General features: G+C 43.4%; 4 protein-coding genes across 4 annotated transcripts in view; 1 reads left to right on the plus strand and 3 right to left on the minus strand.

Moving 5' to 3' along the window:
• Positions 1-5357: 5357 nt before the first annotated feature.
• Positions 5358-33102, minus strand: LOC139422092 (cyclin-J-like). Its single transcript, XM_071173241.1, has 6 exons — positions 32835-33102; positions 32124-32225; positions 25662-25872; positions 8749-9048; positions 6996-7155; positions 5358-6347 (listed from the first exon to the last, which is right to left on the minus strand). Exons 2-6 carry the CDS (start codon positions 32190-32192, stop codon positions 5861-5863), a joined length of 1227 nt encoding a protein of 408 aa, XP_071029342.1. The 5' UTR covers positions 32193-32225; positions 32835-33102; the 3' UTR covers positions 5358-5860.
• A 6728-nt stretch (positions 33103-39830) lies between these two features.
• Positions 39831-44029, plus strand: LOC139422487 (uncharacterized). The gene has a single exon (XM_071173651.1). It carries the CDS (start codon positions 39831-39833, stop codon positions 42762-42764), a length of 2934 nt encoding a protein of 977 aa, XP_071029752.1. The 3' UTR covers positions 42765-44029.
• A 173-nt stretch (positions 44030-44202) lies between these two features.
• Positions 44203-53176, minus strand: LOC139420848 (solute carrier family 23 member 1-like). The gene is given in 15 exon segments (XM_071171195.1): positions 44203-44402; positions 44404-44557; positions 45675-45770; positions 45985-46128; positions 46517-46646; positions 47008-47113; positions 47296-47443; positions 47683-47839; positions 48304-48424; positions 49722-49903; positions 51632-51699; positions 51796-51884; positions 51973-52130; positions 52299-52454; positions 53008-53176. Coding segments are annotated over 15 exon segments (1815 nt in total). The 5' UTR covers positions 53041-53176; the 3' UTR covers positions 44203-44329.
• Positions 53177-56711: 3535 nt separating this feature from the next.
• LOC139422093 (prefoldin subunit 1) overlaps positions 56712-72089 on the minus strand; it is a 17286-nt gene continuing 1908 nt past the window's right edge. Inside the window, exons 3-4 of the mRNA XM_071173242.1 lie at positions 68717-68801; positions 56712-57121 (exon numbers count right to left, since the gene is read on the minus strand). Of these exons, the coding sequence (XP_071029343.1) occupies positions 57038-57121; positions 68717-68801 (169 nt within the window). The 3' untranslated portion in view covers positions 56712-57037. The remainder of the gene's footprint in view (positions 57122-68716; positions 68802-72089) is intronic.

Raw genomic sequence — 72089 nt, forward strand, 5'->3', positions numbered from 1 at the left:
GATGGTTTTGTTATCGGAGACCCAGTAGACGACAGGGCCATGGCCTCTTCATGCCCTCTGTAAGCAGTAGGGGAAGCAGATAGGCATCGTGGTTAGGATGTGATCAGTGGAAAATATTTAATTACTCCATCAAACCTGAGCTATTCCGGGTACTGGACCCACATGTACTTGGCCATCGGTAACAGCATGTCTGGCCAGCCTGGATTTAGACGTCAAGGCAGCATCATGACTCATGACACAGACATCAAGCTCATATTCCATATAAGCCCGAGTCATACCGTTGTGGCCAAAAGTTTTGAGAATGACACAAATATTAATATTCACAAAGTTTGCTGCTTCAGTGTCTTTAGATATTTTTGTCAGACAGTTACTATGGAATACTGAAGTATAATTACAAGCATTTCATTAGTGCCAAAGGCTTTTATTGACAATTACATGAAGTTGATGCAAAGAGTCAATATTTGCAGTGTTGACCCTTCTTTTTCAAGACCTCTGCAATCCGCCCTGGCATGCTGTCAATTAACTTCTGGGCCACATCCTGACAGATGGCAGCCCATTCTTGCATAATCAATGCTTGGAGTTTGTCAGAATTTGTGGGTTTTTGTTTGTCTACCCTCCTCTTGAGGATTGACCACAAGTTCTCAATGGGATTAAAATCTGGGGAGTTTCCTGGCCATGGACCCAAAATATCGATGTTTTGTTCCCCGAGCCACTTAGTTATCACTTTTGCCTTATGGCAAGGTGCTCCATCATGCTGGAAAAGGGATTGCTCGTCACCAAACCGTTCCTGGATGGTTGGGAGAAGTTGCTCTCGGAGGACGTGTTGGTACCATTCTTTATTCATGGCTGTGTTCTTCAGCAAAATTGTGAGTGAGCCCACTCTCTTGGCTGAGAAGCGATCCCACACATGAATGGTCTCAGGATGCTTTACTGTTGGCATGACACAGGACTGATGGTAGCGCTCACCTTGTCTTCTCCGGACAAGCTTTTATCCGGATGCCCCAAACAATCGGAAAGGGGATTCATCAGAGAAAATGACTTTACCCCAGTCCTCAGCAGTCCAATCCCTGTACCTTTTGCAGAATATCAGTCTGTTTCTGATGTTTTCCTGGAGAGAAGTGGCTTCTTTGCTGCCCTTCTTGACACCAGGCTATCCTCCAAAAGTCTTCGCTTCACTGTGCGTGCAGATGAACTCACACCTGCCTGCTGCCATTCCTGAGCAAGCTCTGTACAGGTGGTGCCCTGATCCCGCAGCTGAATCAACTTTATGAGACAGTCCTGGCGCTTGCTGGACTTTCTTGGGCACCCTGAAGTCTTCTTCACAACAATTGAACCGCTCTCCTTGAAGTTCTTGAAGTTAAATGGTTGATTTAGGTGCAATCTTTCACTGTGAAGCCCTTTTTTGTGCAAAGCAATGATGACGGCACGTGTTTCCTTGCAGGTAACCATGATTGACAGAGGAAGAACAATGATCCCAAGCACCACCCTCCTTTTGAAGCTTCCAGTCTGTTATTCGAACTCAATCAGCATGACAGAGTGATCTCCAGCCTTGTCCTCGTCAACACTCACACCTGTGTTGTCGAGAGAATCACTGACATGATGTCAGCTGGTCCTTTTGTGGCAGGGCCGAAATGCAGAGGAAATGTTTTTTGGGGGATTCAGTTCATTTGCATGGCAAAGAGGGACTTTGCAATTAATTGCAATTCATCTGATCACTCTTCATAACATTCTGGAGTACATGCAAATTGCCATCCCATCATACAAACTGAGGGAGCAGACTTTGTGAAAATTAATATTTGTGTCATTCTCAAAACTTTTGGCCACGACTGTACACTCTCTTAGTTACTTAACTTCTGTTCTTTAATGTTTTAAATATTCCTACTGACATTCAGTGGGTTGTATCCAAGGTAACCATTAATCAGAAAAGAGCCTAAGGATGGAATCGGCAGTAATGGGAAACAACGCCAATGTCTGCCCCACGGCCATTATTATTTTTGTTCTGTTGACAAGCAGAGTTGGGGAGCATGTTACGTATCAAAACAATAGTGCATTTGGAAAGTCTTCAACTCCCTTTTTTCCACATTTTGTTACGTTACAGCCTTAATCTAAAATGGATTAAATTGTTTATTTTTTTCCTCATCAATTTACAAACAATACCCCATAATGACAAAGCAAAAACAGGTTTTTAGAATATTTTTTAAATTGACAAAAAATAAACTGAAATATCACATTTACATAAGTATTCAGACCCTTTACTCAGTACTTTGTTGAAGCACCTTTGGCAGCGATTGCAGCCTTGAGTCTTGGGTATGACGCTACAAGCTTGGCACACCTGCATTTGTGGAGTTCCTCCCATTATTCTCAGCAGATCCACTCAAGGTCTGTCAAGTTGGATTGAGAGTGTCGCCACACAGCTATTTTCAGGTCTCTCCAGAGATGTTCAATCGGGTTCAAGTCCAGGCTCTGGCTGGGCCACAAGGACATTCAGAGACTTGTCCCGAAGCCACTCCTGCATTGTCTTGGCTGTGTGCTTAGGGTCGTTATCCTGTTGGAAGGTGAACCTTCGCCCCAGTCGAAGGTCCCGAGTGCTCTGGAGCAGGTTTTCATCAAGGATCTCTCTGTACTTTGCTCCATTCATCTTTCCCTTGATCCTGACTAGTCTCCCAGTCACTGCTTCTGAAAAACATCTACACAGCATGATGCTGCCACCACTATGATTCACCATAGGAATGGTACTAGGTTTCCTCCAGATGTGACGCTTAGCATTCAGGCCAAAGAGTTCAATCTTGGTTTCATCAGACCAGAGAATCTGGTTTCTCATGGTCTGAAAGTCTTTGGCAAACTCCAAGCAGGCTGTCATGTCCATTTTACTGAGGAGTGCCTATAAAGGCCTGGTTGGTGGAGTGCTGCAGAGATGGTCGTCCTTCTGGAAGGTTCTCCCATCTCTACAGAGGAACTCTGGAGCTCTGACCAAGGCCCTTCTCCGCCGATTGCTCAGTTTGGCTGGGAGGCCAGCAAAGTACCGCCCTTGCTGTCTCCGCCTGGCCGGCTCCCCTCTCTCCACTGGGATTCTCTATCTCTAACCCTATTACATGGGCTGAGTTACTGGCTTACTGGTGCTCTTCCATGCCGTCCCTAGGAGGGGTGTGTCACTTGAGTGAGTTGAGTCACTGACGCGATCTTCCTATCCGGATCTTCATGGGCTATACTCGGCCTTGTCTCAGGATGGTAAGTTGGTGGTTGTAGATATCTAATGGTATGGGGGCTGTGCTTTGGCAAAGTGGGTGGGGTTGTATCCTGCCTGTTTGGCCCTGTCCGAGTTATCGTCGGACGGGGCCACAGTGTCTCCCGACACGACCTATCTCAGCCTCCAGTATTTATGCGGCAGTAGTTTGTGTGTCGGGGGCTAGGGTCAGTCTGTTATATCTGGAGTATTTCTCCTGTCTTATCCGGTGTTCTGTGTGAATTTAAGTATGCTCTCTCTAATTCTCTCTCTTTCTCTCTTTCTTTCTTTCTGAGGACCTGAGCCCTAGGGCCATGCCTCAGGACTACCTGGCCTGATGACTCCTTGCTGTCCCCAGTCCACCTGGCCGTGCTGCTGCTCCAGTTTCAACTCTTCTGCCTGCAGCTATGGAACCCTGACATGTTCACCGGACGTGCTACCTGTCCCAGACCTGCTGTTTTCAACTCTCTAGAGACAGCAGGAGCAGTAGAGATACTCAATGATCGTATATGAAAAGACAACTGACATTTACTTCTGAGGTGCTGACCTGCACCCTCGACAACCACTGTGATTATTATGATTTGACCCTGCTGGTCTTCTATGAACATTTGAACATCTTGGCCATGTTCTGTTATAATCTCCACCCAGCACAGCCAGAAGAGGACTGGCCACCCCTCGTAGCCTGGTTCCTCTCTAGGTTTCTTCCTAGGTTCTGGCCTTTCTAGGGAGTTTTTCCTAGCCACCGTGCTTCTACACCTACATTGCTTGCTGTTTGGGGTTTTAGGCTGGGTTTCTGTACAGCACTTTGTGACATCAGCTGATGTAAGAAGGGCTCTATAAATACATTTGATTGATTGAGCTCTAGGTAGAGTCTTGGTGGTTCCACACTTCTTCCATTTAAGAATGATGGAGGCCAATGTGTTCTTGGGGACCTTCAACGCTGCAGAAATGTTTTGTTACCCTTCCCCAGATCTGTGCCTTGACACAATCCTGTCTGAGCTCTACGGACAATTCCTTGGACCTCATGGCTTGGTTTTTGCTCTGACATGCACTGTCAACTGTGGGACCTTATATACACAGATGTGTGCCTTACCAAATCATGTCCAATCAAGTTGTTGAAATATCAAGGATGATCAATGGAAACAGGATGCACCCGAGGTCAATTTCCAGTCTCATAGGAAAGGGTCCGAATACTTGTGCAAATAAAGTATTTCAGTTTTTTATTGGATTTTGTTTTTGCTTTGTCATTATGGGGTATTGTGTATAGATCGATTTATTTTTCAATTAATTTTAGAATAAGACTAACGTAACAAAATGTGGACAAAGTCAAGGGGTGTGAATACTTTCCGAATGCACCTTATACAGCTGTTCTATTGCACGTGCAATGGTGTCCGGGGGGGGGAGGGTGGGTTGTTGTTTGCAGTAACTTCTTTGTTGTATTTTCACAAAACAGACATGGCAGTTTCACCCTTAAGGGTCCCAGCTTTAAAGGTCAACTATACTTTTGCTAATATTATAGGATAAATGTTTGGTGGCACTCTTTACATCTGATCAAGCATGGTCCATTTTACAGGTACAGTAAATTACAGTAAAACTACACAAATAGCAACCACCCTGGAGAGTGAGGTAGGACATCAGTAGTAGTATGACCAGATGAGAATGTCAGCGGAACTGAACTATAAGCTATCCTGTGCAGAAGCCTTCCCAACGTGATCCTGGTGTCATTAACTGCTCAAGGTCCTTGTGACAAGGACAGCAACAGTAGCTGTTCCAGTGAGGGTTGTGTGACTGTCCTGGGTTTCAGTCAGACATACAGATGAAATGGTACCAGTCAGGATAATTTACATTATCTGAGGAGAAAGCATGGCTTTGCCCCCCTGGGGACTAGCTAGTAAAGCATCACTTCTTCCCCTGTGGTTTGATGTGCTGAGAGGATGGATGTGGCTGTTCCCCTGGGAACCATGGCTCCATCTGCTTCCAGGGGCACCAGAAAGGCAAAACAAGATTGAGACTACTCTACACCAGCCAAGGCCAAAGATGGACCAGAAATCATAGCAAGGCATCTCCTACATTACAATACACACTGTTTTTACCCAGTAGAAAAAACAAAGAAAACACAACATCAAAAAAGAAATTCATTTACACAGCTGTTTAAATACATATTCTTTCAAGTAATACTTCAAACCCTGAAATGATATAGTTCATGTAAATAATACCAAGGACAGACCACTTTCCACTGATCATAAAGTCATAATTTTGTTTAAAGCAGCAGCATTGAAAGATAATAGTATATAAAAAAAACAGCAGTCCCACATTGAGAGAACTGATTTGGAAGCAGGGGCTCCACACAACCACAGTTGATAGCAGAATCACAGTGGCTAAACCAGCTTTACAGTCTCAGTATAGAGCAAGCAGTCACGTGAAGGGAACAGTATGTACTGTATGTAATCAGCTCATCACAAAGTGTCTCATTTCAAATAGGTAGGGCTTTTGTTAGGTCAATATTATGACCTCCGCAACATCTGCATTGACATTGCTTCTTTGTTTTGGTTTCCTTTGTCCCCAGTGGATGAGGTCAGAATGGATGGAGGAAGACACTGACTGCCCCAGGTTCTGTTTGTCCTCCCTCTCCTGGCGTCACCTGTCGAAGCAGCCTGCTGTGTAGGTGTGATGGGAGCCCAGGTAGCCTCCCCCGTACGACAGGGGGAGGCAGTGACGGGGCTCTGCAGCTAGAGCCACTTGCATGGAGATAGGTCCCTGCAGGGGCAGGGAGGAGCGCAGCCCTGAGGCTAAGCTGGGGTAGGAGGGGAAGACTCCCTGAGAAACCGACCCTGAGAGGAGCCCTCTCTGGTGGGCCTGGAGGTAGTTGCGAGACCCGACAGGGCCCAGAGTCGGGGACTCACCTAGCATGTGCAGCTGGGAAAGGGGAGTAGAGTGCTGGGTGAGCTGCTGCTGGTATCCACCTGTCTGGAAGAGCAGCTGCTGAGAGGTAGACAAGGGCTGTTTCATGGTGGAGACAGAGACTGTGGAGGTTGAGGGAAGGGCCTGGGGTTGGAGAGGACTCTGGACAGACGAAGAGTTGGACTTGGATTTGTTGGCTTGTTTCACATCGTTGTCATGGGCACTAGAGGGAGAAAAACAGTGAAAATGATTACTTAATGACGTTTAGCTGACGGACATAAACAACACACAGAGGTAATAACTAAGGGTCAATGGTAATGACAGTATGAAAAAGCTGTAGAACTTCAACCTCAAATAGCATTAAAATGGAGGAAAGGGGCATACATGGGAAGCATACAACTACACAGTTTAGAAATGGCAGAGGATAAACTAAGTGTAAGCAGATGTCAGTAAACATGGGGTGTATTCATTAGTCAGATTCCGTAGCAAAATATTTTGTCTGTTCAGGGCTCCAGACTAACATTTTCCCAACTTCTGCAGTTGGTGGCACCCAACAACAAAAAGTTTGAGCAGCGTCACACAACAGAATACATTTTAGTCATCATCATGTAAAGTCATTATAAAGTAATTCACAATAGATGATATATAGTATGTCAAAACAGGACTCCAGAACTTTCAGATTGTTTTGTTTAATAGAGATGAATTGGCCTTCCCCTTTATGTTCACAAATATTATACATAGCCCTAATTCAATTGGTGCTTCTTCACTACCTGATGAAGTGTAAACTCAAAACAGATGAGTCGGAATCCGACTAATGACCAGATTAATGTGTGTGTACAGCACATTATGTAAAGCAGTAGTGGAGTCTTACAGAAGCATGAGCTCGATGCACGGGGTGAGGGGTTCCCAGGAGTATCCGGTGAGCAGGTGGAGAACGGTGGTCCAGCTTGGGGTGATCTGGAGACAGATGCGGGATGCCGCAATGCAGGCTGCCGCCACCTGGGACGGTCGGAAGCCGAGGAAGGCATGGTCTGAGACGCACAAACACAGAGATCATCAGTCTCACTCATTTACTCAACAACGAATGGCCCCACCATAGAGAGCAATTGTCTTGCCCATTAGACCACCCACTGCAGTCACTTTATGGACATCCATTCTTGGGCACTCCTAATCAGGGCTGTTGCGGTGACCGTATTGTGATGATCAATTTGAAGAAAGAAGTTCAACAACAGGTTGAAACTGAGTGGAAAAACACGGTCGATGTGGACGTTGTTTCAAAGCCTAACACAACGAAATGGACAGCGCTTTCTAAGGTGATGATTCATTCAAACACCCAGATGTATATTAAAGCTTATGCATAGGCCTACATATGAGCCCAAGCCCGAACAAAAAAACAGAATTAAAATGATGATTGTGCCATTATACAATACATAGCCTATCGCATACTACGCATATTACACATGGCAGAAAAACATGAAACTGATGTGTCTTTGGTACATAATTGGTCTAGCTAGCCTATACGAGCACACAAAGGGCCTGTCAAACGTTTAATGAAATATGTTTCGTTGTGAAAATATGTTACTATCGATGTTCCCGAACATATTTCACTTGGTTTCCCAAATTAAGCTCTGGGAAGCTGCAGGAACAGGGTTGGAGAGCCCATGGCATACAGAGTTTGGGCGAAATATCATCTGTCACGCAGTGAGATAGTGCTGCTCAAAACAGTGGATGATGCATGGAGTGAAATAAGTGTTCTTATAAGCCCAGACATTTCTATAATCCTGTGTGAAAGCAGAGTTTTGATGGTTCCCACAAAAAATTGGAGGATCCCAGTTGCTACTATACGTATTTCTCAGCTTTATTTTTTGCATATTAGTAAAGACAAGATTAAATTGAGAATAGTCTGAGAGGTGAAAATATGATCTCTTAATGAGAGAACAGTGTGTGAAGCCTGAGGCAAGGAACACAGCTTTTTTTTTTTGGGCGACTTTCTCAAATCATCAACAGCCTACAGTCGCATCATGCAGCCCATATACATTTTGATTTCGAAGGCATTCTAAGGGATCTATCATTCACAACTGAAGTTGCCAAATAACTCTAAAATCGAGGGTATCGGACCTGTCTTGAATGATCACTTTTACGCTCAACACAGCCACTTCACATGCACCCTCACTCCGGAATGGTAAAAATATCCTTTCTATTTGATTCAGCTAAGTTCCATTGTATTCTTCTTACTATAAATTCATATAAAGTCATGGAACGGGACTTGTAAGCATATTTTGTCAGCTAAATGAACACAGCATTGAGCATTGCCAGATAACATAGGCCTACACTAGGCCAACTCTTATTCTATTCTTCTGAAATACATTTGCTTCATATCATAATGTTCTTTCAGATCTGCCTAAAACAAATAATGGATTTAATGTGAGGGTGTATATTGAATTGATATATACTTTTTAAAATGTGGATATTCCAAGGGCGCGCAGCAGTGGCTTGTATACGTGGAGGTCTGGAAATGCTAAACATGTCTGTTAATTAACTGTCAACAACCGTGAGACCGGCAGTCTTTTGCATGACAATAACCAGCGGACAAAATGTCATGACTGCCACAATCTCATCCTCACCTTGCAATGAGACTTCCAGGAAGTAGTGTGTGTACTTGTCCATGAAGGCTTTGGTCTTACTGAGGGAGGAGAGGGGCCAGCCGTTGTGCAGTTCTCCCTCCTGTACAGCGGCATGGAGGTAGTAGTCTATGAAGTGTGCAGGCGTGGGCATACACAGGTTCCAGCCAAACGTCTCTAAGAGGAGCAGCTCCATCTTTACCAGGTCCTTCCGGCTCAGTGACAGGTTCAGGCTACACATGAAGCCCAGAGAGTTTAGCTGCTCCAGCTTTGGTACACGGTCCTCCTTCTCTTCAAACTTACCTGGAGGGGAGATAGTGTTACGGTGAGTGAAAATTGAACACATTTTGTAGATGGAGTGATTTTGTTTGTGAAGAGTGCTTATAGATGTATAATTCATAACTTATAATAAACTGGGTTTTTCGAGGACTGAATGTTGATTGGCTGAAAGCCGTAGTATAATCAGACCGTATACCATGGGTATTTTTACTGCTCTAACTACATTGGTAAGCAGTTTCCAATAGCAATAAGGCACCTCCGGGATTTGCGGTATATTGTCAACATTCACCGGCTAAGGGCAGTATCCAGGCACTCTGCGTTGAGTCGTACATAAGAACAGCCCTTAGCCGTGGTATATTGGACATGTACTACATCCCCTCGAGCCTTATTGCTTAAATAATACACATTCTATTCAAACAAAAATAAGCATGCCCCATTAAAAGCATGCCCCAATGTAGAACTAAGAACAGATATAGCCCTTGGTTCACTTCAGACTTGCCTGCCCTTGACCAGCACAAAATCATCCTGTGGCGTTCTGCATTAGCATCGAATAGCTCCCGCGATATGCAACTTTTCAGGGAAATCAGAAACCAATATACTCAGACAGTTAGGAAAGCTAAGGCTAGATTTTTCAAACAGAAATTTGCATCCTGTAGGAATAATTCCAAAAAGTTGAGACACTAAAGTCCATGGTGAATAAGAGCACCTCCTCCCAGCTGCCCACTGCACTGAGGCTAGGAAACTCGGTCTCCACCGATAAATCTACAATAATTGATAATTTCAATAAGCATTTTTCTACCGCTGGCCATGCTTTCCACCTGGCTACCCCTAACCCGGCCAACAACTCTGCACCCCCCTGCAGGAACTCGCCCAAGCCCCCCCCCCCTCGCTTCTCCTTCACCGAAATCCAGACAGCTGGTGTTCTGAAAGAGCTGCAAAATCTGGATTCCTACAAATCAGCTGAGCTAGACAATCTGGACCCTCTCTTTCTAAAATTATCCACCGAAATTGTATTGTATCGTATCGTCTGAGATCCCCAAAGATTGGAAAGCTGCCGCTGTCATCCCCCTCTTCAAACGGGTAGACACTCTAAACCCAAACTGTTATAGACCTACAGTGGGGCAAAAAAGTATTTAGTCAGCCACCAATTGTGCAAGTTCTCCCACTTAAAAAGATGAGAGAGGCCTGTAATTTTCATCATAGGTACACTTCAACTATGACAGACAAAATGAGAAAATAAAATCCAGAAAATCACATTGTAGGATTTTTAATGAATTTATTTGCAAATTAAGGTGGAAAATAAGTATACCCTCGTAAAACATACCCTCGTAAAACTGACTATCCTACCGATCCTTGACTTTGGCGATGTCATTTATAAAATAGCCTCCAACACTCTACTCAGAAAACTGGATGTAGTCTATCACAGTGCCATCCGTTTTGTCACCAATGCCCCATATACTACCCACCACTGTGTCCTGTATGCTCTCGTTGGCTGACCCTCCCTACATATTCGTTGCCAGACCCACTGGCTCCAGGTCATCTATAAGTCTTTGCTAGGTAAAGCCCCACCTTATCTCAGCTCACTGGTCACCATAGCAACACCATAGCACGTGCTCCAGCAGGTATATTTCACTGGTCATCCCCAAAGCCAGCTCCTTCTTTGGCCGCCTTTCCTTCCAGTTCTCTGCTGCCAATGATTGGAACAAATTGCAAAAATCACTGAAGCTGGAGTCTTATATCTCCCTCTCTAACTTTAAGCATCAGCTGTCAGAGCAGCTTACTGATCACTGTACCTGTACACAGCCAATCTGTAAATAGCACACCCAACTACCTCATCCACATTTTATTTATCCTCTTGCACCCCAGTATCTCTACTTGCACATCATCATCTGCACATCTATCACTCCAGTGTTAATGTTAAAATGTAATTATTTCACCTCTATGGCCTTACCTCCCTACATTTGCACACGCTGTACATAGATTTTTCTATTGTGTTATTGACTGTACGTTTGTTTATGTGCAACTCTGTCTTGTTGTTTTTGATCGCACTGCTTTGCTTTATCTTGTCCAGGTCGCAGTTGTAAATTACAACTTAACTTGCCCGCCTGGTTAAATAAAAGGTGAAATAAAATAAATTAAAAATGATTTGATACATTTTGTAAATGTGCAAACAAGACATTCCTATATGGTCTAGTGACAAACTAACCTTGAATATATGCAATTAACGATTAATGAGGATTCTACTCCCCCCCCCTCACTTGGTGTGAAACTGGTCACAGCTAAATCCTCAAGCATCTCCCTCTGGAGTCAGATGCTCCAACAATGCAGGACCCCTGGCTCCTGACCTCTGGAGATCAGGCCTGGGCACTTGCGATGGCTGATGCGCAATTTCGCACTCTCCGTATTTCAAAGCCATATCAGGTATCTTCATTGTAAAACAGTGTGCATGGAGCTCAATAAAAAAAAAATATAATAATTGAGAAATACAAATTATACCCACGGAAAGCAGAGACTTCTCTTTAATATGGAAAACGAGTTGCTTCCAAAGTAGTTCTTCCCCCGCAATTGCATTTGGAAATATTATACACGAGGGGGAAGAGAGTAAGAGGCTCGCTCATTACATCAGCCTGGCCTAGCAAAAAAAAAAAGTCAGGTAAAGCGTCAGGAAAGACACCTTTATTACAGGAATCATGATACTAAAAAATATGTCATTAACAACGGAGGACTCTACTTCAGCAGCATACTACCCTGCATCCTACTGCTGGCTTGCTTCTGAAGCTAAGCAGGGTTGGTCCTGGTTGGTCCCTGGATGGAGACCAGATGCTGCTGGAAGTGGTGTTGGAGGGCCAATAGGAGGCACCCTTTCCTTTGATCTAAAAAACAAATATCCCAATGCTCCAAGGCAGTGATTGGGGACATTGCCCTGTGTAGGGTGCCGTCTTTTGGATGGGATGTTAAACGGATGTCCTGGCTAAATTCCCAATCTGGCACTCATACCATCATGGTCATCTAATCATCCCCAGTTTACAATTGTCTCATTCATCCCCCTCCTCTTCCCTGCCACTATTCCCCAGGTCGTTGCTGTAAATGAGAATGTGTAAGTCAACTTACTTGATAAAATAAAATGTTATATATATATATATATATTCTTCTCTCCCACTTTTCCCTTTCACTGGGTGGTCACAGCTAAATCCTCATGTATCTCCCCCTGGAGCCAGATGCTCCAACAATGCAGAACCCCTGGCCCCTGACCTCTGGAGATCAGTCCTGGGCACTCAGGCAGAGGCCCCCTCCTCAGATCAGTGGAGGGTGTGGGTGTGTGTGTTTTCAAAAAGGGGTAAAATAATTGCCCCACTTTTCCTTATTTAGCCATTAAACATTCCATTGTAATGCAAATATTTCAACCCAGAAACATTGACTGAAAAAGGCCCAGCAGTACGTACTTTCTTTCTTTCTTTGAGGGAAAGAGGGATCTTTCTTACGCTCTAACATTTGGAACATCTCAAACTGAGACTTGTGTAACATTTCAATAAATCCTCAATTGCAGAGTTGTCACTAAAATCTACAATGAACACATAATTATGAAAATGATCTGTGGGCATATTAATTCCTTCAGAACATCAACGAACCTCAAGGGGATTTCTGTCTCGCTAAACTAAATATCAGTAACCTTACAGAGTATTTCTACCTACCCCCTATGTTTCACTTGATTTATTTTTGAATACCTTGAGACCTACAAAATATGCTGCTTAAAATATTCAATGTGTAAGGCTGCCATTCACCATTACGCTGCAACTCTGTAATGACAGGGGGGGGGGGGGGGGGGGGGGTTTACAAGTAGGGTCTTCTGGATGGGGAACGACCAATGGATGAGTTTTCCTGTGGTTCCTGCTTTTTTGTTACACATCAATGAGCTTATATCAGTGCCTTCAGAAAGTATTCATACCCCTTGACTTATTACACATTTCTGTTGTGTTGCAGCCTCAATTCATAATGGATTAAATCTTCTTTTTCCCCCTTCCTCACTACACACAATAGTGAGGAAAATTAAAACGTGTTTTTAGACATGTATTGCTAATTATATACAGAAACATTTCATTTACATAAGTATTCCCACCACTGAGTCTACACATGTTAGAATCTCCGTTGGCAGTGATTACAGCTGTGAGTCTTTCTGGGAGCTTTGCACACCTGTATTGTGCAATATTTGCACATTATTTATTTTTTTAATTCTTCAAGCTCTGTCAAGTTGGTTGTTGATCATGGCTAGACAGCCATTTTCAAGTCTTGCCATAGATTTAAGATTGATTTAAGTCAAAACTGTAACTCGGCCACTCAGAAACATTCAATGTCATCTTGTTTAGCAACTCCAGTGTATATTTGGCCTTGTGTTTTAAGTTATTGTCCTGCTGAAAAGGTGAATTTGTCTCCCAATGTCTGTTGAATAGCAGACTGAACCAGGTTTTCCTCTCGGATTTAGGCTGTGCTCAGCTCTATTCCATACATTTTTATCCTAAAAACAACTCCCTAGTCCTTGCCGATGAAAAGCATACCCATAACATGATGCACCCACCACCATGCTTGAAAATATAAAGAGTGGTACTCAGTGATGTGTTGTATTTGCCCCAAACTCACTGTTTCCAGGACATAAAGTTAATTTCTTTGCAGTATTACTTCAGTGCCTTTTTGCAAGCAGGGTTTGGAACATTTGTATTCTGTACAGGCTTCCTTCTCTCCACTCTGTCAATTAGGTTAGTATTGTGGAGTTACTACAATGTTGTTGATCCATCCTCAGTTATCTGTTATCACAGCCATTAAACTCTGTAACCGTTTTAAAAAGTCACCATTGGCCTTATGGTAAAATCCCTGAGCGGTTTCCATCCTCTCCAGCGACTGAGTTAGGAAGGACACTTGTATCTTTGTAGTGACTGTGTTTATTGATAAACCACAAAAAATGTATTTAATAATGTCACCATGCTCAAAGGGATATTCAATGTCTGCATTTTTATATTTTTACCCTTCTACCAATAGGTGCCCTTCTTGAAGAGGCATTGGAAAACCTCCCTGGTCTTTTTGGTTGAATCGGTTTCAAATTCACTGCTCGACTGAGGGACCTCACAATGATCTGTATGTGTGGGGTACAGGGATAAGGTAGTCATTCAAAAACCATGTTAAACACTATTATTGAACACAGAGTGAGTCAATGGAATTTATTATGTGACTTGTTAAGCACATTCACTCATTAACTTATTTAGGCTTGCCATAACAAAGGGGTTTAATACTTATTGACTCAAGACATTTCAGCTTTTCATTTGTAAAAAAAAACATATACATATTATTATTATTAATTATTATTCACAATGATACAAGAGAGACTCAAAATCGCCAACTTGGGTGAAGGCGAAGACCAAGAAGGCAGAATCACTTTCCTTAAACGTATCCATAGTGGAAGTCAAATGTCCTTTATTAATGTGTACCCTTTTTTGATTCACTGAACAGCATATTGTTCAAATTAACTCAATTCCATCTGTTTTTTGGGGACAGACATGAATGCTATTTTGGACATGCAAGACAAATCTAATAAGACCAAGGTTCTCCAGCATATAACCTTTACTCTCTGATTACAAACTCATTGATGCCCGGCGAGCACATAATCCGAAAGCAAGAGAGTTAACTTCCTACTCAAACAAGCAGAAAACATTTCTCCTCAATTGATTTCATACTATTATCTACAACTCTACTTTCCTTAATCAAGAAAATAGAAATTCGACATATGGTGTTTTGACGTTTCATTACTACAAAATCATACATTCTGTGATCAATTTGAAATTTAAACTAAATGAATTCATCAATAAAAAATTTAGTCGATGACCCCCGGATTCTATGGGATGCAACCAAAGGTTTGATTAAAAATAATGCAACTGCATTTTCATCTGGGTTGAATAAATCACAATTAAAAAAGGTGTCAGAATTGGAAATGTTGTTCACTGCATTAGTGTTTTCAACAAACACTTTTCATTCCAGGTAGCTATTACTCTTTCCAAAGTCAAGACAACATAATTTATTGATAAGACAGAGAGCAGAATTTGCCAACCATCGAGTTAGACTTCCATGGTAATCAATCGTCTTTGTCGTTTACTGGCCAACAAGGTACGCAGTAATGATCAATTAGCTGATTTAGCAGAAATTACATCTGAAAGAGAGGAGTTACTATCAGAACCCAAATTAATCTGATTATCCTGCTTCTATAAAGAACTGTACATCTCTGATAGTAAATCAACATCAAAACCAGACTAAGAACTTCATCTCTCAACAGAAGCCACCTCGCTGGGAGCCCAAATCTCTCTCAATGAACTCAAAAGAGCATTGGAGAGCATAACTAAAATGGGATGGGATGGGTATTCCTCCTATTTAAACATTTGGAATCAATTAAGTGCACGGTTGCTCAAAATGATTAACAGAGCCATTCAAAGGTTAATTTGGGGGAAGAGATCATTACATGCAGACGATATTTTACTATATCTAAAACACATTGATGATCATAGAAAAATTCAAGGACATCTCAAGTTATACAATGAATCTAACCAAATCAGCCCTACTGCTTCAAGACCCTGAGTGAGGACTCCATCTCTACTTATGAAATCCCAATTGTTCCCATTTTAAATACTGGAGTAGATAGATATATTTCCTCCCTCAGAAAAAAAAACCATTGGCACAAACTTTAACAGAACGCTCAAATCAATTAAATCTAAATCATTAGATGGAATAATATCCCAGTAAGATTATGTGGGCAGTTGAGCGGTCAGAAATCCTGCTCATTGAGCGGTAGGGCCGGGTCTTCACGTCCTTTTCAACCGCTCAGCACTCACAGGACAAACATATTGACGCTCCATTCATTAAAATCACAATTTAACAAACAACCATCTATTTTTGTGACTACCTGGACCTACCATTTGGTTTTTAAGTATTGAAACTAAACCATATGATATGAATGAAAAGTATTTGAATAAAACATGAGAAGGTGAAGGTAAGAAGCGCTCATCATTTCAAACACGTCACATTAAACAGCATATAAACACTCTAAATAGGTCAGGAGCCTAAGAAGGAACAGAAATGAATTATTTAGGCTATATTATTTCAAGGCTATAGCCTACAAAGAAATACATTGTGAAGCATTCGCGAGTGTGACACACTAGGCTGGTAGGAAGTCAGGGACATTAAGCGCTCAGCATTTAAACAACATTTTGTTGTATTCAATCATTAGTCTATAAATTGTGCATATAGGCTGTGATTAACGAAAAATGCCGAATACTTTCGCAAGGCACTGTATACTTTTCTATTGTGTTATTGACTCTATGTTTGTTTATCCCATGTGTAACTCTGTGTTGTTTTTGATCGCACTGCTTTGCGATTAGCATCCCCGGTGGCTCTGCAAGCATGGAGAGGATATTCTCCGCTGCTGGCCTGCCCCCCAGACACCATCACATGAGCCTGAATTAATTTCTAAAAATAAATTCAAAGGCACTGTAGATTGAGTGTTCTTCATGATGCTCTCTGCGCTTTTAACGGACCTCTGAGACTATCACAGTGCAGGTGCATTTATACGGAGACTTGATTACACACAGGTGGATTGTATTTATCATCATTAGTCATTTAGGTCAACATTGGATCATTCAGAGATCCTCACTGAACTTCTGGAGAGAGTTTGCTGCACTGAAAGTAAAGGGGCTGAATAATTTTGCACGCCCAATTTTTCAGTTTTTGATTTTAAAAAAAAGTTTGAAATATCCAATAAATGTCGTTCCACTTCATGATTGTGTCCCACTTGTTGTTCATTCTTCACAAAAAAATACAGTTTTATATCTTTATGTTTGAAGCCTGAAATGTGGCAAAAGGTCGCAAAGTTCAAGGGGGCCGAGTACTTTCGCAAGGCACTGTATATACAGTGTGTGCAAATGTAGTAAGATTAGGGAGGTAAGGCAATAAATAGGCCATAGAGGTGAAAAAAATACAATTTCGCATTAACACTGGAGTGATAGATGTGCAGATGATGATGTGCAAGTAGAGACACTGTGGTGTAAAAGAGCAAAAATAAATAACAATATAGGGATGAGGTAGTTGGGTGGGCTTTTTAGAAGATGGGCTGTGTACAGGTGCAGTGATCGGTAAGCTGCTCTGACAGCTGACGCTTATAGTTAGAGAGGGAGATATGAGTTCCAGTCATTGGCAGCAGAGAACTGGAAGGAAAGGCGGAAAGGCGGCCAAAGAAGGAGCTGGCTTTGGGGACGACCAGTGAAATATACCTGCTGGAGTGTGTGCTACGGGTGAGTGTTGCTATGGTGACCAGTGAGCTGAGATAAGGTGAGGCTTAACCTAGCAAAGACTTATAAATGGCCTGGAGCCAGTGGGTTTAGCGGCGAATATGAAGTCAGGGCCAGCCAACGAGAGCATACAGATCGCAGTTGTAGGTAGTATATGGGGCATTGGTGAAAAACTGCATGTCACTGTGATTTGCTGAGTAGAGTGCTGGAAGCTATTTTGTAAATGACATCACCGAAGTCAAGGATCAGCAGGATAGTCAGTTTTACGAGGGTATGTTTGGCAGCATGAGTGAAGGAGGCTTTGTTGCGAAATAGGAAGCAGATCCGAGGTTTAATTCTGGATTGGAGATGAGTAATGTGAGTCTGGAAGGAGAGTTTACAGTCTATCCAGACACCTAGGTATTTGTAGTTGTCCACATATTCTAAGTCAGAACCGTGCAGAGTAGTGATGCTAGACAGGTGAGAGAGTGCGGGCAGTAATTGGTTGAAGAGCATGCATTTAGTTTTACTAGCATTTAAGAGCAGTTGGAGGCCACGGAAGGAGTGTTGTATGGCATTGAAAATCCCCTGGAGGTTTGTTAACACAGTGTCGAAAGAAGGGCAAGAAGAATACAGAATGGTGTCGTCTGCGTAGAGGTGGATCAGAGAATCACAAGCAGCAAAAGCGACATCATTGAAAAATACAGAGAAAAGAGTCGGCCCGAGAATTGAACTCTGTGGCACCCCCATAGAGACTGCCAGAGGTCCGGACAAGAGGCCCTCCAATTTGACACACTGAACTATCTGAGAAGTAGTTGGTGAACCAGGCGAGGCAGTCATTTGAGAAACCAAGGCTATTGAGTCTGCCGATAAGAATGCGGTGATTGACAGAGTTAATCGATGGAGTTGGCAGAGTTATCGATGGTGGTTATGATATCATTTAGGACCTTGAACGTGGCTGAGGTGCACCCATGACCAGCTTGGAAACCAGATTGCATAGCGGAGAAGGTACGGTGGGATTCGAAATGGTCGGTGATCTGTTTGTTAACTTGGCTTTCGAAGACTTTAGAAAAAGGCAGGGCAGGATGGATATAGGTCTATAACAGTTTGGGTCTAGAGTTTCTCCCCCTTTGAAGAGGGGGATGACAGCGGCAGCTTTCCAATCTTTGGGGATCTCAGACGATACGAAAGCGAGGTTGAACAGGATAGTAATAGGGGTTGCAATAATTGCGGCGGATCATTTTAGAAAGAGAGGGTCCAGATCTTGCAGCTCTTTCAGAACATCAGCTATCTGGATTTGGGTGAAGGAGAAGCGGGGGGGGGGGCTTGGGCAAGTTGCTGCAGGGGGGTGCAGAGTTGTTGGCCGGGTTAGGGGTAGCCAGGTGGAAAGCATGGCCAGCCGTAGAAAAATGCTTATTGAAAATATCGATTAGCGTAAATTTATTGGTGGCGACAGTGTTTCTTAGCCTCAGTGCAGTGGGCAGCTGGGAGGAGGTGCTCCAAAACCTTTTGGAAATTGTGCTACAGGATGCAAATCTCTGTTTGAAAAAGCTAACCTTTGTTTTCCTAACTGACTGTGTATTTTGGTTCCTAACTTCCCTGAAAAGTTGCATATCGCGGGGACTATTCGATGCTAATGCAGTACGCCACAGGATGTTTTTGTACTGGTCAAGGGCAGTCAAGTCTGGAGTGAAGTCGGAAGTTTACATAAATTTAGGTTGGAGTCATTAAAACTAGTTTTTCACCCACTCCACAAATTTCTTGTTAAAACTTCTCTAGGGTAGGGGGCACTATTTTCACCTCTGGTGAAATTAGGGAGTAAGATCAGTCTGAATGACCGTGAAGCACGGGGGTGGCAGAATCATGTTGTGGGGGTGCTTTGACACAGGAGGGACTGGTGCACTTCACAAAATAGATGGCATCATGAGGTAGGAAAAATAAGGTGATATATTGAAGCAACATCTCAAAACATCAGTCAGGAAGTTAAAGCTTGGTCTCAAATGGGTCTTCCAAATGGACAATGATCCCAAGCAGACTTCCAAAGTTGTGGCAAAATGGCTTAAGGACAACAAAGTCAAGATATTGGAGTGGCAATCACAGAGCCCTGACCTAAATCATATAGAAGATTTGTGGGCAGAACTGAAAAAGCGTGTGAGCAAGGAGGCCTACAAACCTGACTCAGTTACACCAGCTCTGTCAGGAGGAATGGGCCAAAATTCACCCAACTTATTGTTGGAAGCTTGTAGAAGGCTACCCGAAACGTTTGACCCAAGTTAAACAATTTAAAAGGCAATGCTACCAAATACTAATTGAGTGGACCCACTGGGAATGAGATGAAATAAATAAAAGCTGAAATAAATCACTCTCCACTACTATTCTGACATTTCACGTTCTTAAAATAAAGAGGTGATCCTAACTGGAATTTGTACTAGGATTAAATGTCAGGAATTGTGGAAAAACTGAGTTTAAATGTATTTGACTAAGGTGTATGTAAACTTCCGACTTCAATAGTATATCTATTTTTTGAATGGGGCATGCTTATTTAAGATGGTGAGGAAAGCACTTTTAAAGAATAACCAGGCATCTTCTACTGACGGGATGAGGTCAATATCCTTCCAGGATACCCGGGCCAGGTCGATTAGAAAGGCCTGCTTGCTGAAGTGATTTAGGAAGCGTTTGACAGTGATGAGGGGTGGTCGTTTGACAGCGGACCCATTACGGATGCAGGCAATGAGGCAGTGATCGCTGAGATCCTGGTTGAAGACAGCAGAGGTGTATTTAGAGGGCAGGTTTGTCAAGATGATATCTGTGAGGGTGCCCATATTTACGGATCTAGGGTTGTACCTGGTAGGTTCCTTGATAATTTGTATGAAATTGATGGCATCTAGATTAGATTGTAAGATGTCCGGGGTGTTAAGCATATCCCAGTTTAGGTCATCTAACAGTACGAACTCTGAAGATAAATGGGGGGGGGGGGGGGGGGGGGGCAATCAATTGACATATGGAGTCCATGGCACAGCTGGGGCCTGAGGGGGGTCTATAACAAGCGGCAACAGTGAGAGCCTTTATTCTGGAATGGTGGATTTATAAAAGTAGAAGCTTGAACTGTTTGGGCACAGACCTGGATAGCATGACAGAACTCAGCAGACTATATCTGCAGAAGATTGTGACTCCACCCCCTTTGGCAGTTCTATCTTGGCGGAAACATTTGTAGTTGGGGATGGAAATTTCCGAATTTTTGGTGGCCTTCAGACACGGCTAGGACAGTATGGTTGGCGGAGTGTACTAAAGCAGTGAATAAAACAAACTTAGGGAGGAGGCTTCTGATGTTAACATGCATGAAACCAAGGCTTTTATGGTTACAGAAGTCAACAAATGATAGCGCCTGGGGAATAGGTGTGGTACTGGGGTCTACAGGGCCTAGGTTAACCTCTACATCACCAGAGGAACAGAGGATGAGTAGGATATGGGTACGGCTAAAGAACTGGTTGTCTAGTGCATTGGGAACAGAGAATTAAAGGAGCAGATTTCTGGGCGTGGTAGAATAGATTCACGGCATAGTGTACAGACAAGGGTATTGTAGGATGTGAGTACAGTGGAGGTAAACACCCTTATAGGTAGGCCTAAAGGTTTTTAGGAAAAATAACCCAATCAAAACGGAAAGCTCCTTGAAAGTTGGAATATGCCAGGCCTAGATAATAGAACAAAAATGAAGGATTCTTAAGAAATCTGATTTTTTTGTTTATAAATACTTTGCTACAATGACACAGTTAGCTACCCACCTCATTCCTTCCTTTCAGTAAGTGGGCGTAGTAAGTACACCATCATGCTTTCGAGATATGCGTCTTTTCAGATTTCACAATGATTATTTAGTTGTGGACATTACATCAGCGCACTCCCTCTCTGGCTCCTCATCCTTGTTGGTCACCTTGATTTTGCACCTGTGTGTTTGATCAGTTTCTTAATGGTAATATTTAGCAAACTCCATGACAGTAGCTAAAGCAAGGGGCACACAAGTAGACTACAAATGCATGTTGGGCCGGGCATGCTCTGAGCTCGTGAACTGAGTACTACTGGAGCAAAGAAGGTCTACGCTTCAGCCTTTGGGAATCTCACCCTGCACTCCAGTCAAATTTATGGATGAGCCAGTCATGTTTCAAATGCAATGTAGGCTACATGATGGTATCTAGCGAAGTGCACAGACAATGCACACAACACTAAATTATTCATCCAACTAGTTAACCACTAGTATTGACATTATAATTAAATCACAATGGATTAGCTAGTTTCCAAGAAACAGCTACCTGTGTTAGCTGCCGAATTAACAGTGTCCTTAGCTAGATAGCTGTGTGAACACAAAAGAGATTGACTCTTGGCAGTCAAACATTTGACAATCCTACCGGTGTGTCTGAGCTTTTAGATGGCAATAACCTCACTCTATCCCAATTTGCCTGTGAATACAGCTTTATTATTAGAAGTTATAACTTTCAAATTATCGACAGCGAGAATGAATGGTCCTAGTCAAGGAACAATTGAGGCCTGTACAAATATACTTGACTCTGTAAAGAATAATCTCAGCTAAAGCCTAACACATACAAATAAACAATTTATAAAGCCCAACACAAACATGCAGTGGCAAGAAAAAGTATGTGAACCTTTTGAAATTACCTGGATTTCTGCATAAATTAGTCAGAAAATGTGATCTGACCTTAATCTTAGTCACAACAATAGCTGAACACAGTGTGCTTAAACTAATAACTAATAACTAAACTAATAACACACAAATTATTGTATTTTTCTTGTCTATATTGAATACATCATTTAAACATTTACAGTGTAGGTTGGAAAAAGTATGTGAGCCCCTAGGCTAATGAAAAAAGCTCATTGGAGTCAGGAGTCAGCTGACCTGTGCCCTATAAAAATTTAAATAAATCACAAACTTTGAGTTTGCTATTCACAAGAAGCATTGCCTAATGTGAACCATGCCTCGAACAAAAGATCTCTCAGAAGACCTAAGATTAAGAATTGTTGACTTGCATTAAGCTGGAAAGGGGTTGTGGAGAACATCAAAATCTCATCCCAACTGTAAATTATGGTAGAGGGAGCATCATGGTTTGGGGCTGCTTTGCTGCCTCAGGGCCTGGACAGCTTGCTATCATTGACGGAAAAATGAATTCCCAAGTTTATCAAGGCATTTTGCAGGAGAATGTTGGGCTATCTGTGCACCAATTGAAGCTCAACAGAAGATGGGTGATGCAACAGGACAATGATGCAAAACACAGAAGTAAATCAACAACAGAATGGCTTCAACAGAAGAAAATACGCCTTCTGGAGGGGCTCAGTCAGAGTCCTGACCTCAACCCGATTTAAAATGCTGTGGCATGACCCCGAGAGCGGTTCACACCAGACAGCTTAAGAATATTGCTGAAATGAAACAGTTTCGCAAAGATGAATGGTCCAAAATTCCTCCTGACCGTTGTGCAGGTCTGATTCTCAACTACAGAAAACATTTGGTTGAGTTTATTGCTGCCAAAGTAGGGTCAACACGTTATTATTTATGTGTACATGGTGTGTTCAATAAAGACACGAAAATGTATAATTGTTTGTGTGTTATTAGTTTAAGCAGACAGTGTGTGTCTATTGTTGTGACTTAGACGAAGATCAGATCAAATTATATGACCAATTTATGCAGAAATCCAGGTAATTCCAAAGGGTTCACATACATTTTCTTGCCACTGTACCTATTTCCAGTGGTGTAAAGCACTTAAGTATACTTAAATAGTTTTCTGGGGGTTTTGACAATTTTTACTTCACTACATTCCTAAAGAAAATAATGTACTTTATACTCCATACATTTTCCTTGAAACTCAAAAGTACTCTTTACATATTGAATGCTTATCAAGAGAACATCCCTGGTCATCCCTACTCCCTCTGATCTGGCGGACCCATTAAACACAAATGCTTAATTTGTAAATTATGTCTGAGTGTTGTAGTGTGCCCCTGGCTATCCATAAATAAACAAAAACATTGTGCTGTCTGGTTTCCTTAATACAAGCACTTTGAAATGATTTATTATTTTACTTTTGATACTTGATATTTAAAACCAAATACTTTTAGACTTTTACCCAAGTTGCATTTTACTGGGTGACTTTCACTTTTACATTTTATATTAAAGTATCTTTATAAGTATGACAATTGGGTACTTTTTCCCCCACTGCCTATTTGAATCTTTTTTTACTTTCTTTGCTTTCAGGACCACAGGGAAGGGGTGGTATGGGGAGGGTTCTCTCTGGTCGCCGGGAGGGGGTGGCTGGTCTGGGGAGTGACTGACGAGCAACCCTAGTTGCTAGGTGGGGTGGGAAACATGGTTTCCGGGGGTTGGATTGAAAAATGTTGGCTGGGTGGGGTTGGGGGAGTGGAAGGAGGAGGAGGTTGGGGGTAGAGGCCCACTTATGTTTTCTTTCTTTTCCTGTTTATACTGAATGTATTATGACTTCAACTCTGTATGCACTTCTTGCAGTTTTTTCTTCTTCTTTTGAGTGGCAGCATGAGTGAGTGGGTACATGTTTTATAAACGTAAAAAAATATGTACCTGTACCACCCCCAACATAAAAAAAAAACATTAATAATAATAATTACTTGGTCAACAAAAATGTTGTTTCACTACAACGGCAATTATTCCCCGATATAGACAGTCATAAAGTCTACAACTCCATCTATTCTCTAGAAGTCTCCACAAAGCTCATCACTAAGCTAAGGACCCTGGGACTCAACACCTCCCTCTGCAAGTGGATCCTGGTCTTCCCGACGGGCTGCCCCCAGGCAACAACACATCTGCCAAGCTGACGCTTAACACGGGGACCCGTCAGGGATGCTGCTTAGTTCCCTCCTGTACTCCCTGTTCACTCACGACTGCATTGCCAAGCACGCCTCCAACACCATCATTAAGTTCGCTGACGACAACGGTGGCAGGCCTGACCACCAAAAACGATGAGACAGCCTATAGGGAGGTCAGAGACATGGCAGTGTGGTGCCAGGACAACAACCTCTCCCTCAACATGAACAAGACAAAGGAGATGATCGTGGACTACAGGAAAAGGAGGGCCGAACAGCCCCCATTGACATCGACGGGGCTGTTCGGCGTGTCGAGAATTTCAAGTTCCTTGGTGTCCACATCACCAACAAACTATCATGGTCCAAACACACAAAGAAAGTCATGAAGAGGGCACAACAACACTTATTCCCCCTGAGGAGACTGAAAAGATTTGGCATGGGTCCCCAGATCCTCAAAAAGTTCTACAGCTGCACCATTGAGAGAATCCTGACCAGTTGCATCACAGCCTGGTATGCCAACTGCTCGGCATCCGACCATAAGGCGCTACAGAGGGTAGTGCGTACGGCCCAGTACGTCACTGGGGCCAAGCTTTCTACCATCCAGTACCTATATACTAGGCGGTGTCTGAGGAAGGCCCCAAAAATTGTCAAAGACTTCAGTCACCCAAGTCAGTGTTCACTCTGCTACCCCACTTCAAGAGGTAACCGGCGCACCAAGTCTAGGTCCAAAAGGCTCCTTATCAGCTTCTACCCCCAAGCCATAAGACTGTTGGACAATTATTAAAATGGCTACCCTAACATTTTGCATTGACCCCCCCCCCCCCCTTTGTTTTTACACTGCTGCTGTACCCCCACACATTGACTTGGTACTGGTACCTCCTGTATATAGACTTATTGTGTTACTTTTTACTTTAGATTATTTAGTAAATATTTTCTTCAATGCCGTTTAAAATAAAATCTAGTTTTGGTTAAGGGCTTGTAAAGTAAGTATTTCACCGTATTTCGGCGCATGTGACATAAAATTTGATTTGATTCTTCTCTCCAACAGCTATAATTACTATGCCGGCAAGGGTTGTGGGTAACGCAGGCCTCATGGTTTGTACATGTGATAAGTTCCCTTGGTGACTGACAGAGGTCTGAGGGACCAGGGGAGGGCATGGCCTCTTAAACACACAGCTGTCACCAAACATGTCTCAGACAAACCACGCAGCTACAGCCACTTAAATAGGCTGTAGTGCAGCTCACTCTCCCTGCTTTCCTTTCCACATCAAAAATTAATTTAAAAAATGTAATACATCTGTAGTGGAAAATGTAGTGGAAAACATTTAAATATAACTTTCTGTAAAAGAGAGGGATAAACAACCAAAATCTACTCAAAAAAGGAAGGACATTATAACTGAAGTATCTGAAACTTGTCACTATAATTTGATGCGTACCACAGATACTCCTACTGCTGTTCCATCTTTACCAGATCTATTGTTAGCAGTTCAGTAGCTGACTTACTGGCTAGGAGCAGGCAGGAGAGGGCAATGATGTAGAGCTGGCGGACTGCCACGTCGTAGTGGTCCATGAACAAATCCAGGAGGTAGACGGCCAGGTGGCGAGCCGCTGGGCACAGCTGGTAGCGGTTACTGAGGACAGCCAGCAGGTCAGCAAAGTAACGCCGCATCCCGATCTGAGGAGAGTGGGACTTGTAGGTGGGCAACTTCAGCTCCTGAGGAAAGCAGGTAAACGAGAGGAGACAGGATGAGAGGGAGTAAGGATATTGCAGACTGCAGAGTTGAATTGCGTATACAGACAAAATACAGCACCGTGTCAGGAGGCATGTGAGAGCATGTGTAAAGACTCCACTTTCAAATGTCAATCACAGCCAAGAAACTGCAGCCCATTCTTGACCATGGGCCTAAAATATTGCTCAACAAACTCTGTGAAATACACTACATGACCAAAGGCATGTGGACACACGCTCGTCGAATATCTCATTCTAAAATCATTGGCATTAATATGGAGATGATCCACACTTTGCTGCTATAACAGCCTCCACTCTTCTGGGAAGGATTTCCACTAGATGTCGGAACATTGCTGTGGGGACTTGCTTCCATTCAACCACAAGAGCATTAGTGAGGTTGGGCGTTGGGATGTTGGGCGATTAGGCCTGGCTCGCAGTCTGCGTTCCAATTCCTACCAAAGGTGTTCAATGGGGTTGAGGTCAGCGCTCTGGGCTCTGTGTCATTGTATGCAGTAGCATTAAGATTTCCCTTCACTGGAACTAAGGGGCCTAGTCCAAACCATTAAAAACAGCCCCCGACCATTATTCCTCCTTCACCAAACTTTACCGTTGGCATTGGGGCAGGTAGCGTTCTCCTGGCATCCGCCAAACCCAGATTTGTCCGTCGGACTGCCAGATGGTTTATCACTCTAGAGAACGCGTTTCCACTGCTCCAGATTCCAACGGCGGCGAGCTTTACACCACTCCAGCTGACGCTTGGCATTGCGCACGGTGATCTTAGGCTTCTGTGCGGATGCTCGGCAATGGAATCCCATTTCATGAAGCTCCCGACAAACAATTCTTGTTCTGACGTTGCTTCCAGGGGAAGTTTGGAACTCGGTAGTGTTGCAACCGAGGACAGACATTTTACGCACTATGCACTCCCATTCTGTGAGCTTGTGTGGCCTACCGCTTCGCAGCTGAGCCATTACTGCTCCTAGACGTTTCCACTTCACAATAACAGCACTTACAGTTGACCGGGGCAGCTCTAGCAGAGCAGACATTTGAAAAACTGACTTGTTGGAAAGGTGGCATCCTATGACAGTGCTACGTTGAAAGTCACTGAGCTCTTTAGTAAGGCTATTCTACTGACAATATTTGTCTATGGAGATTGCACGGCTGTGCGCTCGTTTTTTTATACACCTGTCCGCAACAGGTGTGGCTGAAATAGTCGAATCCACTAATTTGAAGGGGTTACTTTTGTGTTGATTCGTTTGTTGCTGCTCTGCTTATTGCATTTTCACAATAATGCAGTTCACAAGACACAGACACAATAAGACACAATAATGCAGTTCACAAGTGGAACAATAACATTAGTGATTTTGAATTTCCAATTCATTAATAAATTCCCTTCCACAATTCAACAATCATTTTGTGCAAGTATGATGATGTTATTAAACCCATCAGAATCTTAGCACCCACTACCCCAGAGTCAGTTTGTAAAATTTATGCCCTGCTAGAGCTGCCCTGGTCAACTGTAAATACTGTTATTGTAAAGTGGAAAAGTCTAGGAGCAACAACGGATCAGCCACAAGGTGGTAGAACACATAAGCTCACAGAACAGGACTGCCAAGTGCTGTAGCGCATTTTAAAAAATGAAATTGGTTTCCATGGCTGAGCAGCCACACACACAAGCCTAAGCTCACCATGCGCAATGCTAAGCATCTGCTGGAGTGGTGTAAAGCTAGCTGCCATTGGACTCTGGAGCAGTGGAAACAAGTTCTCTGGGTTTGGCGGATGCCAGGAGAACGCTACCTGCCCGTATGCATAGTGCCAACTGAAATGTTTGGTGGAGGAAGAATTGCCTTGTGGCTGAATGCAAGTCCCTGCAGCAATGTTCAAACATCTAGTGGAAAGCCTTCCCAGAAGAGTGGAGGCTGTTATAGCAGCAAAGGGGGGGACCAACTCCATATTAATGCCCATGATTTAGGCATGAGATATTCGAAAAGCGGGTATCCACATACTTTTAGTCATATAGTGTACAACCCAGCAAAAAAAAACTGCCTTCTTGCAGAGAAGTGCTATTAATACATTGAACATCCTTCGGTGAGTAGACGACAGAGGTAAAGGCCTCCATAGCAACAGTCAGTGGGAAAGAATGGTTTGTGCATCAAGCTCTCATAAAACACCATGCCCTTGTGCAGGGGTGGAACGAGTATTGAAATGTCCTACCCATATGTCGTAATAATAATGTAAAGATTCTGTCTCAAAAGATCATACATATATACGTTTTTTAATTTGTAGAATCGTTTGGCGATTTCCATCTGTCCATGTTGCAGTAATCAGCACAGCAGGGCCGCCAGCAAACGTGTGGTGAACTGTCTTCTGCCTCAGCACTTAATTTGGTTTAATAAAAAAATAGACACAAAAGTATTGAGAAAAAACAGGGACAAAGCACTATTGTTTAGACTACAGGTATGAACGTTTCAACAAAATTGGGACATTAACTTTCAGAAAAAAATCCCCTAACCCGAAAAAACAAAGTAGTTTTTTCTTCCACAAAACGTAAATCACAGTGCAGTTATCACAGAACTACCACCAGCAGACCTCGGACAACTTAATAAAGGGAAACATTAAAACTTGACGCAACAATGCTGTTACGTTAGTAGGAAATGTGCATCTTTAAAATGATTTGCCACGGATATAAATAAGCACTCTGTACGTCATAGTCATTAAGTTGGAAAAATTCTGTGCTCCTATCGAGTCTTCTGCTGCACTTTGCTTTTAGCCGACCAACGTTAGGATGTAGCGATCCGTGCTTTGGAAACATGCTGAAGAACGGACTGACTGCTGGGAACATGTCTACAACTTCATCAGCAAGCTGTCAAACTATCGTAAATAAGTTACAAACTGAAGCTACACGCTGTTTATCAGTGCACAACATACATCAGATATCTAGCAAAAATTTGATCCCTGTGTTTGTCAGCGAAGTGAGCTAGCAACAGGCAGCTAATGAAGTCACTGGTGACTGATATACCTTAGCAATAAAGCCCGGGGGGGGGGGGGGGGGGGGGGGGGTATATGGCCAATATACTACGGCTATGGGCTGTTCTTACGCCAAACACAACGAGGAGTGCCTGGATACAGCCCTTAGCCGTGGTATATTGGCCATAAACCACAAACCCCCAAGGTGTCTTATTGCTATTATAAACTGGTTTCCAATGTAATTAGAGCAGTAAAAATAAATGTTTGTCATACCCGTGATATATGGCCTGATATAACACGACTGTCAGCCAATCAGCATTCAGTGCTCAAACCACCCAGTTTATAATTGTACATATACAGCAGTAGAGCGATGTCTTGAGCACATTCAATTTTATACATTTTCCTCATGATTTGTCAACTCGTGCTCAATTAATCTGTTCTTCAGTCTGATCAACTGTAGATTACTGATAACAAACCACAGCTGCAGGTAGCCTAGAGAAGCCTATGTAATCTGATCCCCTCTGGCCAGGGGAAACCGAAGCAGTAACGTCATGCATTTATAGACCAAGCGATGTACTGTAATTATAGCCTAAAACAGGCTCATTTATTTGTGCTAATAGAAAACGTGAATGTGATGAAATTTGGTTTATATTCAAACTTTGGGTGGCTAGGCTACCTAGGCCTTTTCAATCCCAAACTAGACTGGACCTGATGACTTGAATTAATTAATCAACACCATAGTGATGACATACTGTGTGAGTAACTTTTCAATTACAGATGCAAAGGCCTACAAGATGCAAGCCTGCGTAAAGCAAGCTCAGACCTGTTAGTTCTATTGTTCAATCGCAGTTCTTGTCTCTTTGTACGTGTAAAGGACCCCCCCAATTAGTTTAGTTTTAAAATAGAACTCATATGAACAAGTACAAGGTTACTGCAGTTTGACAGGGTTTAAACATTCAAAGCAATTTTTTTTTTAAAAAGGGCGGATAGAGTACTGAGATATCCTACTCAAGAAGAAGTACTGTTATGTATATACAATTTTACTCAAGTAAAATGACTGACTTTCAAAATTCCTCAAAAACGTACAAGTACTTGGAAAAACTAGTCAATTTCAGTAACAAGAGCAGTTGTAATGGGTTACTTCACACTGTCCCTGTGGTAAAATCACCTGGTTTAGCGCTTATGCATCCATTTGCTGAAGTATTTATTCAGTGAAGAAAATGCTGTGTGTGAGGTTTCGCCTGTCACATTCTATTTCTGAATAGCTGGTGATAAAATCAGATCTGGCCAGCATGTAGATTTTTTCAAACTAGGGTGGTGTGTCAACATCAAAGCTCTGGAGATTGCATTCCGTCACGATGAACAAGGAATGTCAGCATAAAGTCATACATCACTTCAGCCCCATTATCTGTCGCTGTTTTAGGTCAATGTGTTTAAGGTTAGCTATTGGATAACAGGCAGGACGAGAGGGACTTCATATCTGTACTGAACAAAAATATATAAACAACATGCAACAATTTCAATGTGAAGTTACACTTCACATAAGGAAACCAGTAAATTGAAATAAATTAATTTGGCCCTAATCTATGGATTTCACATGACTGAGCAAGGGTGCAGCCAGGCATAGGCCCACCCACTTGGGAGCCAGGCCCAGCCAATCAAACTGAGTTTTTCCCCCAAAAAGTGCTTTATTGCAGACAGAAATACTACTCAGTTTCATCAGCTGTCAGGATGGCTGGTCTCAGACAATCCCACAGGTGAAGAAGCTGAATGTTGAGGTCCTGGACTGGCAAGGTTACACGTGGTCGCTGGTTGTGAGGCTGCTCGGATATACTGACAAATTCTCTAACACGACGTTGGAGGCAGCTTATAGTGGAGAAATGAACATTCAATTCTCTGGCAACAGCTCTGGTGGACACTCCACACTCCTTCAAAACTTGAGACATCTGTGGCATTGTGTTGTGGCCTTTTATTGTCCCCAGAACAAGGCTTTCTGGGATCTTTAATTTCAACTCATGAAACATGGCACCAACACTTTGCATGTTGCGTTTATATTTTTGTTCAGTATAATAATGTTGAGTCTTTGGCAAGAGAGCAGTACTGGAATCAGGATAAAAGCAAATGCTCCACATACAGACAAAGAGCTTCCACTTAGCAGTTCCTACAGGAAGTGGGCATGATATACAGCCGGGCTATAAACAGCCACAAACAGCCAGAGCGAGCCATGTTGGCACATTTCCACTGAGGAACTACGCGGGCCGGCACCCGTGTCTCACTGAGCCATAGCTCCGGCGGGCCTGCTCTAAGTTGGGGCCAAGGCAAGGCCACTGGTACTTTTCAGCTGGCATTTACATAACATTGGCTAACTGTGAGGTTACACCTTCTCACAAAGTAGCTGTTTTAATTATGCTGAGGTTGTTGATTCTGCTCTTCACAAAAGTCCTCACAGTCAGCCCTAGCTATGGAAACACAATTTCCCAAGTGTATTCCACGGGTATGACAAAACATTTATTTTTACTGCTCTAATTATGTTGGTAACCAGTTTATAATAGCAATAAGGCACCTCGGGGGTTTGTGGTACAAGGCCAATAAACCAGGGCTGTATCCAGGCACTCCGTGTTGCATCATGCATAAGAAGAGCCCTTCGCAGTGGTATATTGGCCATATACCACACCCCTTCGGGCCTTATTGCTTAAGTGTAACACACTGGTGTTACAGTCAAAAAGCAGCAGAGTGGAGTAGTCAGGTCCTCTGTGCTCCCTATAATCCAGTCAACACAGACAAACAACAACCCAACGTTTGCCTAGAACAAACCTCTTCATATGCCCAGCATTTGCTCAAAATAAACATTGTCAATTTGACAAATTACCATTTAGGATGACCGTTCAATATAATCTCTATTTCAAGACGTTTTGGAGTTTATCATTGTTCACAGATTAAGTGTCAATCCCTGATGGATGGTGGAAATCCTGATCTACAAAATAGAATAACACAATGAGTTAGATAAGTGCATCTATGTGCACCATTAACATAAGATGTGTCCCATGCTGTGGAAGAGGTTCTGATAATCAGACAGGGATAACCACCTCAATCGTTACAGGGGAGGTGACATTTCACACTTTAGCATCGAAGACAGCAAGGAATAGATGAGCTCACTACTGGAAATTGTTTTTGTTGTTGTTATGGTATTTGTGTAATTCAACTAAGCACCATGTTTGCTGCGGATGAAAAAGATTTCAAGAACCATCAAAGAATAAGAATGAGACGTTCACCTTTATTCGTAAAGACTGGTGGATGTCTGCAGCGAGCTGGCTCTTCCACCACTGCCCCTCCCGTTCCATCTTGCCAGTAGTGAGTCGTGCCCAGGGTCCACCCTGAGGAAAACATCAAGCAGTGTCCAGAAACTGATTAGATCCCTGTCCAAACGATTCTACATCACTGGTATCATCTCATTCAACATGGCAAATGTAGGAAAACTGACACGTTTAACTTGAATTGTTGTATGAGTTAATGCGTTATTTCAGTGGTACCCAAACCATTTGGATTTTGCAGCAAAAATAATACACTCAAACTGTCATAGTAGTATGTTGGACGTGTGCACTCATCGAGTTAAGAGACCACCAGGTGCTCTAGCGGATTGCAGTTTATTACACTTGGGTAATTAAATGAATATGTAGGCTACCCTACAACATTAGCCAATCTAAAAAGCAAGCACCTCACTCACAATCGGTATTGCAAAAGGTATGCTAATGTTCAGACACATGTAAATTGTCGGCTTCGTTCACATAAATTGTTACTTGGCTTAATTTACCACGCGTGGCAATTCACCTAACCGCTAGAAAGTTATGAACTACCAATCGGATATTTCTGAGAATTGTTCAACGCAACATGACTGTACAAGGAAACTGTTGGAAAGGTTAGTCCACAACGTGCAAAACTAGTTATATGTTGGATTTTTAGGCTAATATCTATTAAAACGTTACCTTTCAACCTGCTTTTACCACTGAACACTGCAACACTCCGGAGTCCCCGACCCCTTTGTTTCAGACCAGCCGCAATCTGAGATTAAATCCTTCGCCGACAGTTTCCCAACAGGAAAATATCAGCAAAATAACCAACTCTTAGTTTAATCGTCATGAACCCACACATAAAGACCGGGATATTGTGGTTGAATTATGTTTGTTTTTTTTACGCCCCTCTTCATTCGCCCCCTGTGATGTGATCCTCGCTCTCAATGGAACTCGGTCAGACAACTAACCACACGCCGCTCTCCCTCTTAGTATGGAGAAAAACTGGAATGGTCTCTGCATATAAAGATAGCGCCCTCAAGTAAAATAATATTGGGGTGGATATTCTATGTAACATCCATACTTGTAGGCTACATTGTTACAGGATTTGAACTTCGTATTTTATATTCTGGGGAGATCAGGCCTATTTGAAAATACATTAAGCTATTGAACGATGGTGGTACAGGTCGTAGGCCTATATGTCTGGACAAACTTATTATATATAATATGTTTCAATAATAATAATCTATATCCTATTTTTGTGAACTAGAGGAATTACACCAAAACCTGCATCAGTGTGGCAATGCAATCAGACCATGTATGTAGGACAATGGCATTATAATTCATTTTGATTCCACATTATGATTCTACATTATGACTCTTATGCCATTTCTCTGTTTGACCAACAGGTGGCACATGAACTAATCGATGTTTGCCATGGATCCATTTTCATCATCCTGGACATACTTTATTGCGTTTTTAGAGAGATACTTTCATGTTATTGCTGAGTAAATGTTCATGTGCGTGCGTGTGCGTGCGTGTGTGTGGGGGGGGGGGGTGTTTGGATTTCTACAACAATAACATACATATTTTCCATGATTGCACAGTCTGTTGCCATATTTCTTTTATTTAACCTTTATTTAACTAGGAAAGTCAATTAAGGACAAATTCTTGTTTACAATGACGGTCTACCAAAAGGCAAAATACATCCTGCGGGGACGGGGGCTGGGCTTTTTTTTATTTTTATAAAAAACATATAAATATAGGACAAAACACACATCACGACAAGAGAGACCTAAGACAACAACATAGCAAGGCGGCAACACGGGATGGTAGCAACATGACAACAGCACAAAACATGGTACAAACATTATTGGGCACAGACAACAGCACAAAGGGCAAGAAGGTAGAGACAACAACACATCACGCAAAGCAGCCACAACTGTCAGTAAGAGTGTCCATGATTGAATGCAGAGATTGAGATAAAACTGTCCAGTTTGAGTGTTTGTTGCAGCTCGTTCCAGTTGCTAGCTGCAGCGAACTGAAAAGACGAGCGACCCAGTGATGTGTGTGCTTTGGGGACCTTTAACAGAATGTGACTGTTAAAGCCTAAACATTTCTGATCTGTAGGGTTATGTATCAGGCATTTTCCATTAGACCAGGTCTGCATAATTTGATGAAATGTGTTCAAATTTGTATTTGTTTAGAAGAGTGCAAGAGAGCATGCAAACTAATAAGGCGTGAAGAATGCAGGAGTAATCATACCCTGTCCATCACTGTAGGGCCATTCCCACATACAGACCCCCTCAGTCACGCCAGACACATAAGTTAACACCATAGTGTTACAGTTGATCCCAGCTGATCTGCAGGGACTGGGGCTATGCACACCACAGACATCTAGCAGAGTGGGGCTTTAGCACACACAGCAATACCAGATAGCTCATTGAAATGCTGTGAATGCCATGCCACCAAACTATTTGGCGCTGCCATGGTAAATTGGACCAAATGTCCATTCCCTGTCTTCTTGGTATGGTTGGTATGGTCGTGTCCCATCAGGCGCATGGCCCAGCAGGGACGTTTGGCACAGCACCATGACACATTTAACCCAGGGGGATTTCTCAACTGCTGATTCATGATCCCACAGCAGCACTGCTACAACAACAGTCAATAAGACAAAACTGGCAAAAAAATAAACACTTTATACTATAGCTATCAAAGTTAATATATCTATAATGTGCCCACTATGTGTCCTTACGTATATATTTATTCATTATTACATCAACTTAAAATCAAAGTTCTGGGCTGTTTCGCCAATCCGGTGCCTTTTGAGAAATGTAACTTGTTCTAGGTCGTCCAACAATTCAGTGCCTTTTGAGAAATGTAACTTGTTCTAGGTCGTCCAACAATTCAGTGCCTTTTAAGAAATGTAACTTGTTCTAGGTCGTCCAACAATTCAGTGCCTTTTGAGAAGTGTAACTTGGTAAAAAAAAAAAAAAATGTTGATTTCTCAAAATGTTAACATTCTGTCATAAATAGCACATGTTCAACTTCATAAAAATAGGTATTCCCATCTCAAGAGGTTAAATAAAAAAGTATGACTATGGTAAGTTCCTATTGAGTGCCAAATAAAGTAACAGGGTTGACGATTTCTTCTTAAATCAGCCATAAATGTCCTCATGACAGGGAGAATGGAAGCTTGTTGTGTGCAACAAGGAGTAGAAATTGAATGCAAGCTTCACCCCAAAAAATGAACTGTTAAAACATTTCTAGCCTGTCCATCTATGGGTAACAGGGTCTATGTGTTTTGCTCAACCCACTCAGTTTTCCACCACAAAATACCAGAAAATTGCAAAAAAGAGTAGAACCAGCTCACCTACTATTACTCTATGATTTGACTATTAGATGTTCAATGTTTATTTTTATATATATATTTAAAAAGGAATAGTTTTCCCCATATTAAAATGAGAGTGCAGTTCATGTAACAAACAGGGTGACATTAAAACATGGGAGAGAAATAAATTATAATCTTCAGAAATGACTTTGTCAAAGCAACAAAATAACTAGCGCTTTACAATGATGGTGAAACTTGGAGAAATTTAGTGATTAAGTGGGTTAAAAAAAACTTCCCAGAAGTGACTCAGGGTTGACAGGGGGACAAACCAAAATGCTGAATTTTGGCACTTTGGCAAGTCTTTATTCATATTAAAAATCAGATTTTTTTGGGCGGCCTTTTGCATCCCCCTAATTAAAAAAAATATTAATGATTTAATCTTTAAGTCAGTCTGTTGCCATATTGATTTATTTTATTTAACCTTTATTTAACTAGGCAAGTCAGTTAAGAACAAATTCTTATTTACAATGACGGTCCAAATGTGGAATCCCTACCCTTGCCGATATCATGGACAGTAATGGTTTGAGAACATTCCAAGATTTGAAAGATACATACACATTACCAGGCAACTCCTTTTTTCTATATTTACAACTTAGTACCTGAACCCCCCTCCCCATGTGATCTGTATAAATGGGAAGTACATTTAATATAACAGCCTTTTCAAATTCAATATTGGTGAACAAGTTCTACTTAAAATATCAGAGATGCAAAAGGAACTCATTTTGTGGAACGACCCTACTAAGGAAACGTATAGGTTCCTCCTATACCTACAGTATCCCTACCGTCAAATAACACAGATTCAATGTACAGGAGCCATTTAGTGGCCCAGCACTTCCCAGCGCAACGCACCCACAGAACCCCAGGCCTATCTCACTGATGATAGTGTTATGGGGCTGCAGGGGCTATTTATAGCCAGCCCTGTGACTGTGAGTACGCTGGCCATGCTAGGTGGATTCCAGTGGTATGCTCAGCTCCAGTACAACCCAACCAGCACCTGCTGCTAGAGCTAACTGCCACGCCGTCGTTTCAGCTCCCACTGGGCCTGGACCACATAGCCCCAGGCCAAACCTCAGGAGGAGAGAAAAGAAGGTCAGACAGTCATCCAGTCATCCATTTATTTTGGTTGGCCTGGTGATTTGTTTGTGTCTTTCTATTTTTGTTACATTTGAGATCTCTTGACATTTAAAGGCGTATGGTTCTTTTGTTTCAGGTTTTGTTGGAGGAGGATTTGACTGGAGTGGTGGTTGATGTGTGAAGAGTTTTAGGATCTGGTCAGAGGGCTCAGGCTGACATGACATGAGGGGGGCCTCCTTCTAGTACACATGAAGGTAACTGTAGATCATAGACGTCTTAATGGAAGTGTCAGATGGTCTCACTTTTGCAGACACTTTCAACAAGCACTATCTTCTACAAACACACGTTCAACTGGAGAATTCCTACAGGTCAGATACCTTCAGATTCTCACCTAATAACTGCATTTTCACAAAATGTCACAACCCTGATAGAGGTTTCAAAGATAATGTAGATAATATACATTTACTATTAAAATACCCAGATACATTTTATTTGATACTTTTACATTTAGAAAAAAAAAATAGATTAGGAACTAAGATAAGGGAAATTAGGCAGTGATAGAGTGATGCTGAGACTCAGATTTTTCTATTTAAAATGTATGTCAAACAAAAACCAATGATTGCAAAGTTAAACAAACCATACAACCACAGTTCCAGTCAAACGTTTGGACACCCCTACTCATTCAAGGGTTTTTCTTTATTTTTACTATTTTCTACATTGTAGAATAATAAGGAAGACATCAAAACTATGAAATAACACATGGAATCATGTAGTAACCAAAAAAGTGTTAAACAAATCCAAATATATTTGAGATTCTTCAAAGTAGCCTCCCTTTGCCTTGATGACAGCTTTGCACACTTTTGGCATTCTCTCAACCACCTTCATGAGGAATGCTTTTCCAGAAGTCTTGAAGGAATCCCCACATATGCTAAGCACTTGTTGGCTGCCTGTCCTTGACTCTGCGGTCCAACTCATCCTAAACCATCTCAATTAGGTAGAGGTCGGGTGATTGTGGAGGCCAGGTCATTTGATGCAGCACTCTATCACTCTCCTTCCTGGTCAAATAACCCTTACGCAGCCTGGGGGTGTGTTTTGGGTCATTGTCCTGTTGAAAAACAAATTATAGTCCCACTAAGCACAAACCAGATGGGATGGCGTATCCCTACAGAATGCTGTGGTAGCCATGCTTGTTAAGTGTGCCTTGAATTCTAAATAAATCACTGACAGTGTCACCAGCAAAGCATTCCCACACTCACACCTCCTCCTCCATGTTTCACGGTGGGAACCACATATGCAGAGATCATCCGTTCACCTACTCTGCGTCTCAGAAAGACACGGCGGTTGGAACCAAACATCTCAAATTTGGACTCATCAGACCAAAGGACAGATTTCCACCAGTGTAAAGTCCATTGCTTGTGTTTCTTGGCCCAAGCAAGTCTCTTCTTCTTAATGGTGTCCTTTAGTAGTGGTTTCTTTGGAGCAATTTTACCATGAAGACCTGATTCACGCAGTCTCCTCTGAACAGCATTTATTTGAGGCTATAACTCTAATGAACTTATCCTCTGCAGCAGAGATAACTCTGGGTCTTCTTTTCCTGTGGCGGTCCTCATAAGAGCCAGTTTCATCATAGCGCTTTATGGTTTTTGCAACTGCACTTGAAGAAACTTAAAAAGTTCTTGAAATTTTCCGCATTGACTGACCTTTATGTCTTAAAGTAATGAATGACTGTCGTTTCTCTTCACTTATTTGAGCTGTTCTTGCCATAATATGGACTTGGTCTTTTATCAAATAAGGCTATATTCTGTATACCACCCCAACCTTGTCACAACACAACTGATTGGCTCAAACGCATTAAGAAAGAAAGAAATTCCACAAATTAACAAGGCACACCTGTTAAATGAAATGCATTCCAGGTGACTACCTCATGAAGCTGATTGAGAGAACGCCAAGAGTGTGCAAAGCTGTCATCAAGGAAAAGGGTGGCTACTTTGAATTTATAGAATTTGATTTGTTTAACACTTTTGTGGTTGTTACATGATTCCATATGTGTTATTTCATAGTTGTGATGTCTTCACTATTATTCTACAATGTAGAAAATAGTCAAAATAAAGAAAAACCCTTGAATGAGTTGGTGTGTCCAAACTTTTGACTGGCACTGTATATACTGACATTCACAAGAACTACTTACAAAATTGTTGTTACCAACTGTTCTTGCACTGTTCTTCAAGTAAAGGTGTTTTTGTAAAAAAAATTTTTTAGAAATGGTTAAAAGTAATCCTTGTGCATACACTTGTATGGTTTAACTTTGCAATTATTGGTTTTTGTTTGACATACATTTGAAAAATCTTAGTCTCAGCATCACTCTGTTAGCATTGAATTGCCCATAAACAAAACTTGATTAAAAACTGTGTAGTTGCATGTTAGGATGTAATTTCATCTCATTCAAAGACATCAACATTTAAAATTTGAATAATAATGTTTTTTCTTTCTGTAATTCTGATTTACGTTGACTGAATCAAGCCTTGAACCCTGAAGAACTATTAAGTGTGACTTAGAAAGTAAGACAGCATCCTACACCGCATTTAAAATAGAGCACTGTGGCAGTAGAGAGATGTCAGAATAACCTCTCCATGTGATATCATTGACGAGGAGGAGGAGGACAAGGACATTGGCGCCAACTGATGACGTCAGCAATTCGACTAGTTCCTACTGCGCTGCCCTATGTTCACTAAGTGATTTTGGCGAGGTGGAAGAACCAAATGACAAACCGTGTCCTGAGCCCCAACCTCTAGTCTCAGCCCCGTTAACACCCCCTTTATCTCAAGTTAGTGATGCTGCTCTACTGCCTGAGCCCTGTATAACCAACCTGACAGAGGAGGGAGAGAGTACAGACGGGTCAGGTGAAACATCAGATAAAACTTCTGGGATACCTTAAGGGGCACTGTCGCTGGGGCCCTCCCTGATACTGACACCAATGAGGGGCTCTGATCCTCTCAACCCAGATTCTCCTCCAAGACTATTTTGATCAGACCAAAAGTAAACCAATACAACCAGGACAGGGGACGAGAACACTTGGGCAGAAAGCCAAATGAGGATTCCACAACATATGGTAGAAAGCAGGAAAAGGGTCCCAGTATCTGTGGTACTGAAAGTAAACTCCTTAGCAGCCCCCCCCCCCCCCTGACGGTGGTCAGGAGGATGAGGGGGAGGGGCTGGGGCTGGACTGCATGGGGGCCAGCAATAGAGAGGAGCAGACTGAGCTGTCACTCAGAGCCAGGAATAGAAAAGCGCCTGCAAGCTGCATCTCGACACTCACAGTCGGCGAGCTGCAGTCAGGAATCCCGGCGTGTTGTTATTCAGAGTGTTCCCTCGCAACCGGGCAGCAACACCAACGGCAGAGACCTCCCGGATCCCAGAGCTTGCCAACGGACAGCCATCAAGACACCTGGAGATTCAGTCTGCTCCCTCAGAAACGCTGTAGAAGCACCTGGCGGCTCCAAGGGGTTCTACAACACAGCGGTGAGCCATCCACCATGTCCACCAAGTTCTATAAGGCAGACAGAGACCTGGCCTTCAGCAAACACTACTGCCCCCAGGCAGACTATTTGGATGTCTACAACTCCAGCTGTAGGTCCTTGACCCAGCCGTCTCCAGTCAGCGATTGGTCAGAAGATGATATCTCCCTCCAGCAGTCCTCGGTTGTCTCAGCTAACATCCAAAGCACAACAGCATGCTCAGAAACTGGCAGCTTCGAATGCATTGATGTGGCTATGGAAAACCAGGGTGAGGTGTACAGGGGGGGAACAAAAACTGTTCCCAAGAGGCAAATCCAACTGAAGAGACGTAACACGGCGGAATCACAAGACAGTGATAAGGGAGAGGTGACAAATGAAGCCCAATGTACACCCAGTACAGCCAGCCACCGCAGGGACATGTTCATGCGTCAGCACAGCACCCCAGCAACTTTCCACCAGGAGTCACATGGGATGGAGTCGGAGAACAGGACAGCTCAGGCCGAGCGAAAACAGAGGCTCCAGAAGTCGATGTCCCTGGACGAGACCTCCACAAAAACCAAAATGGCCTCCTGTATCATCAAGAGTGTCCTGTCGAAGAAGATGCAGTGTGAGCTGAATCTACAAAACAAAACTGAAGTGAACGAAGGAGCCTTCGCACCTCTGGAGGTCCAGAATAACGGTAAGAACTGTCACCAGAGCCCTCTGGCAGCCAAAGAGATCAACACAACTGATATGGGCTCTGTTGATTCACATAGACAGAGTCACTCTATCCAATACCATCAGGTTGCGAGCGCTAAAACACACCAAAAGTCGCTTTACAAACAGAACTCCGTTTCACTCGTGAGCAGCTTTGGAGGGTCTGAGTTTCAGAGCACCAGCACTAAGAGGGCTGAAATAGCCTCCACTCTGGAAAGTGAGGAAATAGAAAGGCAAAACCCCAGGGATGGGGCTCTGCCGTACGCTAACCGGAGCCCAGGGGACAGACTATCTTGTGACTCAGCAAAGGGCAAAACGCGGAGCACATGTGCTGGTTCAAGCAGATCTGGAGGCAAACAGGCTCCGGTGAAAAACACACCAGAGGAATGCAATAGGGGGCAAGGGGTCCATAAACAACAGAACCCCCTGCCTAAGGGGCTACAGAGGACTGATACACTCTGGGGCAGTCAAGTCAGTCAGCAGCCACTAATTCCTGAAGGTGTATCAGGAAAGGCGATAGAGACGGGGGACAGGGGAGAAGTCAAGTTTGTGGGACATTCTGGGAACATGGGGACACAGGAGATATTTAAAGCCAAGGCCCCAGTACATGTGGTGAGGGATGTGAGGAGGCTGGTGAAAAATACCTACAACCTGTCTTTCAAAAACGCAGCGGACACCATTTTGGGAAAAGAGGACAGTCTCCTGTCCTTCTATCAGCAGTCTGTGTATGACCAGGTCAGCCACAGAGAGGCCTGCGGGGTCAGAGCACCCGGGCCTAATGAAAAGCTATTAGTGAAGAAAGTGTTCCCATCGGCACCTCTGAAGGTCGTGGATACAGCTTCACTTTACACCACCCCCAAGGGATATGTAACCAAAGCCACAGCTCTCCATGAATCACAAGACAGAATTCCTAACACTGGATTTACAAATATCACACCCCAAAGCCTTGCAAAATCTATTGAGAAAAGAGGCAGCCGACCCAATATCAACCAGTCTGATAACCTGAGTAGTAATGCCAATGCAAGTTCAAAAGAGATGCTTCGGCAGACCTGGTCTTCAGTGGAGCCCCCCAGTAAGTCTAATCAGCAATGGTGTGAAAGAACAGGCACCACCAATGAGAAACAGAAATCCCCACAAGCAACTGCCACAAATAGTTTTACTTTAGTTCCAGCATATTACTCATCAGCAGCACACGTGTACCAGCCAGAACAGTATCAGCCCTCAGTTACAATGTGTTCCAGTGCCAAGGATAGCAGCCAAAACCAGGGCCCTCCTCCCAGATCCCAGGGTCAAACTACACTCACTTGCACACCTTCCCCTGCCTGTGTACAGCTCAACACCACTGGGACTCCACAGCCACTGATGTCTCCCTTCTTCCATACACCAAACCCCATGAACTACCAGACAATTCAAACCCACGTTGGAAAGATGACTTTCATACAGGCCCCTGTCCTGATGCAGCCTCCCCCTCAAAACCAGCCAGTCCAACTGCTGAGGGGAGAAGAATTCTCACCGCCACAGCCAACAGGGAATGGAGAAAACAAAATGCCCTCCCCAGACACACAAAAACAGCAGTACCTGTGCAGCACACAGGGTTTCATGGCCCCGTTCAGCACAGAGTACAGGCAGGGCAGTGCAGGCTTAGCATATCCTGAGATAGCTGGAGGTCAGGTTTACGGACAGGGACCCCGACACATGCTGATGGACCCGGAGACGGGGAGATGTTTCTACATCGACGTTCCCCAACTTCCACCTCAGCGCAAGATGCTGTTTGATCCAGAGACCTGCCAGTACGTGGAAGTGCTGCTGCCACAGCAGACGATGCCTACAGCAGTCCTGCCACCAGCGTGTGCCATGCCCTACCACTCACTGCAATTCCCAGCCATGTACCCTCCCAAGTGCTTCTCTGTTCAGGCTCATCCACAGGAGAAGCCTCACACCTGGCTGTAAGACTGCTGCCTACCGGACTGCAACAGCAGAACACTTAACATTACGACAGGACTGTACACTGCACTGTCCAGGGGGTAAGGACTGAGGGTAAGCCGCACAAGGCTACCCAGAGATGGATCAGAGTGTCTTACATACTGTCAGGTTGAGTAAAACTTGGGTATCAGTAATAGTGACGAAAATCAGTGTCTCATCTCGGATTCACCTGAATCCGAAAATTCCTGACACAATACCCATAAAGATGATGACTACCGGGACTTCACGTTGTCAGATATTTGTGTGGGGGAGCAGAGGGCTGCTAAGGTATGCAATGTTTTCCATACCGAAAATGCATACAGTGTATTTACCTGTGGTTCTCTGAACCCTCCTCTTCTCTCCCTATTGAAACTGTGTCTTTCTGGGCAGATGCTTGATGATCTTTTACTGTAACTAAAATGGCATGTCATCTCATTTTCTAACATAAACCGTTTTTTTTGTGATGATGTTTGCCATGTCTAGTTGTGTAATATAGATAAAACAACACTTTCTTAAAACACAGACAAACACAGGAGAAATTAAGATTTGAGTGGGTGCTATTTTTCTTTTTTTACACTGAGTGGATTATTTTGTAAGCTTTTGTTGTCTTTTACATCTCACCCTTGTTTACTTGAGGAGAGTGGCCTGAACAAGCCGAGAGGGCAGCTGTCGTCAGATTAAAAACGCATCACCAGGGGCAGACTGCAATGGCCACTATTGACAGAGGCCCTGACAGACAAGGTGTAATATGGATGGGAAATTCAATTCAACATCTTTCATCATGTCACAGTGAAATCAATACTGAACAGCCATAAAAACTCTGATCCTGTACTTCCTTGATAGATCAATAGACCCTCGCCTCTTGGCCTGCACTTTTTTTCTTCCAATCTGTGCAGTGTTGTTGTTCAGTCTCTCTCAGCTAATACAGTACAATTACCATGTTGACGTGACTTAGAAGCATGTGGGTTTTCTTTCTTACAGCACTTTTTGGTCAGATTGTAAATATGTTCATCGACGGCTCTCCTCTCACTAATCTGGTTTTAACATTTTATTGTAACACTTAATAATGTAAACAAACATTTAACGTAGTCAAAAAATAGGAATGTTTTAATATATTACACTTTCATTTTATATCATAACTGTTTTGCTTGACCTCCGATTGAGTTCAGATCATTAGAAGAGAGAGACACTATCATTACTTGTTCATTTTGTACACAAGAAAGACTTAATAAAATACAAAAAAACACTGCTAATGTTGTTTCTGCTTCTTCAGTACAGCCTATATACAAGCATACGGTCAGTATGTGTCAATATATGGCTCTGTGTTCTTCAGCGTAGACCAATAATAGATGCAATAAAAACGTGGTGGTGAGTAAGAAAAGAGATGGTAGACCAAACCTCCAAAATAAATGGTGAGTTACGTGCTCTAGTAAATCATATTCCAGTCACAACATTGCAACATCGTGCATTTGTAAGTGTCCAAAACAATAAATAGCTGTGAAAATCACACCTCAGTATAAAAACAATCTAAAAGATTAATCATTGAACTTTTACTATACTTTGGTGCAGGCCAAGGTAATTGTTGTGTCCATGCGTACACTCTCAGTCCTCTCTCTTAATTCATGGGAAGCTGGGGCAGATGGGGAGATAGCGCAGGCAGCTGATCTTCCTAACGCAGCTCATTCCAATGGGAAAGTCATAAGTAGTATGTATGTTCGCGGAGCTTCCCACACTGCCCTCATCAGCCTTCCAGTCCAACAGCCCTCTCTCCTTCCTTGTGCCTGTTTGGGCCACACACACAAGTATACATGCACAAAACACACACACCCACAATGACACATCTCATCGGCGGGGCTGTAGTGGAGCAGATTGAGAGCTTCAAGTTCCTTGGCGTCCACATCACCAACAAACTAACATGGTCCAAGCACACCAATCATGGTGTGACAGTCATGAAGAGGGCACGACAAGTCACCATCATGAGACTGAAAAGATTGGGCATGGGTCCTCAGATCCTCAAAAGGTTTTACAGCTGCACCATTGAGAGCTTCCTGACGGGTTGCATCACTGACTGGTATGGCAATTGCTCGGCCTCCGACCGCAAGGCACTACAAAGGGTAGGGCGTACAGCCCAGTACATCACCGGGGACATCCAGGACCTCTATACTAGGCGGTGTCAGGGGAAGGCCCTAAAAATGGTCAAATACTCCAGCCACCCTTGTCATAGACTGTTCTCTCTGCTACAGCACGGGAAGCGGAACCGGAGCGCCAATTTTAGGTCCAAGAGGCTTCTAAACAGCTTCTACCCCCAAACCATAAGACTCCTGAACAGCTAATCAAATGGCTACCTAGACTATTTGCATTGCCCCCCCACCCCCTTTTTCTACGCTGCTGCTACTCTCTGTTATTATCTATGCATAGTCACTTTAATAACTCTACCTACATGTACATATTACCTCAATTACCTCGACACCAGTGCCACTACACATTGACTCTGTACCGGTACCCCCTGTATATAGCCTCGCTATTGTTATTTTACTGCTGCTCTTTAATTATTTGTTATTCTTATCTCTTACTTTTATGGGGGGGGGGGGGATTTCCTTAAGACTGCATTGTTGGTTAAGGGCTTGTAAGTAAGCATTTCACTGTAAGGTCTACAACACCTGTTGTATTCGGCGCATGTGACAAATGCAATTTGATTTGATCAACAAACATGGGTAGTTACAGGCAACCGTTTGAAGGATTGGCGTGTCCCAAAGTGACATGGTGGTGACACATACTGTCAACAAACACAAAGCAACGGGTCCCTCCGATCCGTGTGTGATGAGGTGGCTAGGCGGTGCTGTGCGTTTGACATCTGTTAACGAGATGAGGTGTTGCACTCTTACAGAGCATGCATACCTGGGATGGTGTTATCCAGAGCAAACGCCAGGAAGCCTCCAACAAACATCTCAGTGGTTAGGAGCACTGTGAGGATTTGATCCACCTCTGCAACTCCTGAGGGCAATGAAACATGTTCCACCAAATGAATGATCCTTAATCATTATTCATAGCATCCAACATAATATCCAGCAGCAAAACTGTACTAAATCTGCATACCAGTCTAACTGTACACATACTCTGAACTTTCTACAGCCACTCCTACACTTCCTCAGCAGATGATGATGATGCCTTTTCTTATCAATAAAGCCCTTTTAAATGTGCAGCCCACCTGTTTTGATGCAGCCAGGGTGCAAGTCTAGGTAGCTGGGCAGCATGAGACCGAAGAACATGGAGAAGCCGAGGACAAAGAGATTCCTAGAGGAGTTGAGGTCTACGCTCTGCAGGTTGGACAAGCCCACAGCCGTGATCATACCTGCAGGGCATAGACAACACAAACAACAGAGGTGTGGAAAAGGTTATTAATTGTCATATTTTTAAACGGTTCTCCGTGTTTCTAGCTACAAACATAATATGATCCCCCTTCTGAAATAGTGAGTTTTTTGTGATCATACTACCCCCCCTGGTGGCTGATACTGAGATGATGCTGTGTGTGGAATCTGTATTTGGAAGTCACAGAACACAGTGGGATAATCTCAAATGCTTACTCCTTGCTTCCTCTCTCCTCGCATCCTTCTCAAAACCCATTGGATAAGAAACACAGAGGTCACTCCCCTCTGACCTTCTCCTCCAATGGGTTTTGAGAAGAGCGCGAGGGGAGAGGACGCGAGGAGTATGCAATTGAGATTCTCCCAATGACTCACCGAACAAGGTGCAGAACATGCCACCTAGAATGGGGTCAGGCAGAGATGCGAAGAGGGCAGTGAATTTCCCCACTGTTCCTAACAGGAACATTATGGCTGCACCATATTGCACCACTCTCCTGCTGCCCACCTGTGTTTAGGGACATAGTACAACGTGGCTCAATGTGAACTGTGCAACCTCTAGTATCAGTTGCAGTTCATTGATTATTAATCCACACCAGAGTAACATACCAGTATATGTAAAGATGAGTAGACCCTTAGTCAATAATTATGTGGAAATAATAACAATTGATTTCCATTGCGGCAAAGGGCTTGCACTAGAGACCGTGTTGATAAGCGTTTATCCGTTTCAAACCGATATTATTGCTGATTCCAACTTGAACAAGACATAAGTACAACATCTGAGATTCCATATGTACACTCAAGTGTTTTAAGTAAATAGATTAAAGACAGCATTTCTGAAAAACTGGGGAGGGGCTAAGCTTACTAACCTTAGTGATTCCCAGAACTCCAATGTTGGGACTGGAGGAGGTGGAGCCATTTCCTGTACCCAGCAGTCCTGCTATAATACAGCACACCCCCTCTGTGAAAATACCCCTAGTATGGGAAAGACAAGACACGAAGGATAATGAAGGATGCAGACACATACATACATACATCCACACAGAGAATAGAGTACTGATGCTTGACCATAGACGACTATCTAGAACATAGGTTTATGTCAGAGCCTTCGGTCCAGGTTAGAAATCTAAACTGTGGCGTAGGAGACTGATGCTCACCTGTTGATGGCATGGACAGGTGGCGGAGGTGCCCCTGAGAGGCGAGCACAGGCGTAATAGTCCCCGATAGACTCTATAATGCCAGCTAGTGTGGCACTGAACATGCCCAGCACTCCGGCGATGGTCACCGTGGGCAACCCCCACTGACCTTTCAGTGACACACAAACACCACAAGTCGGAATTATTCCCCTATGCAGCAAGACAAGAGGCAATGGCAATGGATGACAACTTAGATCATTTCAACCATTGAAAATGGTATATAAGGTCATTCTAAAGGTGATCAGAAATGGCCAGTGTCATCCACTTTCTTAACTTGACCCTTGCTCTAGCTCAGGTGTCCAAACTGCCCCGGTGTGAGAGACAATGGCTGTAAGGCTGGCCTCTTACAGGGGTAGGGGAAGCGGAACCAGGGTGAGAGGGTCATGATGTCACCGCGCGCATCGGTGCGTGCCTTCTGTCCGTACTTGCTGGGGTCACTGGGCAGCACGTCGGTCAGGGTCAGGATGTAACACAGCAGCCACACCAACATGATGGCCATGATAATCTAAACCCAGCACCACAGACACACAGAGAAGGGGAACAACATGACATATCATACAGCGTAATCATAGAGCTTATTATGTAGGCCTATTCTTTGCCCATTCTTACAGCCCTTTTCATCAGGAAGCTAATACTTTGCATTAATGTAATGGTGAAATTACCCCTGTGGTCTGTGTCTATCTATCACAGTGAGTCATTTATATAGCCTGGCCTTGACAATGTCCCCATGACCTGGCTGGCAGCACTGATTAAGGCAGTAATACAGAGGAAAATGCAATAAAGTCTGCCTAAGATGAGACTTTATTATACCTCTCAAGATTGGAGTGGCATGGTAAGTGCTGTGAATGATTAGCTTGGTGTATTTGATGAACATCAGTTCATGCCCCACATGAGAACATCTGATTAGCATGGATCGGAGGACTTTTTAACATCCCCTGTGAGACAAATATGTGTTTTTTTGGTTCTAACCGGGAACATCTTAAAGATCTGGAACCTGGTGATGCTGAAGCCTTTCTTCCTGTTGTAGGTGAGGAAAGGGAAGGACCAGTTCCTCAGGTACTGAGCAAATAGCACGATGAGGAAGATGCACCTGGGGAGACGCAGAGGATCAGTAAGGCAGTGATATAGCGACAACATAACCGAATCAAAGACAAAGCAACAGGGGAAAAGCAATGGACCCTTTAAACACTCGTGGGAATTGCCTATATGGATAGGGCTACATTGAAATGTTTCTTACAGAAGAAAAATGAAAATCAAATGCATAACCATGGTAGCAATTGAAAGGGAACACTTTGGAGATGATGGGAAAAGTATTAGAGCAAAGGTGAGGGCACAACAGTTCGCCCGACACAAGCACGGTGGTTTGGAACACAACCATCCATCCCCGCCATCATACCTGTTGTTGTCGACGCAATCCAAAAAAAACGGTCCATTATAAATGGCCATCTGGGTCAGGTGGGCATGGTTTGAAAACTTGTTTTATTGCCAAGGCAATTCAGGGGAAAAAAACGGTAATTTTGACGCGCTCAGAAAGGAGTCATGAGTGCATTCAAGGTGCGTGTGCTGCGGCAAATTCTCTTCACAATGAACCAACACAGGCTCAATCTGTTCAGAACAACCCAGGGTATGACGCCATGTAATCTTGGAACTGTACATCAAGCACAGTGATCATACACACATTGACACTGTGCTGTATATGACATGAGTTTTATGATCTGGAAATGTGAAGTGCACATTTGGACTCACAAGTGTTTGGATTGCTTGAATGACATCCAAGCGGTATTTCTTATAATCCTCAACGTCTCATCTTTCAAAAATGCATAGACTCATCTTAATGTACAGCAGTTCCCTCACTTAGACAACAAAACATTTGCAAAAGTTGCCCAATTAGCAGGGGTGATGGGGGAACTTCTTGTCGCACAAGGTGCTCAAGTTCAGAGCGTCTGTCAGTCAAGACCCCCACACAGCTGTGAAATGCAGAGCCAGGGCTCTGACGTCAGGTATAGCATGTTACTGTACAGACACTGCGTTCCAATTCAGGCGTTTATCAGTGCCCAAATCTGCCATTTTCAACCTGTATACGGATACGAGTCTGAAGGGCTACCTTAATAATAAGTGATTAGATTCAATAGCTTCAATGGCCTTGGATTGAAGACAGTAAAGAGTCTCAAGCCCTAGTCAAAGTAATCCATTTCTACTATAGAAGCGAGGAACAGAAGTAAGAAAAACAGGCCCTCGGCCTAGAGAGTAATCAAACTCAGAAAACATTTGGATCTCAAGTGTAAGCATGAGTGGAGAGGATCAGATGGAAAGAGCAGAGTCCACAGAGAGGATGCATTACAGGGAAGGGTTGGATTCAATAGACAAAGGATGGATTGTGCTCTCACAGTGCTGAGAGGCCCCAGTGAGAGCCGGCTCTGTCCCCAGCTGTCTGGAAGACAGACAGGCCGATGAGGGACACGGTGGGGGTGACGGTCAGGGGCCCGATGTAGTCCAGGAGGAGACCAGGGAGACCCACCAGCCCGATGACCACCTCCACTGCACTGGATGCTATGATGGCACCCTGGATCTACAGGGGAGAGAAACCGACTGTTATTATCATTAGATATGTCAAATCAAATCAAATGTTATTTGTCACTTGCTTCATAAACAACAAGTGTAGACTAACAGTGAAATGCTAACGTACGGGTCATTTTCCAATAACGCAGAGTTAAGATAAGAAATTAAATTTAAAAAATAGAAATAGTGACACAAGGAATAAATACACCGTGAATAATGAATAACAATAATGAGTAAAAGTAACATGGCTACAGTGCATTCGGAAAGTATTCAGACCCCTTGACTTTTTCCACATTTTGTTACGTTCCAGCCTTATTCTAAAATGGATCATATTGTTTTTTCCCCCTCATCAATCTACACACAATAGCTCATAACAACAAAGCAAACAGCTTTTTTGAAATGTTTGCAACAAAAAACAGCGATTACAGCCTTGAGTCTTCTTGGGTATGACACTACAAGCTTGGCACACCTGTATTTGGGGAGTTTCTCCCATTCTTCTCTGCAGATCCTCTCAAGCTCTGTCAGGTTGGGTGGGTAGCGTTGCTACACAGCTATTTTCAGGTCTCTCCCGAGATGTTCGATTGGGTTCATTCATGTCGGGCTCTGGCTGGGCCACTCAAGGACATCCAGAGACTTGTCCCGAAACCACTTCTGCGTTGTCTTGGCTGTGTGCTTAGGGTTGTTGTCCTGTTTGAAGGTAAATCTTCACCCCAGTCTGATATCCTGAGTGCTCTAGAGCAGGTTTTCATCAAGGATCTCTCTGTACTTTGATTGGTGGAGTGCTGCAGAGATGGTTGTCCTTCTGGAAGGTTCTCCCATTTCCACAGAAGAACTCCGGAGCTCTGTCAGAGTGACCATCGGGTTCTTGGTCACCTCCCTGACCAAGGCCCTTCTCCCTCGATTGCTCAGTTTGGCCGGGCGGTCAGCTCTAGGAAGAGTCTTGGTGGTTCCAAACTTCTTCCATTTAAGAATGATGGCCACTGTGTTCTTGGGGACCTTCAATGCCGTAGACATTTTTTGGTACCCTTCCCCAGATCTGTGCCTCGACACAATCCTGCCTTATGGCTTGGTTTTTGCTCTGACATGCAATTTCAACTGTGGGACCTTATATAGATAGTTGTGTGCCTTTCCACATCATATTCAATCAATTTAATTTACCACAGGTGGACTCCAATCAAGTTGTAGAAACATCTCAAGGATGATCAATAGAAACAGGATGCACCTGAGCTCAATTTCGAATCTCATAGCAAAGGGTCTGAATACTTATAAGGTATTTCTGTTTTTTATTTTTTATAAATTTGCAAAGATTTCTAAAAACCTGTTATTGCCTTGTCATTATGTGTGTGTAGATTGTGTGTAGATCGATGAGAAATGTTTAATTTGATCAATTTTAGAACAAGGCTGTAACGTAACAAAATGTGGAAAAAGTCAAGGGAACTGAATACTTTCCGAATGCACTGTGTATACTGGGAGTACCAGGACCGAGTTGATGTGCAGGAGTATGAGGTAATTGAGGTAGCTATGTACAGGTAGGGGTAAAGTGACTAGGCAACAGAATAAGTAATAGACAGTAGCAGCAGCCTATGTGGAGGACCCCCATGTGACCTGACCAGGAAAATCTATTGATCCTAGTTATGTCTACATGATGTCTCAGATAATGTCAATTAAAGTGAGAGATGCTACAGTTCAGAAGGATGTACCACAAGATGGAGGCCCACTGAAAAGAAGCAGGAAGTACCTCTCTCATTCTTGGGTGCCAGATGTGGGTGGTGTTCAGAGGAAGACTCCAGTCCCCATAAATCTCCTCTGTGGAAAGACAGACAGAAACAACAGCCCATTAGTGAGGTTCTGTCTGTGACTGGGCCCTATTCTTTTCACACAGGTTGAGATTGAGGGACGCACCTTCAGGGGGACATTTCCATCTATCCAGCCCTAGGATAGCTTGAGCAGGGATGAGGAAAGCAAAAGCACTGGCCTGGAAAAGAGGTAACCTACAAATCGAAGATGAAACACAGGTGCATGATAAGCATTAGCAGACATACGCATGTACACACATGCACACAAACCAAGCACACACACCTGACTCCAAAGGTGGTTTGAATGAGTGTGGTGATTCCCACGCAGGTGAAGATGGTTCCCACCAGCTGACTGACAGTGTTCTGGTCCTTTCCCACACACATGGCCTCCGCTAGCAGGAAGGGCACAGCGATGGTCCCGCTAAAACACGTCAGGTAGTGCTGTGATCAAAGACGCAGTGTTAATCACCGTGGAGCGAGAAAGAGGGGGGGGGGGCAGAGATATGGGAAACGAGAGCACACAAAAAAGCAAGAGAAAGGTGGAGTCTACTGATGAAAGCATCCATGAAAACGAGGTGTGTGTGAAAGAGTGTGTGTGTATTTGTGCACCTGGAGGCCCAGTAGAATGCAGAGGTACCACGGTGGGACATCCTCTATGGTGTAGATCATGTCAAAGCCCGGCTGCTGCTTCTGCTGCTCGGCAGCCAGTTTCCCCCCCTCGGCACTCTGCTCCTGTTCCTCTGTCTGACTCTGGATGACATCACTCTGAGAGGGAGGACCAGAGACAGTCACACATCTAAACGGATTTTGGATTGGGTTGGCAACTTGGCACACACAAATCTTGAAAGCAGAGACACGTGTTCAACCACTGGGACTAATCGATGACAAAGGCTCTCGTACACCCTGGAAGTAAAACACAATTCAGTGTTTCCACGTTTGATTGTTTGTGTCCACCAGGTATTGTGTCTGCCCCATGTCAATAGCCACAAATGCCCCGAAAAAGCATTGTTTCAGCTAGAACCATCCTCCACAAGTTCAGTTCAGTTAGTCAGTCAGACATCATGGCGGTAAGGGCCGCAGTCTGAGTAAACAGTTTTTCCCACAGGGTCATTTCACCAAAAAAAGTCAACAGAAACACTGTGGGAATGAAGTAATAGGATAACTTAACAAGCTCAACTTTACACCTGATAGAAAAACATAGCACATCACATATGAACATCCCATAATCATGATCTTGTCAGGCCAGATCATGTACACTTACAAACATTAACAACCAAACTCATCAATGTATTGAAACGGTAGTAAATGAAGAGTTTACCTTGTGGTCTGGTTGTGTCTCTGTGTGCTGCATCTGCTTCCTCTGGGCTGTCAGGTCCTTGTGATGGTTTGTTGGGTATTGGGTAAGGCTGCTTTTCTCTGTGCTCTCTCAACTCAACGCTTGTGACCTCAGCCCTATACAGGAGTGGAACAGCGCATTGTATGGGGGTTGAGAGGACCAGATTAGCCAGGTTAATAATCTGCCCCAGAGGCGGACTTTACCCACTGGTGCTGAACAAGAGGCTGAGACTGTAAACCTAAAGGTAAAGGACCCAGGGTTCAAGAAGACACTTCTTGGAATGAGAGATAGTTGGGCTAGAATCAGAATAGCTATCAGAAAGAACTACATCGGAAGGGTTACATTTGTAGTTCTAGATTTGTGACCGATTGTGCATTTCATTTTATCGGAAGAGGTTGTGATAGCATCTAGGCCAGCCATACTCAATAGGCAGACAGTGGTCCGGATCCGGACCCAGAACAGGGTCAATACGGACTGTGGTCCGGATCTGGACCCAGAACAGGGTCAATACGGACTGTGGTCCGGATCTGGACCCAGAACAGGGTCAATACGGACTGTGGTCCGGATCTGGACCCAGAACAGGGTCAATACAGACTGCGGGTCTCGACTAAAGTAAATAAATGAATATATGTTATGTAAAAAATCTGGCTTTTAACAAACATGCTGTTGATAATTGTTATAGTGGAACGCGCAAGGTTCAATTTAGAAATTTGTTAATGCATGGACAGTTTTCCACTAGCAATTTCATTTACTGACAGACCTGATAGAAATGTCCAGTTGATCAACTAGCCCATGTTAGCTAGGTAAATAACCAGCTATCTAAATCTTGTTATTATCATGTCCAGATTACATTCCCTGGGCCCTCTACCTGTTTGTTTTACAGACTATGGCCTCGACACTCAGAGAGACCCTGTTGATTTTGAGTCCTTCAGGTATCATGAACACACAAGAGACAGGGCAAAATGTGTTGAATTGCAGAACATTTTCTTTAAAATAGCTAAATGTTCTCTCCACCACACTTGCAAATATCCATTAGGACCTTTGCAAGTGTTGGAGCATGCCCCTGGCTGTCTGTAAATAATCATTTAAAAAAAAAGAAAATCTCATCTGGTTTGCTTAAAATAAAACATTTGAAGTGCTTTATACTTTCTTTTGATACTTAAGTATATTTTTGAAATTACAATTATACTTTTATACTTTAGTATATTTAAAAACAAATGCTTTTTAACTTTTACTCATGTAGTATTTTACTGGGTGACTCACTTTTACTCACTTTTTCTTTTAAGGTATCTTTACTTTTACTGAAGTATGACAATTGAGTACTTTTTCCACCACTGAACATGAGATCTTATAAGGAAGACAGTGATGTATCAAATCCAGTATGTGAGTGAAGAGGGGGGGTTTAAAAAAAATACATTCTGAAAAATAACCACATGACAATGGATGAATGGACTTTTATTTTTTATTACAAACTTTCATGACTCATACCAACCACAAGAGGGCGACACACCGAGCCATGACTCCATATTCTATTAAGGGTCATGACCTCCGTATTGGAAAGATCTGCTCCAGACTTCCCCTTTGACTTCCTTCAGACAGTCCTTCCTGTTTCAAGCCACCCCAGTGTGTCCATACACATGTATGAGCAACGTGTGCATGTGTGTTTCTGTTTGTGAAAGTGTGTGTGATGTACAAGGTCGGGTGTGTCTTCTTGAGTAATATCCTAATTTTAAGAGGATAAAATGCATAGCTGTGTCTCAGGGTTGTACAGTCGTGGCCAAAATTTTTGAGAATGACACAAATATTAATTTCCAAAGTTTGCTGCTTCAGTGTCTTTAGATATTTTTGTCAGATGTTACTATGGAATACTGAAGTATAATTACAAGCATTTCATAAGTTCTCAAAGGCTTTTATTGACAATTACATGAAGTTGATGCAAAGAGTCAATATTTTCAGTGTTGACCCTTGTTCTTCAAAACCTCCAATCCGCCCTGGCATGCTGTCAATTAACTCTGGGCCACATCCTTACTGATGGCAGCCCATTCTCGCATAATCAATGCTTGGAGTTTGTCAGAATTTGTGGGTTTTTGTTTGTCCAACCGCCTCTTGAGGATTGACCACAAGTTCTCAATGGGATTAAAATCTGGGGAGTTTCCTGGCCATGGACCCAAAATATCGATGCTGGTGGTGCTCTATCATGCTGTAAAAGGAATTCTTCGTCACCAAACTGTTTCTGGATGGTTGGGAGAAGTTGCTCTCGGAGGATGTGATGGTACCATTCTTTATTCATGGCTGTGTTCTTAGGCAAAATTGTGAGTGAACCCACTCTCTTGGCTGAGAAGCAACCCCACACATGAATGGTCTCAGGATGCTTTACTGTTGGCATGACACAGGACTGATGGTCGCGCTCACCTTGTCTTCTCCGGACAAGCTTTTATCCGGATGCCCCAAACAATCGGAAAGGGGATTCAGGAAATGACTTTACCCCAGTCCTCAGCAGTCCAATCCCTGCACCTTTTGCAGAATATCAGTCTGTCCCTGATGTTTTTCCTGGAGAGAAGTGGCTTCTTTGCTGCCCTTCTTGACACCAGGCCATCCTCCAAACATCTTCACCTCACTGTGCGTGCAGATGCACTCACACCTGCCTGCTGCCATTCCTGAGCAAGCTCTGTACTGGTGGTGCCCCAATCCCGCAGCTGAATCAACTTTAGGAGACAGTCCTGGCGCTTGCTGGACTTTCTTGGGCGCCCTGAAGCCTTCTTCACAACAACTGAACCGCTCTCCTTGAAGTTCTTGATGATCTGATAAATGGTTGATTTAGGTGGAATCTTACTGGCAGCAATATCCTTGCCTATGAAGCCCTTTTTGTGCAAAGCAATGATGACAGCATGTGTTTCCTTGCAGGTAACCATGGTTGACAGTGGAAGAACAATGATTCCAAGCACCACCCTCCTTTTGAAGCTTCCAGTCTGTTATTCAAACTCAATCAGCATGAGAGAGTGATCTCCAGCCTTGTCCTCGTCAACACTCACACCTGTGTTAACGAGAGAATCACTGACATGTCAGCTGGTCCTTTTGTGGCAGGGCTGAAATGCAGTGGAAATATTTTTTGGGGATTCAGTTAATTTGCATGGCAAAGAGGGACTATGCAATTCATCTGATCACTCTTCATATTCTGGAGTATATGCAAATTGCCATCATACAAACTGAGGCAGCCGACTATGTGAAAATTAATATTTGTGTCATTCTCAACTTTTGGCCACGACTGTACATTCCAATCACGGGATATTTGACCTTTTAGAATAAATAAGACACAGCAAGACGATGGATACAGCAAAGTGCAGTATAATTAAGCACTTAACCGCATTTTATGGGTGGAGACTTTTTTTTTTTCGCCAACAGAGACGGACACACAATCAGTGATACAGAGTGGGGTGGTGATGTCAAAGAGAGGGAGGGGAGGGCAAGAGGACAATTCAAGGAGAGAGAGATGGAGAGAGAGCAGACAGGATATCAGGAAGCCCAAAACCTACTGACAGGAAACCAGTGACATATAGGAAGGAACAAACAATCGTGCACATGCAAAAACACACACACACAGGAATCAAATAAGTCTACCCTTGACTGATTAAACAGTCACACCAGCAGCCAATAAGCCTCTAAAATAAACACGGCACAATCCTCTCGTTTCATTACCCATTTTTATTATCATGTCAACAAACTGCAGCAGTAACAAACAAAAAAAGTTGAGAAGTTAAAATGACATTGCAAGACACAGTCCAAGATGATTATTTAATGTGAAGATACAGTCCCTTCAGATTGTATAACTTAAGTAACAGGGCAGATGTTACAGTACTGGCAGAGAAGCAAGAAAACCTCAGACTCCATATGGAGAACAGCACCTGCTTGGTCAGTCATTAAGGTTTACTGTAGCCGGTTATAACATACACAAATTATATCAGAGGGAAGTCACAAATTAGCGAAAGTATGCGTTTGTATTGGTGTTTCAATCTCACTGGGCCCTCCTGGACATGAGCATTTCTCTGATGTTGTCCTCAGCATCCTTCACAGTGCGCTCCAGGTACGTCTTCTTTTGCTGCAGAGAGGACAAAAAGGACAGATTCAGTCAACCACTCATTTACCCATCATGACCTCAGAGGGATATTTTCCTTTTTCATTTCTGGAGATGGCAGATGTCTTCACAATACTGGGGAACACAAAAAATGGATACATGTCTACACACAGAGACACATTCTAAATAGTATTCCCATGAATTTCAAGTGAAATCGATGGGCATACCATTTAAAACGTTCTGTACAAAGAACTATCCAAATATCCACCCCTGGAACCAGTTTCAATGAAAATGTATTCTGCACAAAGTTCTAAATGCTGCAGGGAAAAGGCCACATGTGCCACGGACACCTGGTGAGCGAGTCGGAGAATGTGGCCATAAAGGGACTTTACAGCACCTTTAACAGATAGTTCAGGATCAATTCGATACACATCACTGACACCGCAAAGCTATAGACCAGGCACATCATTTCTGTTAATATGAATGCATAGGCCTACATTCAGTCAAGTAATAACAACGGGTGCTATTCCTACCCAGTCGGTTTTGCTCCACAGAATATATGGGCCTATAACAGAGAATAGGGGGACTGGTCGTCAAACATCTCATTCCAAAATCATGGGTATTGATGTGGAGTTGGTCCCCCCCCCCCCCCCCCCCCGTTGCTGCTATAACAGCATCTACTCTTCTGGGAAGGCTTTCCACTAGATGTTTGGAACATTGCTGCGGGGACTTGCTTCCATTCAGCCACAAGGGCATCAGTGAGATCGGGCACTGATGTTGGGTGCTTGGGCCTGGCTCGCAGTTCAAATTCATTCCAAAAGGTGTTCGATGGGGTTGAAGTGAGGGATCTGTGCAGGCCAGTCAAGTTCTTCCACACCGATCTTGATAAACCATTTCTGTATGGACCTCACTTTGTCATGCTGAAATAGGAAAGGGCCTTCCCCAAACTTGCCACAAAGTTGGAAGCACAGAATCATCTAGAATGTAATTGTACAGTGGCGAGAAAAAGTATGTTAACCTGTTGAAAATACCTGGATTTCTGCATAAATTGGTCATTTAATTTGATCTGATCTTCAGCTAGGACACAAAAAGACAGTCTGCTTAAACTAATAAAACAAACAATTATACGTTTTCATGTCTTCATTTAACACACCATGTAAACATTCATAGCACACGTTGTAAAAAGTAGGTGAACCCTTGGATTTAATAACTGGTTGACCCTCGTTTGGCAGCAAGATCCTCAACCAAATGTTTTCTGTAGTTGCGGATCAGACGGTCCAGAGGAATTTTGGACCATTCCTCTTTACAAAATTGTTTCAGTTCAGCAATATTCTTGGGATGTCTGGTGTGAACTGCTCTCTTTGGGGTCATGCCACAGCATCTCAGTCGGAAGGGCGTATTTTCTTCTGGTGAAGCCATTCTGTTGATTTACTTCTGCGTTTTTTATCATTGTCCTGTTGCATCACCCATCTTCTGTTGAGCTTCAATTGGTGGACAGATAGCCCAACATTCTCCTGCAAATGTTTTGATAAATTTGGGAATTCATTTTTCCGTCAATGATAGCAAGATGTCCAGGCCCTGAGGCAGCCCCAAACCATGATGCTCCCGTCACCATACTTTACAGTTGGGATGAGGTTGATGTTGGTGTGCTGTGCCTTTTATTCTCCACACGTGTGTTCCCTTCAAACAACTCAATTTTAGTTAAATCTGTCCACAGAATATTTGCCAGTAGTGCTGTGGAACATCCACGTGCAGTTTTGCAAACTGACGTGCAGCAATGCTTTTTTTGGACAGCAGTGGCTTCTTCCGTGGTGTCCTCCCATGAACACCATTCTTGTTTAGTGTTTTACGTATCGTAGACTTGTCAAGAGATGTTAGCATGTTCCAGAGATTTCTGTAAGGCTTTAGCTGACACTCTAGGATTCTTCTTAACCTCATTGAGCATTCTGCTCTGTCCTCTTGCAGTCATCTTTTCAGGACGGCCACTCCTAGGGAGAGTAGCAACAGTGCTGAACTTTCTCCATTTATAGACAATTTGTCTTACCGTGGACTGATAAACATCAAGGCTTTCAGAAATACTTTTGTAACCCTTTCCAGCTTTATGCAAGTCAACAATTCTTAATCTTAGGTCTTCTGAGTTCTCTTTTGTTTGAGGCATGGTTCACATCCGGCAATGCTTCTTGTGAATAGCAAACTCAAATTTTGTGAGGTTTTTTTTATAGGGCAAGGCAGCTCTAACCAACATCTCTAATCTCGTCTCATTGATTGAACTCCAGGTTAGCTGACTCCTGACTCCAATCAACTTTTGGATTAGCCTTTTCCAACCCATACTGTGAGTGTTAAAATGATGTATTCAATATAGACAAGAAAATACAATAATTTGTGTTTTATTCGTTTAAGCACACTGTCTGTCTATTGTTGCGACTTAGATGAAGATCAGATCAAATTTGATGACCAATTTATGCAGACATCCAGGTAATTCCCTTCACCCAAACTAAGGTGCCCGGACCATGAAAAACAGCCCTAGAGCATTATCCCTCCTCCACCAAACTTTACATTTGGCACTATGCATTGGGGCAGGTAGTGTTCTCCTGGCATCCGCCAAACCCAGATTTGTCTGTCGGACTGCCAGATGGTGAAGCGTGATTCATCACTCCAGAGGACATTTCCACTGCTCCAGAGTCCAATGGCAGCGAGCTTTACACCACTCCAGCCGACGCTTGCCAATCTTAGGCTTGTCTATCAGACATCTCTGGAGAGACCTGAAAATAACTGTGCAGCGATGCTCCCCATCCAACCTGGCAGAGCTTGAGAGGATCTGCAGAGAAGAATGGGGGACACTCCAACATTTTTGCTTTGTCATTATGGGGTATTTTGTAGATTGATGATGGAAGAAAATCTATTTAATCAATTTTAGAATAAGGTTGTAACAAAATATGGAAAAAGTTGAGGGGTATGAATACTTTCCGAATGCACTGTAGCGTAGCGTGTATAATGTTCCTTGTCAAAACATGTTAAGACCCATATCTAAGGCAACATGTGCCCTCTCACCAGTGTGGAATGCAGGAAAAGTTGAGCCTTTTGTTTATTCACAGATTTATGTTACGGTCAAAAACGAACGTAGCCGAGTGACGAAGCCCAAGGGGCCATCCCATTAAACAGGAATTATTAGGGACGCCCTATTGACCTCAAACAGGCAGTGTCATGGAGTCAATATACCCTCATCTAATGTTGAGCTTATGGAATCAATGCTGGTCCTCTTGCATTTATGTGGGTGGCTGTCAGGTCTTGTTGTACAGTGCATGGATCCTCATGTATGCAATGACCAGCTCTGAGGACTTGAGCCAGGGCATCAATGGCAAGGTAGAAAGACTGCACACAGACGGAACAACAAATAGACCCGTTGTCATGTCGGGTCCCTGCATCAGATGCAGAGGAAGCCTATTCTGAACTAATGCTGTTGCACGCTTGATGTTATCGAAGTTTCTAACAAATGTCGACAGAACAATTCTGCCAATGATTACTTGACATTTACTGATGACTCATAGCCCTATTTACTGTGCCTTAAAGTATTCATACGCCTTGACCTAGTCAACATTTTGTTGTGTTTCAGCCTGAATTCAAAATGGATTAAATAGACTTGTTCTCTCACCCAATACCACATAATGACAAAGTGAAAACATATTTTTAGAAATTGTTGCAAATTGATTCAAAATGAAATACAGAAATGTCATATATTTTTCTTTCATGAGACCACGCCCAAATTCCCATCATTCGCCTAAAGAAAAGATGGAGATACAGGGGGCGGAGGTCAGGGTGCCTTGTGAGAACTTGTTGGCGAGTGGGTAAACTGCATCTACCATCCGTCCTATTGGCCAACGTGCAATCGCTGGAAACTGAACTGGATGTTCTACGATCAAGACTATCCTACCAACGGGACATTAAAAACTGCAATATTTTATGTTTCACCGAGTCGTAGCTGAACGACGACATGGATAATATAGAGCTGGCTGGGTTTTCCGTGCATTAGCAGGACAGAGCAGCTACATCTGGTAAGACGAGGGGCAGGGGTGCGTGTCTATTTGTCAATAACAACTGGTGTGCGATGTCTAATATTAAAGAAGTCTCGAGGTATTGCTCGCCTGAGTCCGAGTACATCATGATAAACTGTAGACCACACTATCTACCGAGAGAGTTCTCATCTATATTATTCGTAGTCGTCTATTTACCACCACAAACCGATGCTGGCACTAGGACCGCTCTCAACGAGCTGTATAAGGCCAAAAGCAAACAAGAAAATGCTCATCAGGGACTTTAATGCAGGCAAACTTAAATCCGTTTAACCTCATTTCTACCAGCATGTTAAATGTGCAACCAGAGGGGAAAAAAACAAAAAACTTTAGACCACCTTTACTCCACACACAGAGACAACAACAAAGCTCTCCCTTGCCCTGCATTTGGCAAATCTGACCATAACAAAACTAAAGAAGGAAGTACCAGTGACTCGCTCAATACGGAAATGGTCAGATGACGGGGATGCTACGCTACAGGACTGGAATATGTTTCCGGGATTCTTCCAAGGGCATTGAGGAGTATACCACCTCAGTCACCGGCTTCATCAATGAGTGCATCGATGACGTCATCCCCACAGTGACCGTAAGTACATATCCCAACCAGAAGCCATGGATTACAGGCAACATCCGAACCGAGTTAAAGGCTAAAGCTACCGCTTCAAGGAGCTGGACACTAATCCGGACGCTTATAAGAAATCCCCCTATGCCCTCAGACGAACCATAAAAACAGGCAAAGCGTCAATATAGGACTAAGATTGAATCCTACTACACTGGTACTGACGCTCGTCGTATGTGGCAGGGATTGCAAACTATTACGGACAACAAAGGGAAATACAGCCGAGAGCTGCCGAATGACGTGAGCCTACCAGACGAGCTAAATGCCTTTTATGCTCGCTCGAGGCAAGCAACACTGAAGCATGCATGAGAGGACCAGCTGTTCCGGACAACAGTGTGATTACGCTCTCCATGGCCGATGTGAGCAAGACCTTTAAACAGGTTAACATTCACAAAGCTGCGGGGCCAGACTTATTACCAGGACGTGTACTCAAAGCACGCATGGACCAACTGGAAAATGTCTTCACTGACATTTTCAACCTGTCCCTGGCCAAGTCTGTAATACCTACATGTTTCAAGCAGACCACCATAGTCCCTGTGCCCAAGAAAATGAAGGTAACCTGCCTAAATGACTACCGCCCCGCCCCGTAGCACTCACATCGGTAGGCATGAAGTGCTTTCAAAGGCTGGTCATGGCTCAAATCAACACCATCATCCCGGAAACCCTAGACCCACTTCAATTTGCATACCGCCCCAACATATCCACAGAAGATGCAATGTCAATCGCACTCCACTCTCCCCTTTCACACCCGGACAAAAGGAACACCTATGTGAGAATACTGTTCAATGACTACAGCTCAGCGTTCAATACCATAGTGCCCTCAAAGCGCATCACTAAGCTTAGGACGAAACACCCTCTGCAACTGGATCCTAGACTTCCTGACAGTGGTGGTAAGGGTAGGCAGCAACACATGACACACTGATCCTCAACACGGGGACCCCTCAGGGGTGTGTGCTTAGTCCCCTCCTATACTCCGTTCACCCACGACTGCCTTGCCAAGCACAACTCCAACACCATCATCAAGTTTGCTGATGACAAAGGTGGTAGGTCAGATCACCAACAATGATGATACAGCTTATAGGGAGGTGGTCAGAGACCTGGCAGCGTGGTGCCAGGACAACAATCTCTCCATCAATATGAGCAAGACAAAAGGAGCTGATCGTGGACTACAGGAAAAGGAGGGCCAAACAGGCCCCCATTAACATCAACGGGGCTGAAGTGGAGCAGGTCGAGAGTTTCAAGTTCCTTGGTGTCCACATCACCAACAAACTATCAGAGTCCAAACACACCAATATAGTCCCCCCCAGGGGACAAAGGATTTGGCATGGGTCCCCAGATCCTCAAAAAAAGTTCTACAGCTGCACCATCGAGAGCATCCTGACCGATTGCATCACCACCTGGTATGGCAACTGCATGGCATCTGACCACAAGGCGCAACAGAAGGTAGTGCGTACGGCCCAGTACATCACTGGGGCCAAGCTTCCTACCATTCAAGGACCTATATACTAGGTGATGTCTGAGGAAGGTCCAAAAAGTTGTCAAAGACTCCAGTCACTCAAGTCATAGACTGTTCTCTCTGCTACTGCACGGCAAGCGGTACCAGAGCGCCAAGTCCAGCTCCAAAAGGCTCCTTCAATTTCAAGCCATAAGACTGATGAACAATCAAACAGCCACTTGGACTATTTACATTGACCCCCCCCCCCCCCCATTTTTTTTTTACACTGCTGCTACTCACTGTTTATTATCTATGCATAGTCACTTCACCCCTACCTACATGTACACATTTCCTCGAGTAACCTGTACCCCTCTGCACATTGCCGAAAACAGGCAAATCCTTGATGAGAACCTGCTTCAGAGTGCAAATGACATGCTGGGGTGAAGTTTTATGTTCCCAAATACCCCTTATTTTATAATGATGTATTGTACTGACTCTTGCACAGGCTCGATGTACACTCACTGGACTCTAACCACACACTCACACATACTGACACTCCAACACACACGCATATTGTTGCCACACAGGTTCCTTCACACACGCTGCTGCTAATGTTTAATTATCTATGCATAGTCACTATACCCCCTACCTACATATTACCTCAATTACATCAACTAACCAGTATCCCTACACATTGACTCGGTACCGGTATCCCTTGAATGCAGCCTCATTGTTGTTATTTTATTGGCAGTACTATTTTTCCTTAGGGTTTATTGAAAATATGTGGAAACACTTGATTGCTTAACAGAGCTTGAGAAAATCTGCAAGGAAGAATGTGAGAAAATCCAGATGTGCAAATCTGATACCCAAGTTGACTCAAAGCTGTAATCGCCGCCAAAGGTGTGACACGGTCGCCAGGTGTACGATGTTTTCTCCGACACATTGGTGCGGCTGGCTTCCGGGTTAAGCGGGCATTGTGTCAAGAAGCAGTGCAGCTTGGCCGGGTCGTGTTTCGGAGGACGCACAGCTCTCGACCTTCGCCTCTCCCGAGTCCGTACGGGAGTTGCAGCGATGAGACAAGACTAACAACCATTTGGATACCACGAAATTGGGGAGAAAAAGGAGTAAAAATAAAATAAATAAAAACATTAGGTCTTAATTTAATAAAAATTTAGGCTATTAACAAAATGTGGAATAGGTCAAAGGGTATGAATACTTTCCGAAGGCATTCTATTTGATTTCAAATCACTTTGATGGCACCCCTTTTGATTCGAACAAAAATTTCATACATATTTGCTCATGGTAAAAGTAGTTTTATATAATTTAATTAAGCTCTCTTTTTTTTAACCTTTATTTTTCTCACTTTCTTAGGGTGTAGATTAGACCCTATTTTACACCATCCGAGGTGTTTGTGTTGTGCCTGCCATTGGTTGAGACACAGCATACGCTTGAATACAGACTGGGTGTCATTTCAAATCGTAGAAATAGATTTCATACAATGGGCATATCCCTTCAGACCACTGCAATTTAGCTGGCACATCATTGAAATTGAAACTTCCAAATAGTTCCACAGATTGCCACTGGTCCACCCACCATTGAATGTCTGTTCTACTATCGATGTTATTATGATTTCAATAAGGTTTCCTATGGATGATTGACAGTATAATTTAAAACTGATATTCTCGTTCAAGTCAACATTCTCTTATGTGTGGACCTCCAACCATCTATGTGTTGCCAGTTAATTTCTATTTCATTCCCATTTTAATACATTTATCAGCCAAAACATGGCACCCACGCTGTTTTCAAGAGCATGTTGTGTCTCAACTGGTGGCGGGCACAACACAAACACCTCAGATGATGTAAAATAAGGTCTAAGCTACAACATATGCGTAAATGAAAAGAAATTACATTGAAGGTTTAAAAAAAAAAAAAAAAGTTTAAGAATTTTATTTTAACAAATTGTTTTCAAGAAACTATACAAGAGTTTGCCAACTCTGTTTGTAAGCTTTTAAACTATAAAACTCAACCGTTTGTCTTTTCCAGTGATGAAGAAATGGATGGTAGGGTATGCAAAACGAGTCAACTTTGAGCCCCCCTATCTCCTGAATATTTTGGCATTCAGGTCTAAAAAGTTACTTTTCAGGACCACTTCTACCATGTGCAAATATGTATGGACATTTGTTAAAATCAAAATGGGTGCGGTCAAAAAGTGATTGAAATCAAATGGAATGACCCCAAAACAAACATTTCCATTTCATATATCGATGCAAATCACATTGGTTCTTTGAACAACATGAGGTTGCTGCTGAAGTGTTAAATGGCTATGTAACCAACATCTACCCATCCTACCAAACCCCAGGGGTAATAATAAATCACCCCTTAATAACCCATTGAAAAAGAGAAGAACTATAACAGAGGGCGCTGACAGTTGTTTAAAAGACATGTCATCACCCACCACAGATTAAGTACAATGACAGTCTGTACAGTGGCCAAAGCAGTGCCTCATTAACGTCATTGTTACTGCAGTCATCACACATACCTGGGTATCACGAGGGGAAGCAGGCCCACTGGAATACTGATGACATCATGTAACCTCATAAATTACCAGTGGAACCCCTCCGAGATGAGTTCATGCACGGACACGAGAGAACTTCCAGGCTGGATCTAAATACAGTGTGAATGGGTCCATTGGTGGCAACCCTGGGCTCCCGAGTGGCACAGCGGTCTAAAGCTCTGCATCTCAGTGCTAGAGGCGTCACGACAGACACGCTGGTTCGAATCCAGGCTGTTTCACAACCGGCTGTGATTGGGAGTCCCATAGGGCAGCGAACAATTGGCCCAGCGTTGGCCGTCATTGTAAATAAGAATTTGTTCTTAAGTGACTTGCTTCGTTAAATAAAAGGTTAAAACATTTAAATTATTTAAAAAATGAAATGACATCCCAAAGAGTGGGATGTCTCAGGGTCTGAGATAGGGGTCATTCACTGACGGTAGGAAGCAGTTAGCCTTTACAAACAGCGAGCAGTCTTGTTTTTGGCAACAAACCCACCACGCATATAGAACAAAGAAGACTCTCCAAAAGTTCAAAAACATAAATGTGGTCTGCTATTTGCAGTCTTTCAGCTGACAAGCCATTTGTTTTTGTAGCACTAGCCACACAGTTACCATGGGAAACAGCACAGACTAATGAAACAGAAAATGGCTGGGAGGCATTAGTTGGCAAAAAAAAAGAAAATAACATCTGTCTGACATGCCAGTTTGATTACGAGTGAGTGAGGCTATGACCACAATCCTGTCCCGTAAGAGGGGAACCCTGGGCGTCGCTCCAGAGCCACGAGACAGAGTTGACCAGGGTGATGTCATGGGCTTGTCTGGGATTATACCACACCACTGGACAAGGCCACATTCAGACCCAAGGCCAGAAACCACACATACAGAGCTTTCAGAAAGTATTCACGTTTACAAACTAATTAAAAATGAAAATCTGAAATGTCTTGAGTCAATAAGTATTTAACCCCTTTGTTATGGCAAGCCTAAATACAGTGCATTTGGAAAGTATTCAGACCGGTTGACTTTTTCCCATCTTGCTGCGTTACAACCTTATTCTAAAACGGATTAGATTATATACAATGTCCCATCAATCTACACATAGTATCCAATAATGACAAAGCAAATACAGGTTTTTAGAAATTTTTGCAAAGGTATAAAATTGTTTTAAAAATGAAACACTTTATTTACTTAAGTATTCAGACCCTTTGCTATGACACTCAAAATTGAGCTCAGGTGCATCCTGTTTCCATTGATCATCCTTGATGTTTCTACAACTTGATTGGACATGATTTGGAAAGGCACACACCTGTCTATATAAGGTCCCACAGTTGACAGTGCATGTCAGAGCAAAAACCAAGCCACGAGGTCGAAGGAATTGTCCATATAGCTCCGAGACAGGGTTGTGTCGAAGCACAAATCTGGGGAAGCATACCAAAACATTTCTGTTTTGGCTCAATTGTTTCGAACAGGACCACCCAGGTCACCACAGAAGTTAGACTTCCCTTTGTTTGCATAGAACACAACCGCAGTAGCTCCCTTTGATACACAAGGCCCAATGGAGCACCTGACAACATCCCTTCCCTGAAATATACAGTTATACTCAACTTTGCACTTATGTTACATTGAAGAGTGGAAAGGTGCCTATTGATTCAAACCAACTGCTGATTGATATAACAAAGGGATATCCCACTGAACACAATGCTCGTTTCCACAAGGACGAAACTAGGAACTGCTCTTCTGATCGAATGCAGACAAAAGACTAGTGTGAAACATTCGTTTAAAAATAAAAAAAGATCCAGCGGACGGCATTCTTTGTGACCAATATTTCCTGTGGTGTATGGGAGTTTTGTCCCCATTGGGCCATGTTCTTGACAGGTCAGGCTGGAAAGTCATTCTGACATGATACATCTCACGCCACAGGTTCAATCAAGGTCTCTGACACTAGTTGTTGGGGTTAATAAACGCCATGTTATTTGCATTTCTATGTACTTCAGAAGTAGTGAAATAGGAGTGAAACCCCAACTCAACACCCAGGAAAAGCTATTTGTGTCTGCTGAAACTTGAGTAAGGAACAGCTCTTGGAGTTCCACTTAAAGATGCTACAGAGAAGTGGTGGGAGTGTTTGTCTCTCTGTCACTTTCTATATCTAAACACATAGGGGAGAGAATGCCATGCTTGCTGCGCTAAAGAGGTGGTTCTCTCAGTCACTTCCGCCACCCAGTGTCACTGTCAAGTTGCCTCGAAAATAGACACAGGGCCATTCACACAGCCACCGACTTCATAAGGGAAGAACACATTTGTATATTTTAGAAGTGAATAATATATTATTTGCACCATTTGTATTTGACAAGCATGAGATGCCTGTTTTTTCAGATATCCGTTTCAAGCCAATATAAAAATGCCCTTAAGCCATCATTAATTTGGTCTCAAATATGAATAGCATACATGGTACAGAAAATGACAGGCTATATTGGAGACTGCAGAGAGAAAACAAACTGTTTCTGATTTTTAAAAAGAGCGGCTGTGGAAGGAATGCAATAACTGGTTTTAGGGCACACAGTTTATTGACTCCAACATCTACAGTAGGGTTTGGGTCAATTCAGAAAGTGACTGGAAATTCAATTCATGAGTTGCATTTCAATTCACTTCCTTTACTGAGGGAATGTAAAAGTGAATCAATCCCAACACTGATCTACAGGAAGTCTTAAGCTAAGTGGGAGAGATATCGAGGACTAAACCTTTGAAATATTCAAAAGTGTCTGGATCTGTGCACACATAGGCGGTAGGTAGCCTAGTGGTTAGAACGTTGGACCAGTAACTGAAAGGTTCGTGGATCAAATCCCCGAGCTGATTGTAAATAAGATTTTGTTCTTAACTGACTTGCCTAGTTACATTTTAAATTAACATTTTAAAAATTTAAAATCTACGCCAATATTACTGCATACCTCAAGCTCCTTAATTTTCTCATCTGCTGTCTTCTGTTTGTAAGTCAGCTGTGTGTTGATATCTTCTTTAGACTGCAAGATGAACCTGAGAGAGCGAGAGACAGAGGAGAGCATGAAGTCAGTGTGTGAGGTGTCTCAAAAACCCAACCCTAGGCAACAGCAGAGACTAGGGACTGGTTTGTTTCAATGACGGACTCTTTTAGCATAGAGCAGGGGTCTCCAACAGGTCAATCGCAAGCTACCAGTAGCTCGCAGCCCACATAGGAGTAGCTCGCCAAAACTCAGAAAGTACATGCAATATTTCATGTTTTCTACTGCAAACTGTCATAAACAAATCTCACAAGTATCAGACACCACAAGCTCCCGGCTACTATTTGGTGGAATAACCCTGATTTTCAATCACAGCTTTCATGTGTCTTGGCATGCTCTCCACCAGTTTTTCACATTGATGTTGGGTGATTCATGCCACTCCTGGCGCAAACATTCAAGCAGCTCGGCTTTGTTTGATGGCTTGTGACCATCCATCTTCCTCCTGATCACATTCCAGAGGTTTCAATAGGGCTCAGGTCTGGAGATTTTTTATTTTATTTCACCTTTATTTAACCAGGTAGGTTAGTTGAGAACAAGTTCTCATTTGCAACTGCGACCTGGCCAAGATAAAGCATAGCAGTGTGAACAGACAACACAGAGTTACACATGGAGTAAACAATTAACAAGTCAGTAACAAGGTAGAAAAAAAAGGGGAGTCTATATACATTGTGTGCAAAAGGCATGAGGAGGTAGGCGAATAATTACAATTTTGCAGATTAACACTGGAGTGATAAATGATCAGATGGTCATGTGCAGGTAGAGATATTGGTGTGCAAAAGAGCAGAAAAGTAAATAAATAAAAACAGTATGGGGATGAGAGGTAGGTAAAAATGGGTGGGCTGTTTACCGATAGACTATGTACAGCTGCAGCGATCGGTTAGCTGCTCAGATAGCAGATGTTTGAAGTTGGTGAGGGAGATAAAAGTCTCCAACTTCAGCGATTTTTGCAATTCGTTCCAGTCACAGGCAGCAGAGAACTGGAACGAAAGGCGGCCAAATGAGGTGTTGGCTTTAGGGATGATCAGTGAGATACACCTGCTGGAGCGCGTGCTACGGATGGGTGTTGCCATCGTGACCAGTGAACTGAGATAAGAAGGAGCTTTACCTAGCATGGACTTGTAGATTACCTGGAGCCAGTGGGTCTGGCGACGAATATGTAGCGAGGGCCAGCCGACTAGAGCATACAAGTCGCAGTGGTGGGTGGTATAAGGTGCTTTAGTGACAAAACAGATGGCACTGTGATAAACTGGTAGATAGCACAGTGTCCAAGGACGGGCCGGAAGTATATAGAGAATATAGAGTATATATAGAATGTCGTCTGTGTCGAATGTCGTCTGTGTAGAGGTGGATCAGGGAATCGCCCGCAGCAAGAGCAACATCATTGATATATACAGAGAAGAGTCGGCCCGAGGATTGAACCCTGTGGCACCCCCATAGAGACTGCCAGAGGACCGGACAGCATGCCCTCCGATTTGACACACTGAACTCTGTCTGCAAAGTAATTGGTGAACCAGGCAAGGCAGTCATCTGAAAAACCGAGGCTTCTGAGTCTGCTGATAAGAATATGGCGATTGACAGAGTCGAAAGCCTTGGCAAGGTCGATGAAGACGGCTGCACAGTACTGTCTTTTATCGATGGCAGTTATGATATCGTTTAGTACCTTGAGCGTGGCTGAGGTGCACCCGTGACCGGCTCGGAAACCAGATTGCACAGCGGAGAAGGTACGGTGGGATTCGAGATGGTCAGTGACCTGTTTGTTGACTTGGCTTTCGAAGACCTTAGATAGGCAGGGCAGGATGGATATAGGTCGGTAACAGTTTGGGTCCAGGGTGTCTCCCCCTTTGAAGAGGGGGATGACTGCGGCAGCTTTCCAATCCTTGGGGATCACAGACGATATGAAAGAGAGGTTGAACAGGCTGGTAATAGGGGTTGCGACAATGGCGGCGGATAGTTTCAGAAATAGAGGGTCCAGATTGTCAAGCCCAGCTGATTTGTACGGGTCCAGGTTTTGCAGCTCTTTCAGAACATCTGCTATCTGGATTTGGGTAAAGGAGAACCTGGAGAGGCTTGAGCGAGTAGCTGCGGGGGCGGAGCTGTTGGCCGAGGTTGGAGTAGCCAGGCGGAAGGCATGGCCAGCCGTTGAGAAATGCTTGTTGAAGTTTTCGATAATCATGGATTTATCGGTGGTGACCGTGTTACCTAGCCTCAGTGCAGTGAGCAGCTGGGAGGAGGTGCTCTTGTTCTCCATGGACTTCACAGTGTCCCAGAACTTTTTGGAGTTGGAGCTACAGGATGCAAACTTCTGCCTGAAGAAGCTGGCCTTAGCTTTCCTGACTGACTGCGTGTATTGGTTCCTGACTTCCCTGAACAGTTGCATATCGCGAGGACTATTCGATGCTATTGCAGTCCGCCACAGGATGTTTTTGTGCTGGTCGAGGGCAGTCAGGTCTGGAGTGAACCAAGGGCTATATCTGTTCTTAGTTCTGCATTTTTTGAACGGAGCATGCTCATCTAAAATGGTGAGGAAGTTACTTTTAAAGAATGACCAGGCATCCCCAGATTGGGCTGGCCATAACAGGGTCTTGATCTGGTGGTCCTCCATCCACACCTTGATTGACGTGGCTGTGTGGCATGGAGCATCGTCCTACTGGAAAAACCCTAGATGCCTAGTTTGCGTCAACTATTATTATCCAACGTATTCATTGACATTCAAGACGATTCTGTGGTTCCGACTTTGTTTGGGGAAGTCCCTTTCCTGTTCCAGCATGACAATGCCCCCGTGCACAACACAAGGTCCATAGAGAAATGGTTTGTCCAAATCGGTGTGGAAGAACTTAACTGGTCTGCACATCAAATACCTTTGGGATGAATTGGAATGCCGACTGCGAGTCAGGCCTAATCGCCCAACATCAGTGCCCGACCTCACTAATGCTCATGGCTGAACGGAAGCAAGTCCCCGCAGCAATGTTCCAACATCTAGTAGAAAGCCTTCCCGGAAGAGTGGGGGCTGTTATAGCAGCAAAGGGGGGATCAACTCCATAATAAATACTATGATTTGTAATGAGATTCGACGAGCAGGTGTCCACATACTTTTGGTCATGTAGTGTATGCTTTGATTTCTAAGACATTCTAAGGTTTGTATCATTCACAACTAAAGTTCCCAAATAACAAAATCTAGCATATAGGACCTGTTTCAAATTAGCCCTTTTACACTCACTTCATATGCGCACTCGCTCCATAATGGTAAAAATATCATTTCTATTTCATTCAGCTACGTTCAATT

This window comes from Oncorhynchus clarkii, chromosome 12 (assembly GCF_045791955.1).
Source record: "Oncorhynchus clarkii lewisi isolate Uvic-CL-2024 chromosome 12, UVic_Ocla_1.0, whole genome shotgun sequence".
Classification (NCBI taxonomy): Eukaryota; Metazoa; Chordata; class Actinopteri; order Salmoniformes; family Salmonidae; genus Oncorhynchus; species Oncorhynchus clarkii.

Bases quoted from the DNA above. Each gene is read 5' to 3' on its own strand.
- LOC139422092 (XM_071173241.1), bottom strand. From the start codon at position 32,192: ATGGAACGGGAGGGGCAGTGGTGGAAGAGCCAGCTCGCTGCAGACATC. The intron at 25,873-32,123 runs GTGAACGTCTCA...TGCTTTCCTCAG, and splicing joins ACCAGTCTTTACGAATAAAG to GAGCTGAAGTTGCCCACCTA. The intron at 7,156-8,748 runs GTGAGGATGAGA...TGTGCGTCTCAG, and splicing joins CCTGGAAGTCTCATTGCAAG to ACCATGCCTTCCTCGGCTTC.
- LOC139422487 (XM_071173651.1), top strand. From the start codon at position 39,831: ATGGGGGCCAGCAATAGAGAGGAGCAGACTGAGCTGTCACTCAGAGCC.